Below are 54,302 nucleotides of genomic sequence, written 5' to 3'. Positions count from 1 at the left end.
TCCATTTTAATCTTTTTGGAGTATAAGTTGTAGGTCTATCTGCATCTACTTGTAATAAAGTTGTTCCTTCTTTAAGAGTTGGAGTCATTATAAATTTGGGATTTAAGTGTGAAGATAAAGGTCTATAATATATTCTATATATTATTGCAAAATTCTTTGTGGGTTTTTCAAATTCATTTCCTTGTAGATGAATATCTAATATGACTGAATTCAAAATATGTGGGTCTGTTAAGTCTATTGAAAAATTTGGAGCACAGTTAAAATATATAGGTCCATTACATACATTTGTTTGAATCATAGAAAGTAAAGAAATTTTATATCTTTTGAGTCTAGTATCTCTTAATGCTAAATATATTGGAGTGTCTACTCCTAAATGGAATAAGGGTTTTACTGCAATTTGTAGTAAACCTATATGAATGTATCGATATCCTTTACTTAAATATTTCTGAATTGTACTATGATTTAGTAATGGAATTGATTGATATTCTTCTTGAATAGATATTATTTCTTCATGTGTTTTAACTGATAAAGCTGTTTTGAAATCTAACGGGTCTATTCTATAAATATGTTCTATTTTTTCTTCTGGAATAGTCCAATCTGAATTATTTATAGGCATATGATATTCATGACTTTGTACTATATTATCTTGCTTTGAATTAGATCCTATTTTTAATTGTCTAAGAAATGCAGCCATGTTTAATATTTATTTAAAGTTTTACCTAGTCAGGAACAACTGAGCACTATGCCGGGAACATCCTACCCTGGACTTACCAACGGTCTCACAAGGCTTCAAGTCTTACCAATGATTTCAGTAAAAGTTTAATAAAATATGTAAACATAAATGCATGAATTAGCCAAATCAAAATAGAGAGTAATTCAAATAAGGTAATAATAATTCAAAGTCTTAAATATGCATGCTACGCGTGTGGCTCTGATACCACTTCTACCTAGGTTACTTGAAATGTACTTGAAATGAGCATAGACTGTAACTTAAATAATGGAACTTACAAAATTTTTGAGTTGCTAACGGAAGCTTGAATCAAACAATTGTGGAATCCAAACTTTGTTCTTCTTATTAAAATATTGAAAGGATACAAGAGTGGTTGAATACAAAGGGATTGAATAAGAGAGATTGGGATGTTTGCTAATGGTTTAACAAAAGAGGATTGCTTGGTTATTCACCGATGCTTCTTCCTCTGATTTTGAATCTATTTATAGGGATGTCTGCCTTTGCATTTCATCTGCATTTGAATTTCATTTTCTTTTCTTGAATTGTGGCCGACATCTTTTTTCAAAAGTCATTTGGGTCTTGTCCGCATGGTCCACCAAAGGGATCAAAAGTGGATTCGGATGATCCAGCTGACTTCTCAATTTTGTCAGTTTCTTCTTTCTTATCTGGCTTTTGCAAATAATTCAAATATTCTTTGAGTATCTCGGGATTCTGCATCATTTGCTTTATCAGAAAGTTGCTTGCAATTTCTTCGGATGCCATATCTGTCATCTTTTCTTTATCTTTCTTTGGAGTGGTTGGAGTAGGTGTAGTGGTTGGAATATTAGTTGGCTGTCTTGTCCACTTTAGTTTGTCTCCAGTAGTCAAGAATCTTATCACATTGGTTTGATCTCCGAATTCTTGATTGAATCCAGTCCACCATTTGATTTTGAATTCTCTGACTAGTGACATTGGAAGAGGTTTTTCTAATTCTTGATGAATTTTGAAACTCCAGCAAAATATCCATGGTACTTTGAATTCCATATGGAATAATATAGGTCTTATATACTCTTCCCCCTTTGCTCTTTTGAGATAAGTCTGAAATCCCATTAACACATTTGGAGGTAATATTTCCTTTTGAGGGCCGAACCATTGCCACCAATGATTGAACCAAATTGGAAATTCTCTGGCACAACTTTCTTTGAATGTGAAGAACCATGAATGATTGAATGGTCTGTATAAAAAAACACGATACCATGCCATTTTATAATCTTGATATGTGAATCCATCTGGAATGAATCTGACTGAGAATGATTTTTTGGAATAAAGAGAAGTCCATTCATTTGATGAACAAACTTTCTTTATTATACACTTAGAATGGCTAATTATATTTGGATTCTTTTTGTCTGGAATGGGGAATATTTCTACAGATTGAGTATCTGTAAGAATTAGTTCGTAATAATCCAAATTTTTTGAAGGATCATCAGCTTGCCAATAACATTTTTGAGGAAAGATTTTTTGAGTAAGCTGATTGAGTGTAGAATATATTGGTATTTCTTGGAATCTTGTTAAAGTAATATGTTGGGTAAATGGTTTTGTAAAATAGGTATTTTCTGTGAATTTTTCTGGGGATTTTGGTATTTGTTGGATTGGTCTAATTTGAGAGGAAATTGGAGTACAAGCAGCTTGACTGTAGGTCAGTGCTGGAAAGTCTGATAGTAATTGGAATCTATTTTGAGTTACAGGAGTAAGACTCATCTCATAATCTTGAGGAGTCTTTGGTCTAGAATTTCCTGCTTTTGAATCCATATTCCTGCAAAATCAATAAACAACATCTTTAAGTTGGTTAGATAATTGTTTATTTTGGTCTTTGTAATGTTGAAGAAATTCTTCATTCCTTCCTGCTCTTCGTAGAACTTGAATTCTAATAGTATTTTTCTGAATCACTCTTTGAAGAAGGAAAGCTCTCTCTTTTGCTGTAAGGGTTGCCAAAGGGCTTCTCTGTATGTAAACTGTATCATGTTTGGAAATTTGATAGGCTGGAATGCTTTGTCTTCCATTGCTGGTTGGAATAAAATATTGATATCCTCTGGATTGAAGAACTGCTTCTTTGTTTAGGAGTTGAGGAGAATCTCTTTGGGTTCTTAAATAATTTGTATATTCCCGATCAGTTCTTTGGGCCATCATTTCACGATCCATGTCCTTGTAAAAATTCTCTAGTAAGAAAATCTGGTAATGAATTATTTTCTCCTTTTATAAATTCAATTTCAAAATCGAAAACGGATAAAATAGCTTGCCATCTAGCAAATATTTGTTTTGAAACTATGTTTTGAACATCTTTTTGTAAAATCTCTTTTGCAGATTTACAATCTATTCTAATCAAGAATTTTTATTATATAAATCATCTTGAAATTTAGATATACATAAAACTATTGATAAAATTTCTTTTTTAATAGTTGAATAATTCTTTTGAGGGTCAGACCATGTTCCTGAATGAAATCTAACTAATTTTTCTTTTGATTCTTCTATTCTTTGTTTTAATATACCCCCATATCCTAATTCTGATGCATCTGTTTCAACTATCATGAATGCTTTAGGATGTGGTAAACATAAACATGGTAATGATTCAATTTTTCCTTTTAAATATTTTATTTTTTGAGTGTGTTCTTCTGTCCAAGGTTTTGGATTTTTCTTTAGTCTATTAAATAATATAGAACATTCTTGCCTTAATTTGGGAAAGAAATCTGCTATATAATTTAAACATCCTAAAAACCTTTGTAATTGATTTTTATCTTTTATTTCATCTGAAAATTTAGTAGCAAATTCTAAAGCTCTATCAATTGATTTTATTGTTCCTTGATATATATTGTGTCCTAGAAATCTTATTTTTGTTTGAAATAATTTCATTTTTGGGGCCGATACTACTAATCCATTTTTCTTAACTATTTTTAGAAATATATTTAAATGTTTAAAATGTTGTTCTATTGATTCTGAAAATATTAATACATCATCTATATATACAATGCTGAATGAACTATAAGGATTAAAAATATCATTCATTATATTTTGAAATTCTGATGGTGCATTTTTTAATCCAAATGGCATAACCTTCCATTCATAATGGCCAAAAGGTGTTGTAAATGCTGTTTTGTATCTATCTTCTGGAGTTATTAATATTTGCCAATATCCTGATTTTAAATCAAATTTAGAAAATATTTTTGCATTAAATAATCTATTAAGCAAATCCTTTTTATTAGGAATAGGATATCTAATCCATTGTAAAACTTTATTTAATGGTTTATAATTTATGACTAATCTTGGAACTCCTCTTTCTTTTTCAGCTTGATTCATTACATAAAATGCAGCACAACTCCAAGGTGATTTTGAAGGTGTTATTAATCCTTTGTCTATTAATGTTTTTATTTCTTTTTTACAAAATTCTAATAAATCAGAATTCATTTGTATTGGTCTAGCTTTTGTTGGAATATTCTTTTCATTGAATTCTTTTTCATAAGGTAATTCTATCATATGTTGTTTTCTATCCCAAAAAGCATTAGGAATATTTGCACAAATTTCTTTTTTCAATAATTCTTCTATTTCAGAAATTCTTTTTGTATTTTAGCTTCTTTTAATTGTTCTTCAATTTTTAAATAAGATTTCTCTTCTTTGATATAGTTTATATGTTGTTGTACTTTAGTAATAGTATTTATTGTTTTATAAATAGAAGATGTTTGTAATATCTGTAATTCTCTTTGTCTTATTGGAGTTAAGAATTTAAAAGTAATAGTTTTTCCCATTATATTTATTGAAATTCCTTCATGGTTTACTGCAAATGGGTAAATTTGAATTAAAAAAGGTGTTCCTAATATTATATCATGATTTATATTTTTTACAATTATAAAATTATGTCTGATACAATATTCATTATTACATATTGATCCTTTTGTAAATTTATATTTTACTTGTAAATTTTCTCCATTTGCTGCCATTAATGTTTCATTTGTTCTTTCACAATATTTAGTAGGAATTATTCCTTCTTTAATACAACTTGAATCAGCTCTACTATCTATTAGAGTTACATGTGTTTCTTTGAAATCTTCTACAGTAATGGTTACTAAAGCATACCATTTTTGAAATGTCATTTTTTTTATTGTATTTAAATATTGAATTTCATCTACTGGTTTTTCAGATAAACATATTTCTTCTGTTTTGGAATTAGAAGTTGATGGTTGATTATATATTAAGGATATTTTTGCTTCTATTTCTAAATCTTTTGTTTTTAATTCTATAATCTCTTGTTGTAATTGTTTTATCTGTATTTTAAGATTATTGATTTCTGTTTGAAGATCTTTAGTCGTTTCTTTTTTCATTATATTTATATTTGGATATTTATCTATTAATTTCGAAATGCTAAAAGGTTCTATTATCTTTGGCATTTTATCTTCTTGAATAATTAGACTTTTTAATCTTTCCAAATATTCCTTTTTAGCTATTGGATCATTAATCTTTTCTATTATATCTAATAAGAATTCTTTATCTTCTTTTTTAGTTATAACATTTATATATTTTGGAGTATTTGAACAATTACAATCTTCTTCACTTTCTGAAGTACTTATGTCATTATAATAATCATCTTCTGAACTTTGATTTTTTTCATTTATTAATAAGTTTATTAATTTATTTTTAATCTCTTCTTCTTCTGCACAAATTTCAGTAATTTTTTCTTTTAAATTACATTTATTTGCTTTATGTCCTACTTTCCCACATTTGTAGCAAATAATTTTCTTTTTAATAAATCTTCTTTTCTTTTCTGGTTTATTTCCTTCAGTTCTTTTGTATCTTATTTTCTTATTGTTATATTTTTTAATTTTCTTTTTGTATGCAGAGGGTGATTTAATTCTTTTAATTCCAAATGCATCACAAAATGATCCTACTTCTTTTGTTTTTGAACCATATTTTATTTGTAATTTTAATTCTGAGCATAACATTAATCCTTCTTTTTTCACAAAAGCAAATAATTGTCCAAAAGTAATATTTTCAAATGAAATTACATCTGTTCCCATTTCCTTTTGCAAACTATCCATTATTCTTTGTGAAAATAAGCTTGGTAATCCTGTTATGAATCTTTCTTTCCAGAATGAAGCATTGCAATCTGGTCTTCTTAATACATTTGTTAAAAACATATCTTTATACCATCTAAAGTCTGATAATGTTGGACATCTTAAGTTTGTTAAAAATGTTTTATTAGAATTTAATTCTTCTTTTGGATTTCCTATGAAATACATTACTATTGTTACTATCAAGAATTCTGCAGCATCTGATTGAATTTGAATATTTCCTTGATCATCTTCAATTTCTTGTGTATGATCTAATATTGATAATTTATCTTGAAGTGTTAAAGCATTATCCCACCAATTCTTTAATTGTCCAGTAAATCTTGAAACTAATAATGTTGCAATATTTCTTTCTTGAATATTTTTTATTTTATAAGCTAATCTAGCCATTCCCATTTCTTGTAAATTATTTAATACTTCATATTCTGCTTTGCCATCTATATTCCATTCATAAATTGAGTCTCCATCATATTTAGTGGTACGAAATTTTGATCTTTCTTCATATTGGATATCTGGGGGACTAGGTCTTGAATAATAATTCTTTGTACTTACCATTTTCCAATTTTTATTATCATTTCTATTATAAGTTCTTCTTCTTTTAATTTTATTTATTCGATTATCTTCTTTTTCTTCAAATTGTTTTTCTATTGGAAAAATTATATTTTCTTCGAAATCTGAATTTATTGATTCTTCAGATGAATTATTTATATCTTCAGATGAATTGTCTTCTATTATTTGATCTAATGTATTTATTTTAGGAGTTTGAGGCTTAGATAAATTCTGTAATGATTGTGATATTCTATTTAATATATTGTCTGTAGTATTTATTTTTTGATTATTAATATTTTGGATTAATTCTTGTTCTTTTTCTCTTGTCAAACTTCTAGGCTGGAAATGTGGTGCTGAAATGTCATTAGGGAATTTAGATTCTGGTTTCTTTAATGTATCAATTTTTGTATTTAATACTTCCATATGTTGAGATATTGTATGAAGAATTTGATTTGTATAATTATTTTGTTGATAAATCTTTTTGATATCTTCTAAATTTATAGTGTTATTTGTACTGGATTCAACTTCTCTACCCTTTTTAAAAGGTGAGGCTATTATATCTCCTTGACCGATGTTTATTTTTACTTCTTGTAATGGAGGATGTATAGATGTTATAATTTGATCATCTTTTAATTTCCATTTTTTATATAAATTAGTTTGAACATTAATTTGTGGTGTATTATAGACATCATTTATTCCTATATAGAATGATAGCCAAGTAAAGAAAGGAAAATCAAATTTTCTTTTTTCTAATTCATCTTTCCATTCTAATATTAATTTTTCTTTATATTCTGATTTTAATTGGAAATATTCAATCAGATGTACTTGAAATAAATTTTCCTTTAGAAAGTACTTCAACTTTTAAATATAAAACTCCTGTTCCAGAAGTCATAAATCAATCTATATTCCATTCATAAATTGAGTCTCCATCATATTTAGTGGTACGAAATTTTGATCTTTCTTCATATTGAATATCTAGAGGACTAGGTCTTGAATAATAATTCTTTGTACTTACCATTTTTCAATTTTTATTATCATTTCTATTATAAGTTCTTCTTCTTTTAATTTTATTTATTCGATTATCTTCTTTTTCTTCAAATTGTTTTTCTATTGGAAAAATTATATTTTCTTCGATTTCTGAATTTATTGATTCTTCAGATGAATTATTTATATCTTCAGATGAATTGTCTTCTATTATTTGATCTAATGTATTTATTGTAGGAGTTTGAGGCTTAGATAAATTCTGTAATGAATTTTGTAAAAAAGAAATAAAAACATTAATAGACAAAGGATTAATAACACCTTCAAAATCACCTTGGAGTTGTGCTGCATTTTATGTAATTGAATTCTCTGACTAGTGACATTGGAAGAGGTTTTTCTAATTCTTGATGAATTTTGAAACTCCAGCAAAATATCCATGGTACTTTGAATTCTATATGGAATAATATAGGTCTTATATACTCTTCCCCTTTGCTCTTTTGAGATAAGTCTGAAATCCCATTAACACATTTGGAGGTAATATTTCCTTTTGAGGGCTGAACCATTGCCACCAATGATTGAATCAAATTGGAAATTCTCTGGCACAACTTTCTTTGAATGTGAAGAACCATGAATGATTGAATGGTCTGTATAAAAAAGCACGATACCATGCCATTTTATAATCTTGATATGTGAATCCATCTGGAATGAATCTGACTGAGAATGATTTTTTGGAATAAAGAGAAGTCCATTCATTTGGTGAACAAACTTTCTTTATTATACACTTAGAATGGCTAATTATATTTGGATTCTTTTTGTCTGGAATGGGGAATATTTCTACAGATTGAGTATCTGTAAGAATTAGTTCGTAATAATCCAAATTTTTTGAAGGATCATCAGCTTGCCAATAACATTTTTGAGGAAAGATTCTTTGAGTAAGCTGATTGAGTATAGAATATATTGGTATTTCTTGGAATCTTGTTAAAGTAATATGTTGGGTAAATGGTTTGTAAAATAGGTATTTTCTGTGGATTTTTCTGGGGATTTTGGTATTTGTTGGATTGGTCTAATTTGAGAGGAAATTGGAGTACAAGCAGCTTGACTGTAGGTCAGTGCTGGAAAGTCTGATAGTAATTGGAATCTATTTTGAGTTACAGGAGTAAGACTCATCTCATAATCTTGAGGAGTCTTTGGTCTAGAATTTCCTGCTTTTGAATCCATATTCCTGCAAAATCAATAAACAACATCTTTAAGTTGGCCGGATAATTGTTTATTTTGGTCTTTGTAATGTTGAAGAAATTCTTCATTCCTTCCTGCTCTTCGTAGAATTTGAATTCTAATAGTATTTCTCTGAATCTCTCTTTGAAGAAGGAAAGCTCTCTCTTTTGGTGTAAGGGTTGCCAAAGGGCTTCTCTGTATGTAAACTGTATCATGTTTGGAAATTTGATAGCCTGGAATGCTTTGTCTAAAATGGAATGAAATAACCATACCTAGTGAATTTGAAATTAAAAATCCACAAATAGCAAGAAATATAGAATAGACAACTGCAGAAGATATTATAGAAAAACCTGATGGAAATACTTTAATAAGATTTTCAAGAATCTCTTCATTAAGAGAAAGACCTGATTCAACTTATTCTTGGTTACCAGCAAGACATTCTAATTATGAAGCAACTGAAATAAATTTTCCTTTAGAAAGTACTTCAACTTTTAAATATAAAACTCCTGTTCCAGAAGTCATAAATCAAAATCAATCAGAATATTCCCCAACTCATTCACAAATGAAAGGAGAAATAAATGTTATAAATAAACCATATAAAATAAATCATAAATATTTACAAGAAGATTTTGATGATGAAGAAAATACTGAAAAAAGAATTTGATTTTTCCAATTAAAATCAGAATATAAAGAAAAATTAATATTAGAATGGAAAGATGAATTAGAAAAAAGAAAATTTGATTTTCCTTTCTTTACTTGGCTATCATTCTATATAGGAATAAATGATATCTATAATACACCACAAATTAATGTTCAAACTAATTTATATAAAAAATAGAAATTAAACATCGGTCAAGGAGATATAATAGCCCCACCTTTTAAAAAGGGTAGAGAAGTTGAATCCAGTACAAATAACACTATAAATTTAGAAGATATCAAAAAGATTTATCAACAAAATAATTATACAAATCAAATTCTTCATACAATATCTCAACATATGGAAGTATTAAATACAAAAATTGATACATTAAAAATTCAGTCATATTAGATATTCATCTACAAGGAAATGAATTTGAAAAACACACAAAGAATTTTGCAATAATATATAGACAATATATTATAGACCTTTATATATGGAATTCAAATTACCATGGATATTTTGCTGGAGTTTCAAAATTCATCAAGAATTAGAAAAACCTCTTCCAATGTCACTAGTCAGAGAATTCAAAATCAAATGGTGGACTGGATTCAATCAAGAATTCGGAGATCAAACCAATGTGATAAGATTCTTGACTACTGGAGACAAACTAAAGTGGACAAATCAGCCAACAACTACTTCAACAACTACTCCAAAGAGGACAAGACAGCCAACTAATATTCCAACCACTACACCTACTCCAACCACTCAAAAGAAAGATAAAGAAAAGATGACAGATATGGCATCCGAAGAAATTGCAAGCAACTTTATGATAATGCAAATGATGCAGAATCCCGAGATGCTCAAAGAATATTTGAATTATTTGCAAAATAAATGTTATAAATAAACCATATAAAATAAATCATAAATATTTACAAGAAGATTTTGATGATGAAGAAAATACTGAAAAAAGAATTTGGTTTTTCCAATTAAAATCAGAATATAAAGAAAAATTAATATTAGAATGGAAAGATGAATTAGAAAAAAGAAAATTTGATTTTCCTTTCTTTACTTGGCTATCATTCTATATAGGAATAAATGATGTCTATAATATACCACAAATTAATGTTCAAACTAATTTATATAAAAAATGGAAATTAAAAGATGATCAAATTATAACAAAATAAATTCTATAATATTGATAAAGGTCTATAATATATTCTATATATTATTGCAAAATTCTTTGTGTGTTTTTCAAATTCATTTCCTTGTAGATGAATATCTAATATGACTGAATTCAAAATATGTGGGTCTGTTAAGTCTATTGAAAAATTTGGAGTACAGTTAAAATATATAGGTCCATTACATACATTTGTTTGAATCATAGAAAGTAAAGAAGTTTTATATCTTTTGAATCTAGTATCTCTTAATGCTAAATATATTGGAGTGTCTACTCCTAAATGGAATAAGGGTTTACTGCAATTTGTATTAAACCTATATGAATGTATCGATATCCTTTACTTAAATATTTCTGAATTGTACTATGATTTAGTAATGAAATTGATTGATATTCTTCTTGAATAGATATTGTTTCTTCATGTGTTTTAACTGATAAAGCTGTTTTGAAATCTAACGGGTCTATTCTATAAATATGTTCTATTTTTTCTTCTGGAATAGTCCAATCTGAATTATTTATAGGCATATGATATTCATGACTTTGTACTATATTATCTTGCTTTGAATTAGATCCTATTTTTAATTGTCTAAGAAATGCAGCCATGTTTAATATTTATTTAAAGTTTTACCTAGTCAGGAACAACTGAGCACTATGCCGGGAACATCCTACCCTGGACTTACCAACGGTCTCACAAGGCTTCAAGTCTTACCAATGATTTCAGTAAAAGTTTAATAAAATATGTAAACATAAATGCATGAATTAGCCAAATCAAAATAGAGAGTAATTCAAATAAGGTAATAATAATTCAAAGTCTTAAATATGCATGCTACGCGTGTGGCTCTGATACCACTTCTACCTAGGTTACTTGAAATGTACTTGAAATGAGCATAGACTGTAACTTAAATAATGGAACTTACAAAATTTTTGAGTTGCTAACGGAAGCTTGAATCAAACAATTGTGGAATCCAAACTTTGTTCTTCTTATTAAAATATTGAAAGGATACAAGAGTGGTTGAATACAAAGGGATTGAATAAGAGAGATTGGGATGTTTGCTAATGGTTTAACAAAAGAGGATTGCTTGGTTATTCACCAATACTTCTTCCTCTGATTTTGAATCTATTTATAGGGACGTCTGCCTTTGCATTTCATCTGCATTTGAATTTCATTTTCTTTTCTTGAATTGTGGCCGACATATTTTTTCAAAAGTCATTTGGGTCTTGTCCGCATGGTCCACCAAAGGGATCAAAAGTGGATTCGGATGATCCAGCTGACTCCTCAATTTTGTCAGTTTCTTCTTTCTTTTTTCAATAATTCTTCTATTTCAGAAATTCTTTTTTGTATTTTAGCTTCTTTTAATTGTTCTTCAATTTTTAAATAAGATTTCTCTTCTTTGATATAGTTTATATGTTGTTGTACTTTAGTAATAGTATTTATTATTTTATAAATAGAAGATGTTTGTAATATCTGTAATTCTCTTTGTCTTATTGGAGTTAAGAATTTAAAAGTAATAGTTTTTTCCATTATATTTATTGAAATTCCTCCATGGTTTACTGCAAATGGGTAAATTTGAATTAAAAAGGTGTTCCTAATATTATATCATGATTTATATTTTTTACAATTATAAAATTATGTCTGATACAATATTCATTATTACATATTGATCCTTTTGTAAATTTATATTTTACGTGTAAATTTTCTCCATTTGCTGCCATTAGTGTTTCATTTGTTCTTTCACAATATTTAGTAGAAATTATTCCTTCTTTATTATATACTTAGAATGGCTAATTATATTTGGATTCTTTTTGTCTGGAATGGGGAATATTTCTACAGATTGAGTATCTGTAAGAATTAGTTCGTAATAATCCAAATTTTTTGAAGGATCATCAGCTTGCCAATAACATTTTTGAGGAAAGATTCTTTGAGTAAGCTGATTGAGTGTAGAATATATTGGTATTTCTTGGAATCTTGTTAAAGTAATATGTTGGGTAAATGGTTTGTAAAATAGGTATTTTCTGTGGATTTTTCTGGGGATTTTGGTATTTGTTGGATTGGTCTAATTTGAGAGGAAATTGGAGTACAAGCAGCTTGACTGTAGGTCAGTGCTGGAAAGTCTGATAGTAATTGGAATCTATTTTGAGTTACAGGAGTAAGACTCATCTCATAATCTTGAGGAGTTTTTGGTCTAGAATTTCCTGCTTTTGAATCCATATTCCTGCAAAATCAATAAACAACATTTTTAAGTTGGTTAGATAATTGTTTATTTTGGTCTTTGTAATGTTGAAGAAATTCTTCATTCCTTCCTGCTCTTCGTAGAACTTGAATTCTAATAGTATTTCTTTGAATCTCTCTTTGAAGAAGGAAAGCTCTCTCTTTTGGTGTAAGGGTTGCCAAAGGGCTTCTCTGTATGTAAACTGTATCATGTTTGGAAATTTGATAGGCTGGAATGCTTTGTCTTCCATTGCTGGTTGGAATAAAATATTGATATCCTTTGGATTGAAGAACTGCTTCTTTGTTTAGGAGTTTAGAAGAATCTCTTTGGGTTCTCTTACACCAAAAGAGAGAGCTTTCTCAACAAGCACACTAGATCCCGGATTTGCACTCCTCAATTCACCACCAAATGCTTCCAACATGGTGTACTGTTTGTCTTGAGACCCTTGAATAGTGTCTCTCACTTTTCTAAGTGTTATATACCCTTGCTTAATACTGAAATCAACATTTAACTCCTCAGTTACTTTGGTCATCAACTCATGCACTGTCATAGATGGCGCTTTCCTGACCTCATCAACAAATAGTTTGCTGGCCAACCTAGATGTCATGTTTTTATTGTGGAACACTCTTCCACAAGTGTGCTCATCACTTAAGTGTTTTTATCTGAAAGGTATTTTCACCTTGCATTTTAGACCCCAATAGCTGCCAGTCACAATTTCTTCATTTCACTCTTACCCTCAATGTATCAATTTTTCTTGAAATACACATCTCCCCCATCCATAATTGCCTGGATTCTTACAGCCAACCTCAATGTAATGACTGATGCGAACTTCTGACCAACTTCAAACTATGGTTTCTTCATGTCTGTTTGCTCATTAAAATCTGGAAATTTAGGCCTCCTTGTCTTACTGTTCCCATTTTCATCGAATTCACTTTGACTCTTCAATTCAAATGAACCATTTGAGTCATATTCTGATTCCTTGTCATCAATATTAATCATATCAGGGTCATCATAGCGGTTAATTTCAATGGGTGGGTCTTTCTTGCTTCCTGACTTCTTCTTTCTTTGCTCACTGCAATGAGAAGGAACATGTTCATTGCAATGCGAAGGACTAGCTTCATGGGCACCTAGGTCCCTTCCAATACTTTGACCAATTCTTATGGCTTTATCTAATATGTCATTGTCTCCCCCTTGATCCTCATAGTTTGAATCCACCAACTTCTCATCAATATTGACTCCATTTTCATCCTCTTATAGTCTGGCATTATCACATGATGTTTCCCCTACACCACTTTCATTGCCGGTTGCCTTTTCTGCATTTTCATTACAATTTTTACATTCATCCTCTTCTCTGACTTGTGCATTTGAAGCTTCATCATAGCCTTCAACATCTTCTGGTTCCTTTGCAGTGTCACTCCTGCTATCAGCTTTCTCTTCTACCACAATTTCAGCTTTAGTCGCTTTGCTATTCATGTCTTTATTTTCTGGTTCATCTTCAGCAACAACACAATGAAAATCCTCACATTCTGGTTCAACTTCAGCACCTATTCCTTGCTTGTCTGTCAACATTTTCTCTTCCATCTTGTTCCACTTCATCAGTGTTGACACCCTCTTCTATGATCATTACATCACTGTCTCTATCCCTTTCGGCTTCATCTCCCTTAGCTTGACTTAAGGGTATAGCAGCCTATGGACAACCTTCTGATTCGACTCTAAGAAACACTTCGGCCACCCTATGTAGTGGTAATGTGTTCACCATCACCTCACAATCCCTATCACACAAACAAACGAACAAGCCTGTATCCAATGTCATCCCTGGCAGCAGATAATACCACCCAAAACCATCTTTTATATCATACGCAAGCCTCTCTCCACATTTGTCTAGAGCTACTAATGACCACATTTTCGGGTTGCATCCATCTATAAAATCAACCCTTCCCTCTATATACTATTTGTTAGGAAAGTTTGTGAAGGTCCCTTGATGGTATATCTACAAGGAGAAAGGTTTAGGCCAAATTCCACTATCACCATTTCCTGGTTCAAAGAAAAAAATTTGTAATTCAATAATTAATTTTTTTACACCTTTTACAGTGGATCGAGGACCACAATGTCTTCAATACAAGGAACATTAGGGTTTGGACAGCATAAACATTGACTTAAAAAACACTCCAAATCATTTTCAGACCCATATATTCGACATTAAACAATTTTGTCTACCATAATTTGTCACTAACATATAAAGGTCAATCTGGCCCTTTTTACATTCCACAATATCCCTACAAAACCTAGCCGACAACAATAACAATTCAAATAACCCAACTACTATATACACTACTATAATAACCAACAAGCAAACAATGACCCTAATATCATTTCTCTTACCCAGATTGGTCTTTCTCTTCTTGTTCTTCAATGGCGATCTCATTTCTCCTTCAATCCTCTTCCTTCCCATGTTTACAATAAACTTCACCTCTGAATCACAATCACGATCATTTCAAGGTATTTGTTAGTAGAAACTGGGTAATGTATCATTCGCACCTCTCTCTCTCTCTCTGTGTTCAAATCGAATAATTCAAAGTGAAGAAGAAAGAAACAAAGCAGTTTTGACTTATTTCTTTGGCCCTTATACCTAATAGACGAATTTACAATTATGTCCTAACTATTTCAGTTTTCATTGCTTAATTAGTCTCACTAAAGGCGCTTGTTTTGCACGCTCGAAAAATCCTGACGATTTTGTGGATTTTGTTAATGATTTTATTTAATTGGAATGGATTCAATAGTTTAGGGACTTAAGTGTCCTATTTTGAAATTTAGGGACTGAAGTGGGAAATCGGGTATAAATTAGGAGGTCAAAATGGAATTTACCCAATGAAATTCATACATTCAAAATGGAAAGTAAAGCATGTGGCAAATTAGGTAAGGGAAGATCTAATAATCTCATAACAGAAGGGATTATCTATTTGGGAGAAATATAGTTTTGTTCCCTGAATGTTTAGCCTATATGCCAAATTAGTCCTCAATATTTTAACAAAAACAAATTTAGTCCCCAAAGTTCGTGATTTTAGACAGCTTTAGGTCAACTAATGGAAAATCATCATAACTAATGGTCAACATCAAATTGGCATTAGTCGAAAGTTTTGAATTTGTATTTCTAGTTCCTAGTATTTCAAGTTTGGATCATTAAGGTCCCATGGGTTTTTACTTACAACTAGAGCTTTTAAAATAAAATAATATATGAATTAAATTAAATATACAACAAATATGTTCTAAATTTCTAAAAATTTCATGAAAACACATTATATTGACATAGCATAATGGTAGCCTATATATATATCTTTGTTAAATAAATTATAATTTGGATGACAATATACCAATAATAAATAAAATATAAAGTAGTAGAAGAAAATGAGAATTCTAGTTTTATAATTTAATTTTATTATAATTACTACTACACAAATTGTTGCATGTTTTGTGCATGTAGATTTCAAATTTTTGTAATTAGCCGTTGTACTTATAAAAATTAGTGAAAATAAGTATCAATGTGAAGTGATTATACGAATTCTTTAGAAAACTTTCTTTTATTTCTTGTTGTCTTTCCCATAAATTAAAATCTAATGTTCCAATACTGTAGATTTAAATGATTTATTTTAATATCTACAAAATATCAATTTCATTTCAAACTCAATTGTTAACCTATTAAAATGTAAAAAAAATCAAATTAATTACAAAAAGTATATATTCAAAAGGAAACTTAATTAAGTTTTTTAGTTATCATAAAAAAAAATAAAGCTCCTAGTCATTAATTATTAATAGTGAGAAACAATAAGACATATATATTTTAACAACTTTTAGACTAACTATGCAAAAGAAAAGAAACATATGGGATACTATTGGCATAAATAAATAAATAAAAAGAAAAGGAAAGAGAAGTTTAATTAAATTCCTATCACCCTATAATTTACATCTCATTTAATACTAAATCCTTAATATCATTGTTTCAAATTTAAAAGAAGATAATAATTCGAAATCAAAACATTGAGGACTAGAAGTGTAAAGTAAAAATTATTGACTAGAAGCAATTTGATGTTGACCATTATTCATTGGTCTATTTCCGCTAATTGTCTTAAATCTATCTAAAATCGTAAACCTTGGGGACCAGATTTGTTTTAAGCGATACATTGAAGACTAATTTGATACATGGGCCAAACATTGGGTACTAAAACTGCAACTCTCCCTGTATATATATACAATTTCCGGTCAACATTTGATGAATATGGACCGACGCAAACAATTTCCTATATCACTCGTAATTGGTCAACCTTTCTAGGCTGTAAACAAATTGAGCCACTTGTGAGTCGATCGCAAGCGGCTCAAGTCCGAGCTCGAGTCGAGCTCGATCAACATCGAACTTGAGTCGAGTTCGAGCTAACCTAATCGAACTCGAGTTCAAAAATATTAATTTTGTTAACTCGTGAGTTTGATTATATTTATATATATTAATATATAAATATTAATTTTTTTATTTTAATAGTAAAATTACATATATATATTCCTAATATTTTATTTTATTTTTTTAAGCTCGAGCTTGACATTTTGATTTCGTTGAACTCGAGTTCAAGTTTGAGTTTCATAAACCTAGGTTGAGACTCGCCTCGATTAAATCAAAATTCTATCGACTCGATTCGTTTACATCTTTCAACCTTACCAGGTCAGACAGCTTCTTCACTGCTTCCTAGTCCCGGATACAGGGCAGGAGCGGTCCTCAGACGATCGCTCCTGAACGGTCTCCTCACAATAAAAAACGTGAGGAGACAAATAAGCCAAGTCAGCAAGGCTGAAGCAGGGCAGAAAAACGACACCGTTCCAAATAAAAAAATGTTGACTTCCAAACGTGAGCAAACGGAGCAAATGGAAGAGAAGTAGATTTTGAAATTCAAGTTAAAATTTTGAATTAGCCGCAGAAAACAAAACTGAGGGAAGAGTCTTGGCGTGCTTCTGAAGGAGCTCTACTCTGACAGTCTGACCAACCGCTCACTGAAGGTAGAAAGCTGAAGTTCGAGTGAAATTCGACTTACTAGCTCTTTCTAGGTGAAGTGAGTGTAGTCTACTCTGATGAAAATAGCAATTGACAGAAAAGTGAGTGGAAAGACAGGCGGCAAGGTAGAAGCAAACAGAGATGAAGCCAAAGTTTGGACGGAAAACTGAATAGCAGAAGCAGCTGTGGTTTTCAACTGGGTATAAGAGTATTGTATCTATTTTGAATGCGCGCAAGGCAGGCGGTAAGGTAGAAGCAAACAGAGGAAGGACAAAATCTCACGAAGCCAGATTTTGTCCTTCAACTTAATAGCAGATGCAGCTACGCTCTCCGACTTCGGTGAAACGTGAAGCGTATTAGCAGACCAAGGTAACATGACTGAACCATGTCAGTAACTGTGGCCAATAATTTGTCACCCAAATGCACATCTGTTAAATGAAGGATGAAATTAGAGTCACTGAAGACATAATATGAAGATGATACAAGAATAGTGAATTTGTACTATATTAAATATATGTACCGTATCTGTGTGTGTGACCATTTAGTTTTTCAGTGATGAACTATAAAGGGATAGTAGTTTTTGGAAGACCTAGGGGTATGTATTCAAGTAAACCATCGAACGGAATTAGGGAAAGATGAGAGAAACAAAGTCACATTTAACAAGTGAATGAATGTACATCTTGTTGTAAATTAGTTACATGTTATAGCCACTGTATTACAATTGATATGAATCATTGTGCATCTAGTAATTGGTCCATGCTCATGGAGTAATATTAGTTTGTCCCTCTCTTGACCGTGTAGTGTGTATAAAATAGAGATGTAGAGTTGAATGAGGTGAAACTGAGGAAAAGACATATATGTGAATAATAAATGGGTGAACCTTGTATTGTAAGTAAATTACATGATGTAAAAAATATATTACAATGACTAGAAAGTGATTGTTTGGCCCTCAAAATATAGAAATAGTAGAAAATGCGGAGTTGGCTTATGCGGTTGTCATTAACGAATGACATAAGGTCCAGTGAGCTAAAGAATCTAGAATCAAAATATAATCACCAGCGTGGATGTACATACAGTTAAAATAGACTTACATCGTGTGACCTATACATTACAATCCGTATAAGTTAGTGTACATGGAGTTGTATTTGTACACAGATTGTCTTAGAGTAAAAGTAAGATGATGTGAATCATTAATCATATTGATAGCGTAATAATAGAATTTGGTATATGAGTAATGTATGATTCATAACACATTATGAATGGTAATATACATTTATGTTGTCGTTTATGTACATACAATTCATGAAGTGTTGCAAATTAGGGTGTTTGATGCATAATAGGCAGGATCAGAAGTAATGGATTGCAGCAAATTGGCAGAAGATGGGACCCCTGAGTTAGGAATGGAGTTCAACAGCGAAGAGGATGCGTACAAGTTTTACAACAAATATGCCTTTAAAATGGGTTTTAGTGTACGTAAAGACTATCTGAATAAAGACAAAGACGGCGTGACCACATCTAGGAGATATAGTTGCTGCAAGGAAGGTGTGAAGCGCAAGTACGAAGGTGATGTGATGCCAAAGAGGACACGAGCTCCGACGAAAACAGGGTGTGGAGCTAAAATGGTTATTGTGTTGTTTAGAGGAACAATGAAGTACCGTGTGCATGATATTATTTTAGAACATAACCATGAGTTGCACATTGCTCAATGTGCGCACATGATGCCATCACAAAGAAAAGTGAGCGAGGCTCAAGGATTCCAAGCTGAAATAAGTGAGGACGCTGGGCTTTCATTGAAACAGAGCCATGAGCTTATGGAAAAGGAGGCAGGTGGGATGGAAAATGTGGGATATACTCGGGAAGACCTGAAACGATATCTTCGTACTCGATGGGAAAGGAGTTTAAAATATGGAGAAGCAGGTAGCATGCTGAATTATTTTCAAGAGCAAACACTCGAGAATCTATCATTTTTTCATGCCGTACAGCTGGACTGTGAAGAGCAGATAACGAATATCTTTTGGGCTGATGCAGGAATGTTAATTGACTACAAATTTTTTGGAGACGTAGTCACATTCGACACAACCTACAAAACAAATAAAGAATACCGGCCACTTGGAGTGTTTGTGGGTTTTAACCAACATAGGCAAATTGTGATATTCGGTGCTGCCCTTATGTATGATGAGACTATAGATTCTTTCAAATGGGTATTTGGTACATTTCTAGAAGCAATGTGCGGAAAGCGTCCAAGTACCATACTAACCGACCAAGATCATGCCATGGCAGCCGCTCTTTCAGTTGTTATGCCTGAAACATTTCACGGTCTATGTACGTTTCACATAAGGCGTAATTTTATGAAACATCTTGGCAATCACTACAAGGAAAATAGTGATCTTCCATACATGTTTGGTGCCTGCATGTATGAGTGTCGCGCCCCATTTTTACAAGAAAAATAAATGTGTTTAAAAAGTGAATTTTTGTTTGAAAAAATGAATTTGATTTACAAAGAAAATGAAAAAAATATGGGTCTAAATGGGACTTGAAAATGCGACGATTTGACCCAAAATATAGTTTAAAAAGGGTTTTTTGAATGAAAAATGGAGTCGCCACTTGGTATAGAGTTAAGGTGTACCAAGTCACCTAAAATGAATTTTAAAAGGAAAAAGTAGGAAAAAATCCCTTTTAAACGACTGCTAGTCTATGAAAATCAAAGAAAAGGTTCGGGAGTCACATTTGATGAAGGGGAAGGCAAGGATAAAAATCCAAGGCACCCCTTCGACCTAGCCAAGGCTAGTTGTGTGATTTAGTCAAGGATTTTCTTATTTTTAACCCAGAAGATTTATCACATTTAGATGTACTATATGAATGCAAACCCTAGACCTAGGGGGGGTATCGGGGGGCAAAATTTCTCTTCAAAACTTGAGTGGTGCCAATCACATTAATTGTGATGCCCAAATAACGACTCTTTGGAGAGGTCACGAATAATGCAAAAGTATGAGACTCCAAGAAAAGAAAAGAAATAAAATAATTATAAATATACGTGATCTAAGGGAATGCATCATGTCGGGTACGGGGGACTAATGTTTGTGACTCAATTTTCCCTTTAATAGAGGGAGTACGAGCGTGCTAAGACTAGAAAAAGCCAAACTCGTCCATATCCCATATCCAAGGGGTTATCTCTAGTCTAATCAGGCAAAATGCACTAATCTACCCCCTAATTTTCTAAATGAGATGCAAATCTAAATGTTATATATACATAGGGGTAAGAGATATTTTATTAGAGGAAATATTATGTGAAAATGATAAAGATCCTAAAAATGAAAAAATATGCATGAAGTGTAATGTAATCATACAAATATGATATAATGAGGAAGGTCCCTAAGAGTCTAGCATTGGACTAGCCCATGTCTATGGATCCTTACTAGCATTGGACAAATGGGAAATCGGAACAAAAAATCACAACTAATGTTGGACTAGTGTTGTGACGGGAAAGGAATCACAGCTAGCATTGGACTAGTGTGATAACGTGCATTTATTACAGTCTAAGAAAATCAGATAAAGCATAATAAAGCAAATAAGCACATAAATCACATAAGACACATAACACATAGGCATGATATCTAGATGCACGTCCTAAGAAAGCGGTAACACATAGCACATAGGCATGCAACACATATAAGGCAAGTAAAACAAATAAATCCCTAACTATTACATTCGGGGGGAAGCCTACTACAATCTAAGAGGGAAGGAATTAAATGAAATGATATAATAGCCTAACTATTACAATTGTGGCATTCAAGTGCCTTTCAAATGATCAAAAATTGAACTAAAATAAAATAAAAATACTAAATTAAAACAAATAAAGTGAATAAATAGATAAATAAAATGAAGGCATTCAAATGGCATGCAATTGAGCACATAAAGTCACATAAGGCATATAAGGTCAAATAAAGTAAGAAATAAGGGATAGGGTGTACCTCCCTTGAATTGAAGCCCTCCAAAAACTACTTATTTACCCTCCAAAAACAAAGAAAGGGTCAAGGCACCACTTTAATTAATAAGTAATCACAAAAGATAAAAATAAACATAAAATTGAATCAATTGAAACATATAAACAACCTACTTTTAAGAGTATAAAACAAAGAGGGACTTAAGTGCACAAATTAACAAAGCTTTGGGGTCAAAATTAAAGAAAAATAAAGTTCAAGGACCTATTCACAATTATGTTAAGGACCTAATTGAAAGAGATTAAAAGTTTATAGAGCCATAGTAGAATAAAGAAAAATCCAGGGACTGATTCGCAAATCCAATTACCAAATTCTTAATCAAACAGGCCATTGGGCCATTTTATTTATTTCTTGGGCCAAAACTTTCCTAGCCTATTTGAAAATCCAAAGCAAATGGGATGGGCCAGCCTATCATTTTTATCAAGTAAAACCCAACAAAATGCATGGCCTTTAACTCTTGAGCCCAAATTACTAACCCAGGAAATAAGCAAAACAAAACCCAATCCAAACAAACAAACCACCATCAAGACCCAGTCAAAATAAACCTAACCCAATTCCTAACTAATTTTTGTTAAGCCCATCAAAAATAATAAGATAGCTAAAAACATTTAAACCTAATCATATCATAATCTCAGAATTAATCTACTCGACAACTCACTAAAAATATAAAAGGCAAATTGAAACTTTGAAGGGCCAAATCAATTTGATATTTTTTAGTTTTGGACCACAATGAAATCAGACAGAAATTGAGGGGTTAAATTGCAATTCTTTAGAGAAACCCATGCAAGTTCACGAAAAGCAGTTCTCTTCTGCAATTTTATTAACAATGCTTCTGCCATTTCACTTCCGCGACCTGCCTTCTTACTCTACCAGGTAGATTAAATGCAAAACTCAAGCCAAACTTCCCAGTTTATCATCCTAAAATCAACAAAGTTTCAAATCATTCAATTAACATCACCCCAACACAAACATCTATCCCTAGAAAACCCAATCACAGCAGCTAAACATAAAATGCAGCAAACGTATTGGAAGAAACTTAGGATGGACGTTCATATGGCATATCAACTGGACGACAAACCACAGATTTACATCAAACTAAAAGCTTCAGCAACAAAACCAGAAAAAGATTTCAACATCCGAACAAACAACGAAAAGTTTAGATTGGAAACAGAACATGCCACTTTTCTTCACTAATTTCTTCTACCTCTTTTCAAGTTTAACGAACTCATGCTGCAACTTTCCCGAATTAAAATGACCCTTTATACATCTTTAGCATCCAAACCAAACTGTACACTATACATCCCCCAGCAATTTTCTACCCAGATTATGCACAAACGAAGCCAAAAGAACGTTCATGCATTCCTGCACACACAGCGACTAAAACCACATGAATTCCCAAATAAAGTTCTAAAACATATCTCAAGTTAGGATTCAAAAATTGCATAGATAGGAAAAAGGACACTGCAGTAGTTTAAACACGTGATTTCAAAGCCCCTTGCAAGATCATATAATCCAGGTTTTGAACAAGAGATCAGCAAGCAATATCAACAATTCGGTCTCAACTCTAGCCATTCCCTCTCATAACATTAACTCGAATTCAAGCATAGAGACAAAAACAGCAAAGAGTGCAATGGACCAACGTAGCTTTCTGCCATGAAAAATTGTTCCTTATGTTCGGACAAGCAAAAAATCATCCGAGTGTTCATTCATTTTTCACATGTAAAACGCGGGCGAAATCATCTTCAAGTAAAACTTTCACTCAGTCATTTCATCAAGCACCAAATGAGCATTAAAAATTTCGGCAAACCTATTCTCAATCGAGACTACAATCTGTCCCAAAATTGTTTAGAAACAACGAAATCTAATTCCAGACATCATTTTGCAACACGTATATTCAAAAATTGGGGACAATTAGCAAGAGAATTGTACTAGATGAAACCACGACAGTCATGCTCAGAGGGCTTGGGAAGGAACTGATATTCAAAGGAGAAGGGCCAACTTACGGTGCTCTTGCTTGAGCGGCAGCGACGGCGACTAGGACGAAGATGAAAACGGTGAATTGGGATTGGAAGATGACGAAGTCTGACTTCGTCTGAGAGCTTTCGTCTGGAGTTGCAGAGAAAGGCAGAGGTCAAGGAGGTTGTGCGCGGTGGTGACAAGGCAGACAGCAGCAGCAGCGGATGCGGATGCAGACTGGTGGTGGCTTGGGTGACTCTCCGTTCGGCTATTTGATTCTCTTTTCCTCAGCTTGCCCTTTTTCTGTTTTCCCTCCGTTGTCCCCCCAAATCTTCAGCTTTTCTTTGGTTCTCCGCTGCTCCTTTTTCTCTCCTAGCCGGCCATTCCTTTTCAACTTCCGCTCTCTCGGCCCTCAACTTTGTCCGAAAACCTCCCTTCTCAATTTTTCCAGATTTTCTTGTTCTGGTTCTATTTCCCAACTCCCCTCTTTTTCCGATCCTTTTTTCCTTGGTTTCCCGTAGCCCTTTTTCAGTCTTCAATCCTTCCGCCGCCCCTATTCTCTGTTTTTTCTGGGTTTTTGCTCCCCTCAACCGAGAGCCTCCTTCTCTGTTTTTCTTCTCTTTTTTTTCTAGCCGACCTCCCCCCTCTTTTTTTTTCTTCACCGAAGCTTTCATTTTTCCCTTTTGCTCTCAGACGAAACCCCCTCCATTTTTCCTTTTTGCTCTGTTCTCACTTTATTTCCTTAGCTCTGTTTTTTCTTTGCCCAAAATCTCTCCGTTCCTTTTCTGCCTTCTCTTTGCTCTCTTTTTCATTCCTTTCCCCCCCGATCCTTCTTGTTTTTCTTTTTCATTTTCTCATTCCCCCGCAGCCTCCCAATCTCCTTATTCCCTTTTCTTGCCCGTCTGTTTTTCTTTTTCCTCAATCCCCCCAATCTTCATCCAACCTCCCCTCTCTCTCTTGCGGCTGTTTTCATTTTAAAGGCACCCCCAAAGAAAACTAAACCTAAGATGAAAGGTCAAGATTTCAAACTCCAGAACAGGCTTAGGTGTCTTGTTCTTGTCCTTTTGATTTTTTTTTATTTCTTTTTTCTTTTCCCTTTTTTTTTCTTTTTTTTTCAAAAATTTGGTGCAAAAACTCTTAATTCAATTAAAGTAAGACACGAATCAAAACAAAAAAATCAAATAAAATAGAAACCTAGAATCGAAACAAACAAAATAACAATTAAATGATTAAATGATTAAAGTTTAATTAAATGACTTCAAAAATAAAAGACTAAAAGTAAATAAAATTAATCAAAAATAAAAATAATAGTAAACGAAAATACCTTAAAAATTTGGTGTCTACAATGAGTTTGAAGAAGTGGAACAATTCAATAGGGTGTGGGAGGCGATGGTGAAGAAACACAATCTTAAAAATAATGAATGGCTCTCCGGGTTGTATAAAATTCGTGATAAATGGGCAAGGTGCATGATGAAAGAAAGATAGACCGCGGGAATGCGAAGCACCCAATTCAGCGAAAGCCTAAATGCAACAATTAAAAATCATTTGAAACTGGATCATGACCTTGTGCAGTTCTTTAGACATTTCAATCGGGTGGTTGATAAAAAGAGACATAATGAACTGATTGCAGAATATGAAATGAGGCAAAAGTTCCCCATGGTAGGGTTAAGGCAAACACCTATGCTTGTGCATGCATCAGAGACGTATTCACCAACCGTATTTGTTGCATTCCAAAATGAATATGGCGAGTCAACAACTATGGTTATATTGAGACAACAAGATGCAGCGATGTTTGTGGAGTTTGCCGTCATGAGGTATGATGGAGGACCTGAAAGAACAGTAGTATTCAATCGGAATGATCTAAGTGTACATTGCATTTGTAAAAAATATGAGAATGAAGGCATTTTATGTGGGCACGCGTTGAAGATGTTTGATACCGTGGGCATAAAAATAATTCCTCCTGAATACATTAAGAGGCGATGGACAAAAAGAGCTCGGGCTGGAGACTGTTTTGATCGGCGAGGACAGGAAGTTGTGGCTGATCCTAAAGTAATGATTTCAACTCGTTATCGGGAGCTCGCTTCAGCCATGATTAAGGTCGCAACTCGAGCAGCAATGTCGGAGGACACCAGCAAAGTAGCAATCACTGTCATATCCGATTTGTCAAAGAGAGTTGAGCTCCTCCTCTCAGAAAGCGAAGAGCAACCTTTGCAAAATCAAAAAAATCTGAATATGGAGGAACGAGTTAAAATTGAAATTGTAAATGAAATGAGGGGGCAGTAGTCGCAAGAGGCATTAAAAAACGAGGTGGTAGGAAGAAAAGTAGAGTGATGCGAAGTTGGGTCGATAAATTTGACAGAGTAAAAAGAAAATCTAGATTATCAAGAACTACACAGACTACGGTATGGATCAAATTTTGGTACTTGGGGAACATTTATGCTAAAACTAAGTTATTGTTATACTATTAACTAAAGTTTAGGTAACATTCATTATGAAATAATATTATTGCCGTGTCAATACTGTAGGTCTCAGAATCGGAGCCGACATCGGTTTCATTTGAGGAATACATGTTTATGGGATGCCGTTCATCTACTGACTCTGTTTCGGTTAGTATAAAATGGACATGACTCTTACTTTTATTTGGATGTTTCTAACAGCATAAATAGTTACATTGATGTTACATTGTGTGATAATGTTGTTACGGCCGTCATCCCTCCTGATATACGTATTTTGTTTGTCTTATACAATGATTTGGCCCATACGAAACTTGTAGACGCATTCAATGATTCAGACAGTGAATGGCCCTCCAAATGTTGTTGCTCCCGATATCGATGAAAGTCAAACGGTATGCATACATTTAGTAGTTAAAATAAAACCTTCTTGTTCATGTAGTAGAGCTACCTTTTTTTCTTTAATTGTAACGGTGGGCTCCCGAAGGCTGTCAAATCATGCAAATTATGTAGTTAACGTATGCTCGCTTTAATAACGTATTATTTTTTATTATTCCAAGGTCCACCGTTTGGCTAATCAGGGGCCTCCTGCAAGTGTCCCTACAGAATGGATGTATCCCAGATTTTCTATTTTTTCCAAGCATAACTCCATCAGAGATGTCTTAATGGTCTGATATATCATTTTTGTTATAATGTCTAGTCCAATTTAACTTTATAAGTGAGCAATATAGGCACTGGTAATGATTTGTTGACAGTCGATTACTTATACTATATAATGTAGGAGGAGCGTGGGGCAATTTCAACACACTATGATGTTGATGCATATCATGTATTTGCACCATCACCTCAGGTGACAAACTTTTATCGTTACAGCACATATTTATGTAATGTTATTAATTGGAGACTTGGACATCGTATATCATTAATCGTATATTTTATTAATAATATTTGCTGATTTGCCATCGTTACGCATTTCAGGGAAGAAATAACACACAGGGATTGCAACTACGCGCTGACGTCGCCTCCCCCCAGAATGAGGTTGATGAATGATATGTAACTATACATTTTGAACGGGACATTAAGTGGTTGTCCCAACCTGAGAATGTTGCATATGTACGTTACAAGCAGTTAATAAGCTGTTACAACTTATTGACGAGGTTATACAGGCACCATTGATATTTCACTCTTTTCAAATTTAAACAAGTGGATTACAATTGTAATCGCATCTAGTGTTAGTAGTCATCAATAGTTTGTATTGGGTTGTATAAAATTGTTAGAAAATTATAAAGTTGGTAGAAAATTGAAATAACAATTTTACAATAGAATTGAACGTATTTTTTGTAATCGGATATTTTTCACTAAATCGACCATAACAGTTGAATGGTAGTCGTGATATGTATATCATTCTACTACATTCAATTGCATACCTTAATAACATATTTATTGGCATAGATCGCACCGTCAAAGGTACGATGTATAAGATAACACAATCTAAAGTCTAAATTGTCTTGATTTTGTTATGATGATAAATTCGAATTATTATTGGGCTATTTTTATAAAACATTATCATTTAGGCCATTTGTTTTGCATCGCTTGACGAATTTAGTGCATCATTGACATGATATATCACAAGCACATCAATTGGTATTACAAGTTTTTAGATTAATTAAATTATGGTCAAGCCAGGTCACGACCACATGTTGGTAATAGGTGCGCATAAGAAAATGATTCCTTGGAGAACTAATTTGTAACGTTAAAATGAAGTTTTACAATGCAACAAAAAGAAAGAACGAACAGTACACAATGGGTTACAACCAGTTAGGGATCTGTTACTGTTACGTTACAACTAGTTACAACTGTTTAACAGGCATGATTAATATCCAAATATGGTAAGCAATTTGTTTGAGTAGAGATTATAATGAGTATAGTTTTACCGCTACCCTAACAAATATTGAACTACATCCCTTGTTATCAGTTGTATCCCATACAACACCTGGGAACGCCGTCATGCATTAGACAATGGGGTATGTACCTTTGAAAGTCATCGTCGCTTGATTCAGTAAAATCAGATAGGTCCGGATCGGATATAAGCATGGGATCTGCTAAAATGTGCTGAACATCAAAATGTTTTCCAATACCATGTCTTTTTATGGCTTGGATCTCGTGAAACCTGTGAAGCCTACGCTCCATCTGCATAACTTCTCGCTGTAGTCTATGTAATACGTTTGCATCATTGGCTTGTGGTCCTATAACAAGATCCGCCGACCTTGTTCTCGGGACGCGGAGGTCATGCCAGCGACAAAATACCTTTAATTCCATTCTTCGCTCACGAACAAGCTCCCATATGGGTTCATGGTCCATAACAGAATAGCCAGACGGTCGATGATTATTGATGGTATTGTTAATAATGTGACCAGCTAGTCCGAGAGAATTGTTGGTGTTAAGTGGAGCGTTCTTGAACTCGCGTTTGGTACCATATAAAATCCTCCCATCTGGTGTTTCGTACTTGCTGATGACATTTGTTGGACCCAAAGATACTTTCCGTCTTTTTTGCCGAACATTTGATGGTGAGCTTGTATGAGATCCTTCGTTTGTGGATTGCATGACTATGCTGATACCTACTACTTTTTGGTTGGATGAAAGAAAGGATCTACTGATAAAGAAATAGGTGGGAGAAAAAAAGAGGTAGAAATTTTTAACGGAGCACCTGTTTCAGATCATGCATAGTAAATGGTTTCTTCTGGCAACTTGACCAACTGCTTGCTGCGTCATTTCATGCTGTTCTCCACGGGATAGTACTCCTGGGTGAGTAGATGAAGGCATGACAACCACCTATTAACGAGAGAATAGATTCAACGTTTGGTCAAATGTATAGTGTGTAGATGAAATAATGGTTCAATTCGATTGGATCATGACCTGTATTCCAACAACAATTGGGTCGTGAATACCCAATTATACGTCAGTCACCTTACTTTTCAAGTGTAACAAGAAGTTACAACCAACATATGTACATTACAAGAAATTAATAAGCTGTTACCGCTTATTGATGTGCTTGTACAGACACCTTGTCATTTGCTTGTATGTTAAAACTTAGACAATTTGTTTATAATTGTATTAATGATAAGTATTACAGATAGTATTGCAGGCACTTCAATAGGTAGTATTCCTTCAGTACAGAAATGAACTTACAATTGGCGGCTCGGCTTGGTTCCACGTGACCACATAATAAGTAACAGTTTCGCAGAAGAACATTATACTTCGTTGGGACAAGTAATTTGAAAGTAGGGTAACTAATATTTAAAATGCCACAAATTTTGATTACGCCATGTTCCATTTTGAGTTACAACTAGTTATATATATGTTACAATTCATTACAACTAATGAATTTGCAATCGGCAGTTTTTCGTTTTATCTAGTTAAAACTAGTGATATTACAACTAGAAATTTTCTGATATTACAACTAGTGATACTACAACTAGTTAATAACCGATGAACCTTTCCTCTTCTCTTGTTTGTGCAATTGCACTTGGCACAAACAACAAGTCCTCCCCCCAACACATAAAATTTCATTAGACACTTTAATAAGTGTCTAATGAGAACATAAAGATGGTCGATTCGAACCCCAAAACAATTGATGTAGCGAGGCCTTCTCGAACATCTCATTAAATTAGCGAGATCTTCTCGAACATCATACAACCTACTGGCTGCTATTTGGCACCCAAGAACTTGATTTTTGTGTGAACCCTCTATTGATGATACTGCAATTGAAGTTAGAGGCGGGTTGAAGAATACTAATAATAAATTTCAGGCACGGGTTCATTGCCACCCTTCAGTAGAATGATATGGGAAGTGTGAAGTAATTTAAAATGAAAGGTGGACGGAAAAATTTTTGTTGTTGAGGGAAATACTACTGCACTCGCGCCCTTTTATAGTCCGTCGGACCCGAACAATGTGCTAAAATATCACTGGACAATGCATATGAGGGCAAACAATTTTGTCATGGCAGTGGAAGCTGTAGAGTTCGATGCATGCCATTGAACTGTGTCACATCTGTTCAGACAATAAAACAAATTATGCAGCTTTTGTCATGAAATGACCTGTACATCAATATTAAGGGTCATGTGGATAAACAGTTACACATAAGTGACCTGCACATTTCACTATGTACGGATTGCGTTACAACCAGTTAGCTTTATGTTACAATTTATTATAACTAATGAATTTGCAATCAGCAGCTTTTCGTCTGCTCTATTTAAAACTGAATAATATTCCAACTAGATATTCCCCGATATTACAACTAGTGATAATACAACTAGTTAATATTCGATGAACCTTTCCTCTTCTCTTGTTTGTGCTATTGCCCTTGGCAGAAACGATAATTCCTCCCACTGACACATTAAATTTCTTAGACACTTTATTAAGTATCTATTGAGAATAGTTACGATGATCGTTTCGAACCTCAAAATATTGCGTAGCGAGACCTTCTCGAACATCTCATTAAAATAGTGAGATCTTCCTGAACGCATATGAGGGCAACTAGTACATCACGGGAGAAGAGACTGTAGACCCACATGCAGTGCCTGAACCATGTCGGATAACTTTTGTTACGTACAAAGCGCCAGATTTGTAGTACCGACAGTGAATATACGTGTTACGTGCTGTTGCTAATCGTTTACAGACTTCAACACATGTTTGCAGCTTTTATCATGTTTTGGTCCTGTACACCATCTTTTAAGAGAGCACCTATATACAGAGTTACACATTAGATTCATGTACGTTTCACTGTGTGCATACACAGTTACACTGTCACAGGGAGGTACGACAGCCCAAAACAACAGTTTCTTAGCCAAGAGTCAGATGTGTAACACTCTATGGCCTTGGTCAGTGTATGACCCAAATTTACTACCTCTATGAGCGGTTCGTACCTCCTTCTGCTCCAATGCTCTATAGGAGATTTCAAATTCGACTAGAAATTTTATATATGTTGTAACTCAGAACGAACAAAGAGGTAAATAAGAACTTACGAATTGTAACAATATATGAACAGTTTGTCAATCGTATGGACAAAATGTTGAACTATATTTTTAGTATCGATACTCTTAATAAGTGTTACGTCGTGTCACTAATTAGCATCAGAAAATAAAATAAATTTTACAGTTTTTATCATGGTAAGACCTGTATTGCAACATTAAGGGTACCGATGTGAATACAGAGTTACACATCAGTGACCTTAATTTCGACAATGTGCATACACAGTAATACGTAAAACATTGTGCATAAAATCTCACAATGAATGTCAATTTTTTGGCCCAGAGTCAGATGTGTAAAACTGAATAGCCTTGGTCATTCAATGACCCACAATGTGATAGTACCTGAATAAGCACCTCCTTCTGCTCCTGATGCTTTATTAAAGATTTTCAATTTGACAACTAATTTCCTTGAATGTTGTAACTTAGGACGAACAAAGCTGTAAGTAAGAACGTACACATAATGAATACATTTTTTTGGGTGTACTTTTATGGTAATTAATACAAATTTTGCGAGTAACTACCAATTTGTTAGGTTATGTGTTTGGGTATCCCGAGTGGGAGTAGTGTAGAAGACGTCAGTAATAGTATGTTGGTGTTGGTTCGTAATACCAATTTAAATATGATGCTGAAAAAATTTAGCACATAATAGGATGCAGTCCAAACTTCAGACTCACAACTGCTAGAGATTCAACGATGTGGCGTTCCAGCTTCCTACTTTTGGCAGTTCTTCCACCCCAATTCATGGGACGACTAAACATGTCAATCACCTAATCAATATCCAATAGTTTCCAAAACATGTAATTGACTGTTACAATTGGGTTTACGTATCACTAATCCAATAAATAAATTGATAATCAAACTATTTTGTAACAACGTCCAAACACATCGTAACTAGCAGTTTTCAAATATCAAGTTTTGTATTAATTTTGAAACTGTGACTTCCCAAATAACTATTTTGTAACAGTATTTGAACACCCTGTAACTTTTCAATAATTATTTTGTAACAACTTACAAACACTTTGTAACTACCAGCTTTCATGTATGAAAATTTGTATTAATTTTTAAATTGTAACTTTTCAATAACTAATTTTGCAACAAACTACAAATTCACTGTAAAAAGTTTTCAAATATTGAGTATCAGTATTAATTTTTAATCTGTAACTTCCAAAATTATTTTTTTCGTAACAATCTTTAAACACACTGTAACTTCCCAATAACTATTTTATAACAATCTTCAAACACGATGTAACTAACAATTTTTCAAACATACTGTAACTTCCCAATTAGCTTAATATGACATTAGCCTTATCTGGATGTGGTTGGAATAAAATCATACTTAATTATTATGCTCAATTCAGTTTGTCAGGTTCGCTTTATATGCAGCTGACATTGGTGTGTTATGACAGTATACCTACAAGTTTTCGATGATGACTAGCGAGAATTCAGACCCATATAGGTAGCAGCATAATGGTATAAACAGAGTTACCGTGTGTGTATATAGCTGTTACAGTCATGTTACTTGAATTAGAACCTTATGAATAATATAACTATACCAACCTTTCCGCTTTCGACCATATGACCGCAACATACGTGGTATTTCTGGCTCATGTAGATGTGACGTCGATGCACTGACGTTCAAAGGTGGTTGCACCGTTGATTGACCTTTTTCGGCAGGTTCTATGACATTTGACCCATATTGCTCCTGCTCTTGCTCTTGAAGCTGTATAATGCTTCCTTGTGTAGTTGTTGTCATGGTGGCCCTTTGTTGGTAATCAGTTACAAGAGTAGCACACGTTAAATTCTGACCCTAACAAATTTTATTAGCCAAATCTTGGCCATTAACTGTCACAGAGGGTAATCGTCCCTGCCTTTTCTCCCTTTGGATGAGGGTCAATCCCTTTATTATTTTCAGCATACAACTTGTCAAATTTAAAGTATTTGGTGTATATACCCATCAACTTGTATATACCCATGTCAAATGAATCGTTGCATTATTTACTGACTTGTTCATATGTCAATTATTTACTGACAAGTTACATCCAATTGCATAACGAACAAATAGCCTTACAATTGGGCGCTTGTTCTATAATTACACATTGTTCATGGTAGGTTCCAGTATAGTTGGCACAGAGTCACGACAAGCATCTTTGAACCATAGAGTCACGACACATTTGAACCAATTAATGCTCCGTTAATGTTATTACTGACATTATTCTAGTGTCAACAAAAAACCTGAATTAAATTCATAATTTATGGCCACAAATGATAAATAAACAGCACCACGATACAAATTGCTAATCAGTATTGATGCTAATGTCTCCAGAAAAACAAAACTACTGTTTCAAAAGAAAGGTCCTTCTAAGTAGACTCCAAAATAAAATTAGTTACAGCAATCCAAAAGCTATCATATACACGTAATAATATACAAAAACACGTCAAATGCAATTTTGTGAACTTCCTTCTCTCCCAGTCATCAATACTTATAAATCAGGCATTACCAACATTCAACTGCGCCCGTTTAGGTACTTGCAGGTTTGCGAAGCTGTCCGAAAACTTTGAGTTCTCCGCTGAGTTACACAATCGAGCTGTGTATAGCACTCGATACTTGCCAACATTTTCCTATCAGCACAAGAGGTAGGAATTAGTATAGTTGAGTGTCGAGGTAACAAGCATTAAATCAATTTCAGATGGATTGTAGGGAGAAAATGGATATCAATTGTAATACCTCTGTAAGCCGAACAGCCAACCTTCCGCTCCAATGCTCTAGGAATGTCATAACGAAAACACCACTGTCACACCTGTTCACGTTGTCTTCTCATTAGTCAGTTATGGTATATATGTTGGACAAAAAACTTAGTACACGCTCTAACAATAATGACGGGAGAAGTCAAACTATTTACACTTTGTTGGGTGAGTAATGAGGGACATCGGCAACAGAAAATCCGAAATTGGAGAAGTCAATTTCCTTGCCAAACTTTGCCGCCACGACCAAACCCAGTGCACGTTTCTATATCACCAAAGATTATGTAAAACTGATTACAATCCACTAATGTGTCACTGTCATATCATGTAATGCATTTAGCAATTTGTCCAACATACCAGTCGATTCAGTACACTAATGTCTTTGCTCTTTGCTTGAGTGCTATCAGGGTCTAGCACGTGCACTTCTTTCTCTGAGACACCAAAGTTGTAGACAAACCAAGACCCTCTATGCATACTGGCACAAGTATCTGCGCCAAATGAGGTATGAAAAAGGTCAGACAGGTCATTCTACATAACCGAGTTCACACATGTTTTGAATGTTCAACAGTCACATAAGAAGTTTTGGATTAAAACTGATAATTGCATACCCAATCACAATTTGCAGGATCAACCCCCGTATTGTTATTGCGAACCTTGAAGAGCTTTAGAAGCTTAGCTGATAAGCTGGCATCAGAGTGCTTGTCGAATTTTCCCATTTTTAAATTTCCTTCCTGCAACCAATAACATAGCCGAGTGAAAGGTGCATAGAAGGCATTAATAATGGTGCGTTGGATCGTAATACCAATTCAGATATGATGATGAAAAACTTTAACACAACTGTAGGATGCAGTCCAAATTTCAAACTCACAACTGCAACAGGTTCTACGATGTAGCGTTCAAACTTTCTAATTTTGGCAGTTCTTCCACCCCAATTCATGAGACGGGCAAACATATCAATCACCTAATCAATGGCAAATGGTGATCAAAACATATAATTGAGTGTTGCTTGGGTGAGTTTGTGTATGACTATTCCAATCAATAGATACATAATCAAACTTTTTCATTAAAAGTAATGAACTACTGACCCGATTAGACACATGCATGCCATTTTCCAGTGTCTTCAAGTCAAGCCGAGTCAGCGAAAATTGATACATTTGAACAAGTATGTCCTTATCACATCCAAGACACAATTAAACGATTTACTAATAATTATTACTCCTACTCCAAAACATGAAAATCTGACTAATGTATATGAACTCGAATCTCATCCATATTCAATCTGTTTTTCTATGCCATCTTATTATGAACCACACACGTACTTATTGTAGTGAATGGATCACAAGATCGAATTAATAGTTTTGTCAAGAATCTTACTTGGGATTTTGGTCCGAATCCCATGCATATGCAGCCACATTTTTTTCGTATAGGCTAACTGTCACAGGTGCTGGTAGAATGAACTCTGCTGACCGCAGAACGGTGCTCTTCTTTGTTGCACGTGTAGACTTGTGCTTCACCTCAACGTCAAGGCCTCCTACGAAAGGCAAATAACATGCATTTCATATGACATTCATTTGTTGTCGTCTAACAAATTATAAGGTATTTTGCTTTATTCTTCAGACACAATGCAATTAGCAGTCATCAAACACCAATCGATTATTTTTCAAATGCAATGTACTGTCCTAAGAACTATTTGTACGACTCTTCAAACACACTGTAACTAACACTTTTCAAACAGTTGTGATAAATTTTCAAACACACTATAACTTCTCAATAACTAATTTGTAACAGGCTTCAATCACACCATAACAGTATGCTAAATTAACTGTTTCTAAGAGTTTTCAAATGCACTTTGACCAATAAATAAGTGAGTATCAACCTACAAACACACATTTGAACAGCCATAATTTAATATGGAGTTATGTTTTAATTTTAGAAACTGTAACTTATCTATTAATTATAATGACTAACAGTCTTCAATAACATTCAACTTTCGTCTAAATAATCACTAATGTAACAAGTTACAAACACTTCGTAACTAACATTCTTGAATTACGGACTTTGCATTAATTATGAAATAGCATTTTCCCCATTAACTATTTCGTAACAGCTTTCGAACACAGTATAACTTTCCGGTAACTATTGTACAATAATGTAAAATAAATTTCGAGACTAACGATCCCCGAATATGGAGTTTTGTATTCAATAGAGCAAACTGTAACTTTCAGGTAACTATTTTGTGACAAACTTCAAGCACACTGTAAACATTCTTCAAACATACTAATTTTTAATCTATAAGTTACCAAATTTTTTGGTGACAATTTTTAAACACACTGTAAATTTTCAATAACTATTTTGTAACATTTTTCCACCGCAATGTAACTACCATTTTTCGAAACACACTAACTTCTTAACATGAATAAAGTCATACTTTCATAATATGCCTAATTATGTTTGTTACATCAATTTCATATGTGTTTCACATCGGACAGGGTATGACAGTATGCCTAACAAGTTTTTGATGATGACAAGCGAGAGTTCAGACTCATGATGGTATAAACACAGTTACCGTATATGATAATAGATGTTACAGTCATACTACTTGAATTAGAACCTTATGAATAATAACAGTATACCAACCTTTCCGCTTTCGACCATATGATCGCAACCTTCGTGGTATTTCTTGCTCAAGCAGATGTGACGTCGATGCAGTAGCGTGCAAAGGTCGTTGCACCGTACATTGACCCTCTTCGGCAGGTTCTATGACGTTTGACCTGTATTGCTCCTGCTCTTGCTCTTGAAGCTGTATAATGCTTCCTTGCGCAGTTGTTGTCATGGTGGTCCCTTGTTCCAATCCGCGACTGATGTTATCGGGTACGACTGATGAGGTAGGAATTGGATTCTCCACATCCATTACATCTTCATTCAACTCTGGGTCTGGGATACCTTCAATATTTGTCCTCGTATTGGCATCGTCTTTCTCGGCCTGCACTGCATTATGCTCGTCTTCATCAGACCCTTCCGCATCAATTTCTTCAGCATCATCATCCTCGTCGTTGGCCCCTTCTTTGACAGATTGAAATTCCAGCTCTTCTTCGGTATCAGGACTCTTGTGCATTGTATAGTCCTCCTGTACAGGTTTTTTTCCTTTGTCCAATGCTTCAGGCCCAGAAGTGGAAGCTTTTGCTCTCGGCTGAGAGGAAAGGATTTCTGCAATCTTCAATATCCTTCGTTGGCTACTAACAGCAATGTTATACAGCTCATTTAGCTCAGCCTGCAGTTAGATGATGAAATTATCAATCCATAAATGAGCCACATGCTCTCAACAATGGAATACAATACAGGCATATACAATAGTACATTTACGCAAAGGTTCTTAATTTAACATTTGAATTGCGGCCATAGGTTCTATAACTGTAACTTATATACTAAAAAATAAAATGGTCACCCGGGATCATTGAAACTTCATACATTTATAACATGATTGGCCAAGACATCACTATATTTCTGTATTTCCATTCATGTGACTTAATTTTTAATAACTCTCTGGACAGGGATGTAATATTGGGATTGGTATCACATATTAACATGATACTACAACATGAATGAAGTTGATAGGCCTATCAATAACCAATAATGTTTCTTACAATATGCAGTAATTACGTCTAATCAAACAACAAATTTCATTAAATCATGGAACAGACCCACTTACATCGATATCGGCGTGCCCGCTGTTCATCAGCATCCCTACCAAATCAGGGGGTAGTTCAGTACTCTGCCCATCATATTCATTATCTTCCGGATCATATTGTCCAATCTTTAACAACAAATTAAACCAACCATTTCAATAGCAAAGCCACGCACTACATAGACCACTACCTTTTATATGAAATGAGGTCAACAATATATAACATTTTACCAGTTTTTCTTTTCCATAAGCTCCAAGATTTTTAATCTCAAGTGCATCCCTTTCAGAGATCAGAGCATCTGTCCATGCCTTAGCTCGCGGAGTAGTCCTCGACACTTTATGCTTCAGTATTTGTACCCGATCAAGATAATGAATCTGCAATACAATACAGCAATTAATTCAACTGTAGATAAACTTGACCACACTGTTAAAACATCATCGTAGACGCATTCATTTGAGCATAATCTAATCAATCCATCGCACTGAATTCGATAAAATGTGGAAATACAGACAGTAGTTATGAAGGCACGCAAAACTAATTGACTCTCTGGTGCACTGTGTAACAATTACAGCATATTTTCGTCATGACTACAACTGTCTAATCTTACCAGCAGAACGAAGATACAACCGCCAACGTATTGGTGCTGCTTTTCACTTTTCTTTTGCACCTCTAGCACCTTATTGCATAGTACGATCCTCACATACTCAGCCCAGTTCAATCTGGCTACCCTATCAACCAATTGCGTACAGTTCCAAAGCTTTATTTTGTGCTCGGCTCTAGTGGTTGGAGCCAGTAGACATCCACAACAAAATGCCACGAATAGTCTTAAGAATTCTTCCCCTGCATTCATGGCTACCAACTCATTTGGGAGCTCATTCCATTTGTATGTCCTACGACTTGGTCCAGTTCCCCCAATCTCGGTTGTATCGGTGTCTTCAACTGGAACGGGACCTTCGTTCGGGATCCCCAGGATTAAACTGATATCCTTTGACGTTAAAGGTAGCACACCATCTCCATGTACATTTAAACTGCTCAATGTCGGATTAAAGTTGTCAACAAGCCAGGTGGCTATGCCACTAGGAATCCAGTGACACTGTATGTCTAGCAGCCCTCCAAATCCTATGTCTCTAATCTGCTGCTTCTTAGTTTCATCGATTCGTGAAACGAAGCTTGACATCTGCTTTGGCGAGCATCAGATAGTGTACTTCTGATTCTACACCATTTTTTAGATATATGCATTAGACTAATATAAGTTTCGTATCCGTGTTTGATGAATCATGCCGTGTATTTACCTTGATTTGAACACGTGCTTTTCGCAATATCGGCTTTCCTAGACGTTCCATTTCTTTCTTATACTCTTCTTTCTCTTTCAAATACTCCTCCTTTCGCTTCCTCATTTATTCCTCACTCAACTTATTATATGCTGCCCGGGCAATGTCATTGTACTGCATTGAATAAATTAAGTCAAAAAACACTTTAGACTAAACACAAAATAATTGCTCGTTTTACTATTTTTCCCTTAGGCACCCCATCAGTTCAATGATTCTTCAGTTTATTTTGCTAGGACAGCATACCTCGGTCAGCTTAACACCCTTCGCCGAAACCGTGTGTTGATACTCTTTCCTGTCCACATTCAAAACTCCAAAGTTATATGTGCTATTTAGTACCATTATTTTTTTCTCAAATTCAATAATCTTACCTGAACTTCATCCATGGATTCAATGGTGGGACTGGTTCTGCGACCTCGCTTGTTCCCGCTGTAACCAGTTCTTCCTCCCCACCTAAACGATCATTCCTTTTACTGCTTCTTTTCCTTCCCATCCTGCCCCTGAACAGTCAACATTGTAATGCATTATAATGATGCCAAATCTAACCTGCCAAGACCTTACGCAAGCACTGGCCACTTACCTATTCGATGAAGTGGGTGCTGCACCGTGTTCTGTTCCACCACTTGTTTCGGCAAGTTCTTCTCTATCTGCTTCCTGAAGTGTGCTTCCTGCTCGCGTTCTTGCCATGTAAACTAATGTTTTTAACAAACATATTGCACTTCAGTTCCAAAATTTTATTTCCAGCCACAGTCATAACATATCATGAAGTACTGCTAAACATAATATATGAGCATCAAATATTAGTCACGCTAGTTATAGTACAACCTGTAACATTTTTTCTCACACTCAGTAACTCATTCTTCACAGTTTGTTATTTATTCCAACTGCCACTAATCTACATAATCTGTTGTTCTACCTATCAGATTGTATTTCATCCATCAATTTCTTCTTCTATTTATTATGCTACTGTACAATACCAATGCAGTAGAATAGGGGGTCATCCAAATTTATAGTATCTTCATGAAATTCTATAGACCAGTTCTATTATTGTAACTTCTGATCTATTACGTGTAACAACTATCAAAGATGATGTCCAACCAGAACAATTATTGTACAAGTCATCTTCCTTTTCACAATTTGTTTGTCTCAATACCAAATTTTCTAGTTAATTATCCCTCATTTAGTCATTTCATAATCTATTCCCCTGCCTATCAAGTTCGATTCAATCACCTTCTCCTTTATTTATCACACTCTTCAACAATATGAATGAAGCAACAAACCCGTTAAACAATTTTACGTGTATGTTCATCCAATTTTACAGTGCACTTCTGCTAGTGTCACTACTAAATGACTGCATGTAATGACTATCCAACATGATGTGCACCTACAATAATTAGTAAGATTCTTAACCGTTATTCCACACTGACTATGCTAAACCTCATGATTTGTTATTCCGTCTGTCTCACATTGCCAACTTATAACCTACTCTCGTACTCATTCACTTCCAACCTAGAAACTTGTCTCTCTTTATGCAACTAAACCAATAACCTGTAACATCAATGTAGAAGAAAATATAAGAAGCACAACTGAGTACAAAACAGTAAAACTCTGTTATTTCTCTGTACCTGTTAAACCACAACATGCAACAATTATCCAACACTGTGTTCATGCGCACGCCCTAATACAATAAACTTACACCAATCAAGACCCAAATACGACATCTCAATTTCAAAATAACATTTCCATTAGCAAGTATGAGACGCACAACTCAGTACAAAACATTTGAACTCTGTTATTTCAACGTACCTATTCAACCACAACATGTAACAATTATCCAACACTGTGTTTGTGCACACGAACTAATACAATAAACTTACACTATTCAAGACCCAAAAACGCCATCCCAATTTCATGATAACATTTTTATTCTGTTTCTGTCATGTTCCCGTTGATCCACAACTTGCATTACTTCTCCAGTTTTGTGTTTATGCATAACAACGAATGTAGCAGTGTATGCTACACTCAACGCGTTGTACTACCTACTTACCGCATACTAATTATAATCTGCACCCTTTTTTTCAATACTAACTCCCGAACCCATGCACACATTTTCTCAAGCAGTTGTGCCGCACGATTTCCCCCTTCTTTCCCACTCTCACTCTGTCATGCTCAAAAACTAACACATAATACTCCTATCATGCTGCACTTACTCATTACTATACACAAAATTGTGCTCACGTGATATCCCTCTAAGCGATCATCATACTGTACGCCAACAACATCCACAAGTAAGGTCCTTCAACAAGCATGTCAATTCACACACGTTACTACATCATCGTAGGACTCAAAAAAATTTGAATACCTGACTGATTTTCGGTCGTTCACTACTCCCGCGCCTACGATCTTCCACTCTTCAACCTTGGGTTCACCTTTCTTCTTCTTATAATAAATCCGAATCACCAGAAATTTGTCCACCACTCCACCACTTCTTGCTTCTCCTTGCTATTTTTTTCCGTATCCAATGTTGCACTTCCACAGCTTTTCGCAATGTCACGCCGGAGAGTGTTGCCAATCTCGTATTTTCCCCTCTTATTTCTCCCTTCGTGGCTTTTCGCAAGCAACTGCTTCGTCTGGTTTGGGTGGGAGTTCAAGTGCGCCTTTTCATTTTCGACATTTCACTTTGGGCGGGACTTTGCTTACTAGTGGTCATAACGTTCCGTTTCTTGCCATTACGGTCAGCAGAGCATAACCATTTTTTTTGACTGTCTCACTTAATAAAATGACGTCATTTTGGGCCAAACTGAAGCCTTTTGACGTGGTTTATTTCTGGCCTTACCTTTCTTTTTGTGAGACAACAGCTCAGGAACGGTCAATCTGAGGACCGTTCCCGCCCCTAATCCCCCTAGTCCCTGCATAACTTTCTTTCCATTCATATCACAAAACACAGCATTTACAATGCAAGGTGGAAAGTTGTCCCACCATGTAACCCTATCCTCACAAATAAAGTAACTTAGCCAGTAAGTGGGCTGGAGTATTTCCTGTCCTACATACATGTGCAATCCGACATTCTTGGAATTCATTTCTAAGTTTCTAACTTTGTCTACCACATGCCCTATTACTAAGAGATCCACTTCTCTGCTATTAAGCCGGCATAACTGAACAGCAGTCGACAAAAATTAGGTCTCAAAGGCTTCATTTTCTGCAAAATTTTTGCTGTGGGATCAAAGGGCAATCAAGTTTTTTCCAGGTGAGGTATATTTGCGCCGTAGGATTATATGCAATCAAGTTCCTTTTAGGTGAGGTATATTGGCTTCCTTGATTAATTTCCTCCTGTTGTTTCTGATGTGATTCATATGTTTTCCTTTTTACCTATGCGATACGCTTACTTGGCCATATATTTACATTTTTTGAATGGTTTGCATTTGTAGGTCGAAAGTCAACAAGATTCATACAGTCAAGTTGTTAATCCTGTCTTAATATGTAATTCTTCGAGTTCAGTTTTTTTCAGAGCTTTGGTTATCACTTATCATGCTGATAAGTTTGGTGATATTTGTTGCCTTTGGTTGAAGGACGAAGCTGTGGTAAATTGGTAGTCAAAACACTACTCACCTTTTTATCTGGCAAACTCCGTTTACTTGAAAACCCCACTTCAATATTAATTAGGGTAAATTACACTTTACCCTACTGTGATTTAGTACTTTTCCTTATAAACCTCTTACCATTTCAAAATTGTACGTAACTCCATCATGATTTGGACTAAAATGTCAAAATGATCGAATTTGCATTCAGTAACATAATCTACTAAAATATCAAAAACATCCCTATGTCAATATGAAAACTATTTGTTAACCAGAGGGATGTTATGTATAGATTTTGAAAATAAAAGGTAGTTATGTGGAAATCACTATACCATAAGGGACTAAAATGTCATGCACACTATGTTTACATATTTTGGCCATTTTAATCATTTTTGTTTCTAAATGAGAGTAATCTCAACATTTTAGTTGGTAGGGGTGTCAACGAACCTAATCAAGTTGAAAACCATAATGTTCAAGTTTGTTTGATTACTTTAACAAGTTTGAAATTTTGTTCAAACTTAGCTTATTTATTTGCCAAACCAAGTTTGAACGAGTTTTTTTTATAGAGTTTGAATGTTATTGAGCAGCAAAACGCTGTTCAAATTTGGCTTAACTAGTTGGTTTACCAAACTCGAACGAGTTCTTACCAAGCAACCTCGATTCGAACATCGAGTAGGTTAGTTCATTTTTCAGCCCTATGAGTTGGTTCCCTTACAGAGTACCATTTCTCTCACTTTGAAACATTAGTCCAAACATAAGGGTTTATACATAGCCTTGGCAACTATAGAAGAGTTACATGGAAAAGTATTAAATCACAGAGGGTAAAGTATAATTTGCCCTATTAATTATATTACAGAATACAACTGGTATCTAGTATATTTTTGCCAAATTTTGGAAGATGCATACTGTCGCGCCCCACTTTTCGATTGGGTGAATGTGAGTGATGAAGTGTGGTGTGAATGTGTGCAAAATGAAAAGTAAAAGGCCATGGGACTTTGGAAAGCGACGATTTGGCCAAATGAAATTTTAAAAAGGGTTTTTTAAATATGAAAACGGAGTCGCCACTTGGTATAGATTTGGGGTGTACCAAGTCACCCAAAAAGTGTTTTTTAAAGACAAAGTAGTAAAACCCTTTTTAAAACGACTCCTAGTCCACGTTAAGCCAAAGAAAAAGGTTCGGGGGTCACGTTTGACAAAGGGGAAGGCAAGGATAGAATCCAAGGCACCCCTTTGACCTAGCCAAGGCTAGTTGCGCGACTTAACCAATTTTTCCTAATTTTTCTACCCAAGGTATGTATCGCGTATTGGATATGTCTATATGAATGCAAAAACCTAGACCTAGGGGGATTGGGGGAAATTTCTCTTCAAAGGTTGAGTGGTGCCAATCACATTAATTGTGAAGCCCAATAATGATCCTTTTGGAGAGGTCACACCTAAACCTAAATGACGTGAAAAATGAGTGGAATGCATGCCATGTGAAAGTGTGAGTTTGTGTGAAGCGAGAAAAATGATAAAAGTAATAAGATAAGAGTGCAAATGTAGATGAAAGTACTCGTGTGCGAGTGAAGATAAAATGCTCGTGTGCAAGTGAAAATAAAAGGGTTCGTGTGCAAGTGGGGACAAAAAAGTGTTCGTGTGCAAGTGAAGGTGATAAAAAGGTGCATGTGTGCAAATGAGACAAAAGTGAAAGTGTAATGATAGAGTGGATTGAGAATGCATGAGCCTAGGGAATTCATGCATATTGGGTACGGGGAGACCTAAATCGTGACTCAATTTGCCCTTTGATAGAGGGAATACAAGCGTGCTAAGGCTTAGAAAAAGTCACACTCGTCTATATCCCATATTTAAGGGGACTCTTCAGGCAAATGTACCCTAACTAGCATGAGATGCAAGACCTAAAGTGAGGGGACAGGGGAATCGAGGAGCATGCCAGATGATAAAAGTAAGGAAAAATGCATGATATGTAGTGAACAGGCGAATAATGCATTAATGAAAAACAAAGGAAAAATCCTATTGGGTCTAGCGTTGGACTAGCCCTTTCTATGAATTCCTAATGAAATAATGAGCCACAACTAGCATTGGACTAGTGTGGTGACGTACATTCATCCATCACATTCATTCATGCTATAGAAAGCGAGTAGACATGCCAAACACTTATAAACACATAGCACATAACAATTAGCATGCTCGACTAGATGCAAGGCCCTAACAAAGCAAATTAACACGTAGTAACAATTAGCATGCAAGACACATAAGACAATTAAAGCCCTAACTATTACATTTGCTAGCTAGGCACATGACTTCGATAGGTCTTCATTGAATGCTCCTCCAAGCCCTATCTATTACATTAGGGAGACCCTACTACAATCTAAAAGGGGGAAGAGGAATAAAATAATTAAATCCCTAACTATTACAAGCCAAGAGGTGTACACATACCCCAAAATGAATAACTTAAATAAAAAGCAAAAGTAAATAAAATAAGTGAAAGAATTAAAGAAAAGCAAAGAAAGCAAAGTAGACATGCATATTCACATAACACGTAGGAGCACGTAAGAAAAATAAACTCAAGAATATAGACGTTACCTCCCTTGCAATGGAAATCGAGTAAATGAGATATTAGCTTCAAAACAATACAAAGGTCAAGGTACCAATTTATTTGGCAAATAATCACAAAGGATAAAAAATAAGCATGAATTTGAATCAATTAAATCATGTCAACAATTCACATTTAAGAAGTCAAGAGAAGAAGGGACTTAATTGCAAAAATGAACAAAGTTTTGGGGTCAAAAATTAAAGAAAAATAAAGCTCAAGGACTTATTTGCAATTAAAGTAAGGACCCAATTGAATGAAATTGAAAGTTTTTGGGGCCATAGTGAAAACACTCGAACGTCAGGGGACTGGAATGAAATTTCGTTATCAGGCTTCTTGGCATAACAGGCCATTGGGCCATTTGTATTTATTTCGTGGGCCAAGGCCTTCCTAGCCCAACCGAAAACCCTAAGAGCACAAGCAGGCCAGCCTATCTTCAAGTCCGAACAAAATTCAACTAAAACAGACGGGCTTCATTTCTCAAGCCCATGTCACAACCCAGAAAAAACAAGTCATCAATCCACTTATCAAACCCAAACAAATTATGATTACCCACAACCCAAATCATAATACCAAACCTAACAAGATTAGCAAATCAACTAAAATTATTAGGCCATAATTATAATCCAAATCTAAGAATTAATCTATCCAACAAATCGCATAAAATATGCAAACAGAGGAATAAGCTTAAAGGGCAAAATTAGGTCGATTTTCCAGATTTTGGGTCATAGTGAAATTAGACAGGAATTGAGGGGCTACACTGAAATTTACAGAGATTCATACTTCATGCTTCGCAGAATCCTTCTTCTGCGATGCAAACTTTCAATGGAAAAGTTTCTGCAACTTCTGATGTTTCAAAACACCCGACAAGTTTACACGGCAACAACATCACATCGTTATGGAATGCAAAAACAGCAAAATTAAACAAAATCAATTTCAAAAGTTCATGGCCTCTCTCCCTGCGCCAACTGATGAAAATGCACAGATTCTGGCCAGTTTCGGACTGGCCAGATTTCATCCTGAACTCATGCAGAAAAAGGAATAAAAATCTTCTCCTTTTTGGTTCAAAATTTTACTCAGTCATTTTATCAAACAACTAACGGTCATTGGAAAGTTCAACAACTCTCTGCCTAATTTACACTACAACCGGCCCCAAAATTTATCAGCAACCAAAACATTCAATCCAATTCACGTATGCAGCATGTGTGTTCAACCAAATGAGGTCAATTAACAGGAAAATTGCACCCAAATGAAACCACAGAAAACCCATGTCAAAAACTAGGCAGGCACTGAAAATTCTTTGGAGAGAAAGAAACTTACAGTGTTCTTGTTCCGGTGAAATTTTCACAGATGGTGATGGTAGATTCGATGAGGTTATGGCAGCTCGGTGAATTGGAAACCTCTGTTGCCGTTGCTGCTCAAATCATCCATGGAAGAGGAGCAGATGGAGAAGCAGTTGACGAGAGGCTCTGGTCGCGGCCTTTCCCTCTTACTTCTGCCCGAAGCTCTTCTGAATGGCCTCGGCTTCTACCTTCACGGCTGCGGTGGTTTCGATGAAGGTTGCGCGCGGTGAGGCAACGGCAGATGGCGTGAGGAAGAGAGGAGATTTGGGGTGGGCGGCAGTGCGCGAAAGAAAAACAAGGGGAGAAAACAGGGGCGGCCTCTGCTTCTCGTTTCTTTTTCCAGAAAATTCTTCCCCTGCCCGAGCTCTTCTTCCACCTTGATCAACCTTTGTCCGCCGCTCTTTCCTTGCTCTTTCCTTTCGTACCTCTTCTCAATTTCCATTTTTTCCCTCTGTTTTTCCTCTCAAGGCCGAAGCCCCCTGCTTAGCTCTCCAGATTTTCATCGTCCCCTCCCCTCTGTTTTTCCTCTCAAGCTCTGTTCTTTTTCCTTTTTCTTTTTGTTTTTTTTTGCCTGTCCGAAGCCTTTTCTTTTTTTCCTCCTTTGTGTTTCTGCTATTCTTTTTTTCCGTTCCGCCCCGTAGCTTGTTTTTTCTTTGTTTCTTTTTTTCCACAAATTCCCTAAGCCCAACAAGTGTCCTTGACACCTACCTCTCTATACACTTGTCCTACAATTCCTTAGACACTTGTCTAATGATTATTTTGTACACTTGTCCAACATGCACGCTTCCACCTATCCACACATTTTTCTTTCTTTTTCATTTTCATTTTTCAAAAATCAATTAAAAATAAATTAACAATTTTCAAACCAAATTTAAGAGAATTAAAGCCACTTTTGGTGTCTAACCCAATTAATAAATAAATAAAAAAAATGAAATTAAAAATAATAAAAATTTGGTGTCTACAGTTTGCCCCTCTTTGTCTGAGTTTTGAAAAAACTTGAGACAAAGAAGTAGACACCAAATACTTACCTGTGTTATTCGGCTGCGAAATGATTCGAATGAACAGGAATTCTAAAACGAGGACTGACCTCTTTAACAGAAATTTGTTTTTTTTTTAAATGAAAACTTTAAAATGGGATTGATCCAGACGGGAAATGTAAAATGGGATAGACCCACGGGATAGACCCAGACAGAAATTTAAATGGGATAGACCCACGGGATGTTGTGAAGTTGGCGGCACGAAATCCAGGCCCAACGTGATTTTTGGAATGTTGGCGGCACGAAACCCAGGCCCAACTTGATTTTTAGAATGTTGGCGGCACGAAATCCAGGCCCAACTTGATATTTGGAATGTTGGCGGCACGAAATCCAGGCCCAACGGAATTTTTGGAATGTTGGCGGCACGAAATTCAGGCCCAACTTGATTTTTAGAATGTTGGCGGCACGAAATCCAGGCCCAACTTGATATTTGAACTGTTGGCGGCACGAAACTCAGGCCCAACTTGACATTTGAACTGTTGGCGGCACGAAACTCAGGCCCAACTTGACATTTGAACTATTGGCGGCACGAAACTCAGGCCCAACGTGATTTTTAGAATGTTGGCGGCACGAAATCCAGGCCCAACTTGATATTTGGAATGTTGGCGGCACGAAATTCAGGCCCAACTTGATTTTTAGAATGTTGTCGGCACGAAATCCAGGCCCAACTTGATATTTGGAATGTTGGCGGCACGAAATCCAGGCCCAACTTGATATTTGAACTGTTGGCGGCACGAAACTCAGGCCCAACTTGACATTTGAACTGTTGGCGGCACGAAACTCAGGCCCAACTTGACATTTGAACTGTTGGCGGCACGAAACTCAGGCCCAACTTGATATTTGAACTGTTGGCGGCACGAAACTCAGGCCCAACTTGACATTTGAACTGTTGGCGGCACGAAACTCAGGCCCAACGTGATTTTTAGAATGTTGGCGGCACGAAATCCAGGCCCAACTTGATATTTGGAATGTTGGCGGCACGAAATCCAGGCCCAACTTGATATTTGAACTGTTGGCGGCACGAAACTCAGGCCCAACTTGACATTTGAACTGTTGGCGGCACGAAACTCAGGCCCAACGTGACATTTGAACTGTTGGCGGCACGAAACTCAGGCCCAACGTGATTTTTAGAATGGTCAGTGGGATAAGACCCAATCCTGCCATCCAATTGGTGAAGAAATTGAATTTGATTCGTCAAAATACAAAAGATTAAATTTGATTTTCCAAGAAACAAAATTTTGAACTTGATTTTTTGATTTTTGAATTTTTCTGATTTTTCGAGAGAATCTTTTTCACAAATAATTTGCCCCAGTGTAGGGCCCTTCTCCCTTCTTTCTCCTCTTTCTTCGGCATCGGCCTTCCACATCGCCAGATGCTTTTCGTCGACTTCAACTGTGAATACCTGCACAGGGCTTACGTGCACTCAAATGAGCGTGACTGATTTGAAAAATGCATTAGTTTGATTCTTGGACGAAATCCTCAATTGGACTTACAAAAATATTTGCCCCTGTGTGGGCTTATTTTGCGAAATTTTGCAAATAAAAATTTTGCCCCAGTTTGGGCCCATTTGATTGCAAAAATTGGTTTAGATGATTTCCCATTTATTTGAACAAAGAAAAACCGCACTTTTGCCCATTTAGAAAAGAATGCACATATACAACAATGTGAAGAAACTTTAATCGTCAAGTTTGAACTCATGCAGAAATTTCATGATGAATTCCTCGAAATAACACCAAATTTAAGAAGAAGATTTCTTCCTTACTTTTAGCATTGGTGCTTAGGGTAATGGGTCACCACTTCTGGTTGACTCATCTTTTCAGGACCAATCACATGACTTTATTTTTGAAATGGCTAAGGAAATGGGAGATAAGAATTTGTCTCATTTTTGTGCCCCAGTTGTATGTAATCCATTCAATGTCACATCTTAGTGAAAGCAAAGAGTTTGTTACCCTTATTTTCAAGAAAACTTAGTCAACATACAAGCTTTCTAGGCTTGTAACGTATGGACAGAAGTGATAGCTAAAACATGTGGAAACGGGTTATGCCCTTATGATCACAAATGATTGATGGATTTCGTACGAGCATAATCGTCACTTTGGATTGTCATGAAAGAATAAGTCAACGATGGACTTTATTAGCTTGTAATTTGGCTTGAAAACGATAGCTAAAGAAGCAATTTTCAAAGGACATTGCACTGAAGATCGCATTTTTCAACATCGCCCTCATCTGGACTCCAGGTTCTTGGACTTGGTTTGACTTTTTATCATCACCCAACAGGGTCTTTCAACATCAAATCTTTTTGCATCTTTCTTTGCATTCATTTTGCTCATTTTTCCTTTTCTTTTTCCCCCTTCGCGGGGTTTCACATGAAGAGCAGTGTCAACCTCACACCTAATCAATTCAGAATACAGCAAAAACTTCCAGCATCAGAAATTTGCTTGACAGGGCTATTGCAAAGAACAGAAGTCAGGACTTTCGGTTTTGTAATGGGGTCAGGTGGGGTGCTTTAGAAAAGTTAAGGCTTGAAAACGGATTTCAAAACTGGTTTGAAGAATCTGAGATCGCATTGTTGCGCCAACCCTATTTTAGGGTAAAATCAGAATTTGCCTCAGTTTTTGCTCAATTGACGCTTTTTCTCTTTCATTTTCTTTCTCTTTTTTTTTTCGATTTTTCGGCCTTCGGCCATTCTTTTGAACTTTCACAAAATTTGCCCCAGTTTATTTTTGAACTGAGGTTCTCTTTTCTCTTTTGTCTTTGATTTTGTGGCTTTTCACTTTTCACTTCTTGAAATTTCTTTTCAACTCAGACTCGCCCCCAGTGTGGGGTTTGCGATTCTCAGGGTTCGCCAAACGAAGTATTTTATTCTGAAGGCTCAAAAGGGATAACTAGAGATAAAATGTTCGATTGGAAAAGAAGATGGCCTGACTTGTATTCCGTTCCTTACAATAACTCTGAAAGGAAATTTTCGCTAATGCGAAATTTTTTGCGTGTATCTGAATTAACTGACTGAGGAAGACCCTTGTTCGTCCATATTTGTGAAACGTAGGCGATCCGTGCGGACAAAACTCTTCCCTTTCTTTCTTCTTCTTTTTTTCAAAACTGGACCCCAAGTGGAATCTAATTTCCCCAACTTGCGGTTCCCTCCTTATTCTAGCATTTTTGCTTTTCTCTTTTTTCAAAATTCCCCAATCTCCTTCCCCAATGTGGGGTGCGATCATATGTGCAGTCGAAAAGAACCACCAATTTTGCTCAAATGAGGATGCAAGGGATAAATAGTGTTTGGATTGTAGAAACGATGGCCAAAGTATCATTCTTACACTTCATGACAACCAAAGTAACGAAACGGTCATTGAAAATCCATTCCCCTATTTGATATTTGAAAATTTTCCAATATAGGGTAGAGATCATTAAGGCCTTTATTTGAAACGAAATTATTCTTTCATAGGCTCAAATGGGAGAGCAAGTGATAAAAATCTGTATAGGTAGTGAAACGAATGCTCAAAGTATCATTCCAAATTTTCAAAACAAACAAGAATAATGCACATTTTTGCTTTCACTTAGATGTGAATTGAATCCGGTTAAACCAATGGATATTTTCAAGCAAAGATGGCCCCAATTTGCGATTTATCAATCAATGTGACTGATTTTATTTTGGGGTTCAGTGAAGGAAAAAAGATATCTCATTGGGCCTTCTGAATGACCTCTTTTAATTCTGAACACTCTTATTGTGAATTTTCAGGTCGGAGGTTGAAAAAATCCCAATTTAGTCTTATTTCTTAAAATTCATCATGAAATCTCCAATGAATAAGAATAAAGAATGAAATGTACATAAATATACACAAAACAATGATTGTCCAAAAAGTTTATTGCTGAAAAAGTTTGAAACAAATTTTCTCATTCAATTACGATACAAGTGAGAAGAGAGAAACTTGTAAAGAGCTCCACATATACACTTTTTGTCTCCTTTTCAAATATACAAAATTTCCCTTTGGAAAACAATTACAACATCTCTCAGAGGGTTTTCATCGTAGGATCCGCCCAAGAATCAAATAACACTTGTACTCTTCAAACTTTATTGGATTAAAATTATCATCAGATATAGAAGAATATTTTTGCCTTATTGAAATATTTTTATGAATGCAGGGGAGGGGGGAAACAAAAGAAAAATACCCCGAGTTAGTAGGCAAAACTGCAAAATCGGTATGCATGTCCTATGGGAGAACCCTTTTATGCCAAGGGTAGGCCTAGCATGAGGATGCAGTCCTCTGAGGTAGGCACTATACTATACCTGATGGATCTGATCAACTTATTGAGTGAAGAATAATTTCGAAAATTTTGGTCAATTGGAGTGACGAGAGACATTCGTCAAAATGAGGTCAACGTTCGAATGGATTGATCACTTTTGATCGATACAAGATATTGCAAAAACGCACGGGTTTGACCTTGACGAACTTCCTATCAAAGAGATTGGAATTCGTTTGATAAAATTTCTCAGTGAAGCATGAGTCAAAAACCCAACTGATTAAATAGTTGGATATAATGGATGGTTTTCTCAAAATTGACTAGATTTCCCAATTTGGAATTCGATATCGAAACCCTAATTGGTCAATTGACAATTTATTAAAAATTGACCGGATTACCCTAAAAAGGGAAACAGGTCAAATGAATTCAAAGAAATTTATCCAAAATTAATCAGATCACCCTAAAAAGGGTAAATTGATCAAATAGATTGAACGAAACTTGATTTATTCAAAATCGGCTCGGTTGCCCTAAAAATGGGTAAATTGGTCAAATGAATGAAATTGAATTTAGGGATTTATTCAAAAATCGGCCGAATGACCCTAAAAAGGGTAAATTGGTCCAAAGACCCTAAAAAGAGTAATTTGGTCAATTGAATTGATAATTTATTCAAAAGCGACCGAATGACCCTAAAAAGGGTAAATTGGTCAAAAGACCCTAAAAGGGTAAATTGGTCAAATGAATTGACGATTTATTCAAAATCGACCGAATGACCCTAAAAAGGGTAAATTGGTCAAATGATTTGACGATTTATTCAAAATCGACCGAATGACCCTAAAAAGGGTAAATTGGTCAAATGATTTGATGAATGAATTTATTCAAAAATGATTAGATTGAACTAAAATTGAATGAATTGAAAAAAAGTGGATTGGACAAGATGGATGATTTGTTCAAAAATCGATTGAATTATTCGCCCACTGGGTGGTTTCAAAAAATCATTACAATGCCTTGGTCTATGAGCCTCTAAAATCAAAATTTGGCCTCTATATTTATCGTCTCAACAATGAGGAATCATTTGTGAATTTTCTTGGAATTAATGTCCTTTTATGCAAGGGGATTTTACCAATTTTGAGAAAATGGCCAAAAGATGATTATTAGATGCTCATATTCCAAAGATCACTCTATGAAAATGATCGGATCCTACCTTACCTTGTGCACTACCCCTTCGGACGGTACGAGAAAGGTAAACGTGCAAGTCTCATTTGGATTATATATCCGAGACATGGGGTGGTTTATTCCTAACACGGGATCCCCTAAATGGCATTCCCTTTCTAGGGTTTATGCATGATGCCAGTTTATTAAAGCTATGTAAATATGTGACAAACATGAAATGTGAGCTAAAGGACATAAATAATGCAACGGGGGGAAAAGGTCTAAACATGAAATGTATTCACTGAAAAGTAAGTGCAAAGACTGAAATTTAGACATGTGAGCTATCTAGTGGGTGAGTCACTAAAAGAGTGCCAAAGAGGCCCCTTATTGCTAAGGCACATGAATGCAATCCAAGAAAACAAAAGAATGGTTAGTGCAATTGATAGTACACATAACACATTGGGAGCAATTAAGAAAAAGAAATACAATAAAGCGAGTAAAAGGGGTAGAACCCCCTCCCTCGTGCCTAATGTGCTTAAGAAAAGGTGAGGCCGACTCTACCCTAGGTTATTCTAATATGGATGCATGCGGTTTGGTTCACTAATGCCTAGACTCGATAAAGCTTCGGCTCCCAAGCCTTCAGACCTAAAGGCGAAGGGTCATCACTCCCAGGGCCTTCGGTCGGTGGCTCGAGTGATCCCTTAGGTAGCGCTATGGGCGCAGAGCACACCATCCGCCTACCCAAGGCAATCGATCCTAATCCTACAAGGCGGTGTGGGATGGCGCCCACGAAAAATAAAATAAAATGGGATAAAGCAAGTAAACATGCACGTATGAAGTGTTCCCCTATTTTGAGGGAAGGGGTCGAGAACCAACGCGAGGGTCTAAAGGTGACATACCCCCTCCCAACTGCAATGCAAGCGTGAGATATCAAGTAAACATTCATTCAAACATACATTCATGAGTCGAAGGATTGGTTTGATCACGTACATAAGACAAAAGGTCCTAAAAATGAAAAATGCAATCCTAATATCCACATGCTATGCATAGAAAGGGTAGAAAAAGGAAACGAATGATTAAGTCAAAAAATGCTTGGACCCACTTAGGAAGTCCCCAGTGGAGTCGCCAACTGTCGCGCCCCACTTTTCGATTGGGTGAATGTGAGTGATGAAGTGTGGTGTGAATGTGTGCAAAATGAAAAGTAAAAGGCCATGGGACTTTGGAAAGCGACGATTTGGCCAAATGAAATTTTAAAAAGGGTTTTTTAAATATGAAAACGGAGTCGCCACTTGGTATAGATTTGGGGTGTACCAAGTCACCCAAAAAGTGTTTTTTAAAGACAAAGTAGTAAAACCCTTTTTAAAACGACTCCTAGTCCACGTTAAGCCAAAGAAAAAGGTTCGGGGGTCACGTTTGACAAAGGGGAAGGCAAGGATAGAATCCAAGGCACCCCTTTGACCTAGCCAAGGCTAGTTGCGCGACTTAACCAATTTTTCCTAATTTTTCTACCCAAGGTATGTATCGCGTATTGGATATGTCTATA

General features: G+C 35.1%; 1 protein-coding gene across 1 annotated transcript; it reads left to right on the top strand.

The window, feature by feature from the left end:
* The first annotated feature begins 18,982 nt into the window (after nucleotides 1-18,982).
* Nucleotides 18,983-23,840, top strand: LOC113711323 (protein FAR1-RELATED SEQUENCE 5-like). The gene is made up of 2 exons (XM_027234486.1): nucleotides 18,983-20,040; nucleotides 23,747-23,840. The coding sequence occupies exons 1-2, from the start codon at nucleotides 18,983-18,985 to the stop codon at nucleotides 23,838-23,840; spliced, it is 1,152 nt and encodes a 383-aa protein (XP_027090287.1).
* Nucleotides 23,841-54,302: the final 30,462 nt, after the last annotated feature.

The sequence above is a fragment of the Coffea arabica genome, chromosome 10e (genome assembly GCF_036785885.1).
Source record: "Coffea arabica cultivar ET-39 chromosome 10e, Coffea Arabica ET-39 HiFi, whole genome shotgun sequence".
Taxonomy (NCBI): domain Eukaryota; kingdom Viridiplantae; phylum Streptophyta; class Magnoliopsida; order Gentianales; family Rubiaceae; genus Coffea; species Coffea arabica.
Note: the sequence above shows the minus strand (reverse complement) of the source record. Positions and strands in the feature narration are given on the sequence as shown.

Coding starts and splice junctions, on each gene's coding strand:
- LOC113711323 (XM_027234486.1), top strand. CDS start 18,983: ATGGATTGCAGCAAATTGGCAGAAGATGGGACCCCTGAGTTAGGAATG. Junction 20,041..23,746: donor TACATGTTTGGTGCCTGCAT/GTATGAGTGTCG, acceptor CTGGAGTTGCAG/AGAAAGGCAGAGGTCAAGGA.